A 72,089-nucleotide genomic window follows, 5' to 3' on the forward strand; every position below is an offset into this window, starting at 1 on the left:
AAATCATGTTTCGCCTTCATGATTTCGCAGCTCGAGGAACATTTGCAAGGTGGCTGGCAGCGAAAGGCGGCAAAAGTTCGAAGGAATTCGAGCCATATATCACACCGATCGATCTATTATAGCTAGCAGGTATTTGGTAGCGGGGCAAAGAAAAAAGGTAGCTGAAGCGAGCAGAAGACTTCTTCCTTTCTTAGATTTTTTTTTCTTCCATCTTAAGACGTCGCACACAGGGGTAAATGCACCTAATAAGCGATCAAAATTATTTGCGGACGAACGGTAAACGGTAGACATTTGATGTCTTCGCAACATTTTTATATTTTTAGATGATCTATCAAATTCTTGAAAGAAAAAATTGATTTTTTCACCTGGAAGGGAGATAAAAAAACTATTCTTGAAAAAATTAGTTTAGAGACTTGATGTCTTCACAAAAGTTGTAGATCTTATTATTTTAAGCAACTTTGTTGAAGACACCATCAAGATCGCATGAAGAACATAAAAGTTACGAGCATTTTAAAAATAACGAGCATTTTAACAACTAATTTTGAGTTTTTATTTAATATCTTTTTTAGTGTACGATTTACAAACTTGGTATGTTTGAAAAAGTTGTTCAAACTGTTAAAACACACAATTTTGTGGTACATTTTAACTACATATTTCAACTAAGAAAGGAGATATACTACAAAATATCCAAAATAATGCCTTTTTTCAGTAAGTTATAACTTAAGAGTTCGGATAATTTTTTGAGTGGGTTTTTTAGGTCAAGTTATTGGCTTTCCATTGATATATAAATTTAACATTAGTTTTGGATAGATTTTCTGCAAACTAGCAATCAAAAATGAGATTTTTCCTCTAAAAACAGGAAAAATTGGGGTTTTTTTTCTTCGAATTTTAAGTGTTTCTAGAGGAAAAAGTGCATTATTGATTGCTAGTTTGCAGAAAACCTATCCAAAACCAATGTTAAATTTATATATCAATGGAAAGCCAATAACTTGACCTACAAAACCCACTCAAAAAATTATCCGAACTCGTCCGAAATCTTAAGTTATAACTTACTGAAAAAAGGCATTATTTTGGATATTTTATAGTATATCTCCTTTCTTAGTTGAAATATGTAGTTGAAATGTTCCACAAAATAGTGTGTTTTAACAATTTGAACAACTTTTTCAAACATACCAAGTTTGTAAATCGTACACTAAAAAAGATATTAAATAAAAACTCAAAATTAGTTGTTAAAATGCTCGTTATATTTAAAATGCTCGTAACTTTTATGTTTTTCATGCGATCTTGATGGTGTCTTCAACAAAGTTTCTTAAAATAATAAGATCTACAACTTTTGTGAAGACATCAAGTCTCTAAACTAATTTTTTCAAGAAATAATTTTTTTATCTCCCATCCAGGTGAAAAAATCACTTTTTTCTTTCAAGAATTTGATAGATCATCTAAAAATATAAAAATGTTGCGAAGACATCAAATGTCTACCGTTTACCGTTCGTCCGCAAATAATTTTGATCGCATATTAGGTGCATTTACCCCTGTGTGCGTCGTGACGCTTCATGTTTTGAACTCCACCAGTTTTCTTTCAGCTTATGCTTCTACTGATTGAAGAAAGCAAGTCACCAGCGAGCGACCGACCCTGAGCCCCGATTGAGAAATGAGGCTTGGTGGAACATTACCGTGAGGCCGCGGCTTATCTTTCATAGATCACCGAATCGAGATTGGGGCGGCATTATTTGCTACCCTTAGGGGTTTTCCCCTGCTCAGATTGGCTACCGACTGACTGGGGATGGCAGCTCGTTGGGTGGATGGATGACTGGAATCTCAAAAAGGTGCTTCTCCAGAAGCAACTTGTGAAAGGAAGTTCAACTACTTGCACGTTAAATACGCGATTATTTATCCATTGAAATAAAGCACCGGGTGCTTCCCGTTCGTGTGAATATGTAATTTTTTTTTGCAGTTCTCGTGCATGGAGAAGCACGTGGTGTTGAAGTCAGGAAAGGTATTTCCGATTTTTTTTTATTTACGTTAAAAATTGAGCAGATCTCAGAGCGCTTTCTTATTAAACCATGCTCTAGATATTTAATTTTTTAAGAAATTGCAACTATTGAAGCTGTTAACGAGCTTTGATCACCGCTGATTCTTATTGACTTTCCTGGTTGATGCATTTCGGTGAATTTGAAATCAAATTAAAGCAATTTGTTTCACGATTCGGCATACTAGGTTGTTACATCCACAGCAAGTATACCGTTCAGCCCTGCGACTCTAAACGTCACTGCGTCTGGCGACTGGCAACCCGGTGCGGTCATAGGAGAGAACGAAAACGGAACCAAACATAAGTAGGAGAAGGTTATAAAACGTGGTAGATAGTCGATTCCTATAAACGAGGTTTGTTTCCCGAAAATTGTTATTCCCGTAGGATTGCTCAGAACACCAAATTGTGAGTTCCATTTTCTATTATTATAATCCTCCAATTAAAATATATTCTTTAGCTTTTAGCTATTCTACTGGTTAAAAGAGGGTGTTTCTTTCTACAAATCACAAAGTCACGAGTCTCATAACACTCCCGTGAAAGACTAAAAGAATTTGTTTTCAATTTGTATCCAGATTTGAAGAATTTAAGGAAGATGCCTCGGAAAACGAAGAGCAGCTGCAGCGATCGGATGGTCGCCTGTGACAAGTGCCAACGATGGTTCCACTTTAACTGCGTTCAAGTCGGAGATTCCGTTGCTAATCGTGAGTGGCTGTGTCCCATATGTGACATCGATGCAACAGCTGAAGCAACAACAACCAACTTTCAGAAGGAGGATGACGTCCAATCTCGTGTTTCTCGAGCCTGCACCTCAGCAGCAAAGGCTGCTCTTAAACTGCAGCGACTGGAAGATCTGAAGCAGCTGGAGTTGAAGCGAATTAATGAAGAGCTTGCTCATCAAAAGCAGGAGGCTGAGCTGGAGCGTAAGCGGGTCGAAGAAGATCGAAAGCGTCGTGAGGAGGAACAGGCACTGGAACGAACGCAGCTAGAAATTGACCGACGCGACGTCAGCAGGAAGCTCTAAAAAAGTTGGAAGAGATGTATTTGGCGGAGAAGTATAAAATCCTCCATGCCCAAATAGAAAAACGAGTAGCCGTAAAAGTGTAGCCAGCAGCACTCGAAAATCTAGACCTAGCGAATGGATTGAATGACTACCGGAATCCAGTGGGAACGAAAAAGCCACTGACGAACCCATACGTTGGTGAAAAACTTACTGCAGCTGGACCCAAGGGAACATTCTTCCCAAATGATTCAGTGCACAACCCATTGCTACTACCCCGAGAAAATAGTACACCAATAGTCTGGAATATGAACCAAGCTCAGCTTGATGATCGGCGAGGATTCACGAATGAAAGTACCATAAATCCGGTGTTAGTTCCTTCCACCGAGGATAAACAGTGTCAACCAATCAAAGAAACTGTTAATACAGTGAGCACCAGAACCCTCACTTATGCGCAAATAGCAGCACGGCAGGTTTTGCATAGAGATCTGCCAACTTTCACGGGTAATCCTGAGGATTGGCCAGTATTTATAAGCAGTTTCGAGAACCATACCAAGAAGTGTGGGTTTTCTAATGCCGAAAACCTAATTCGTCTACAACATTGTTTAAAGGGAGACGCCCTGGAAGCTGTTCGCGGCAAGCTCCAAGTGCTTGAACTGGTTTCCCGAGTCATAGAGATTCTGCGGATGTTCTTTGGTCGTCCGGAAGTATTGATTACGACCCTCATGTCGAAAATTCGAAATACACCAGCCCCCAAGGAAGGCAGACTAGACACGCTGATCGCGTATGGTCTTGCGATTACTTTGACCACATCAAGGTTGCAAAACTTGAGGCACATCTTACGAATCCTACACTCCTCCAGGAATTAGTTGAGAAACTCCCGTCGGACACTAAAATGAAGTGGGCCGATTATAAAGATGCAGCGGGTGAAACAAATTTGGACGATTTTACGTCAGAAATGGTGCGAAAGGCTAGTGGTGTAATGTACGCCCCACTGGGCGTTTCAAAGCCAACGAAATGGGAAGACAACAGAACCCGAGGAACTGTAACAAAATCGAAATCGAGTTTCCATCATAGTGACAACGATAACAGAAACAATAACCAACGCAGGGAGAAGGTATGCCCCGTCTGCGAAAAATCTGGCCACGATACGGAGCATTGCGGTAAGTTTGATGAAATGTCTGTAGATGAACGTCTGAACACCGTGCGACAATACAACCTATGTAGATGCTGCCTGAAAAGTCATAATCCTTGGCCATGTCGACGCCCTAAAGAGTGTGGTCACGAAGGCTGTCGTGTTCGCCATCACCCATTGCTCCACAATTCCCCAACCAATTCAAGTCCCAAGAACTATCACAAAGCAGGGTGCTCAATAATCTACCGCAATGTCCCAGTAACCATCTACTAGATGAAGCATCTGCTGTGACCATGATAGAAGCAAGTCTTGTTGATAGCCTCAACTTAGAAGGAATTTCAGACCCATTGCACCTTAAATGGACGGGAAGTATAACTCGAATCGAAGAAAATTCGCGGACTTTAGATGTCGATATATCCGCAAGAGGAAAACCGAGAAAATACGTTTTGAGAAATGCACGAACAGTAGAAGATCTTGATCTCCCAGTCCAATCAATCGACTTTAAACAACTTTCCAAAGAATTTCGTCATCTAAAGGGTCTGCCTGTTGAGGATTACGTCTCAGCTCGTCCACAAATTCTAATCGGCCTCGAAAATGTTTACCTGGGAACCTCTTTGAAAGTTCGGGAGGAAGCTCGAGACCATTCAACTGCTACTAGAACAAGGCTTGGATGGTGCGTATACGGTGGTAATCTAGCAGGACATAACAGCAATTATCATCATGTTCATCACGGTGATGTGAATAGTAAAGATCACGCAATGTTTGATATGGTTGAAGAGTTCATTATGGTTGATAACCTGGGAGTCATAGCAAGCGCAACGCTAGAGTCTCAAGAGCAACAGCGAGCACGCTCAATACTGGAATCCACTACTCGTCGAATATCTACAGGGTTTGAGACGGGCTTGCTCTGGAAAACTGACGAAATTAGCTTGCCAGATAGCTACCCTATGGCTGAAGCACGTTTACGTTGCTTGGAAAGAAAAATCTATAAAGACCCGAAGCTTGTCGATCGGATCAGAAATAACATAGCCGATTATATATTAAAAGGATATGCGCACAAAACAACAACCGAAGAAATCGCCTCTGCTGATCCGGGAAAAGTCTGGTACTTGCCACTTGATATTGCTACAAACCCCAAAAAGCCGGAAAAGCTGAGATTGATTTGGGATGCATCTGTTCAGGTCCATAATGTTTCCTTCAACTCGATGATGCTAAAGGGGCCTGACCTTCTCGCGTCGTTGCCTGCAATCCTCTATCAATTTCGATCTCGTCTTGTAGCAATTTGTGGTGATCTGAAAGAGATGTTTCACCAGATTAAAATTAGAGAAGAAGATAGATCAGCACTACGGTTCCTTTGGAGAAACAACCCATCTGAGAAACCCACCATCTACACTATGGATGCTGCTACTTTTGGTTCTGCTTGTTCGCCTTGTTCTGCTCAGTTCGTAAAGAATCTGAATGCCTTCGAGCATGAACAACAATTTCCAGCTGCCGTCGAAGCTATAGTGCATGGCCATTATGTTGACGATTTTCTGGATAGTAATGACAACGCAGAAGAGGTTATACAGCTCGTACGAGAAGTGAAGTTTGTGCATCAGCAAGGAGGTTTTGAAATTCACAATTTCTTGTCGAATTCCAATTACGTTCTGGAACAAATTGGCAGCGGTAACGTCCCCGAAGCAAGAGATTTGAATATATCTACCCTAACAGAATCATAGTCAATTCTGGGTATTCAGTGGTTATCACGAAGCTATCTGTTCACCTTTACGATGAATCTCCCAAGATTAAATGCTGGAATTCTTGACGGCACGATCCGTCCAACGAAAAGACAAATACTAAGCACGGTTATGAGTCTCTATGACCCTCTGGGTATGCTGGCGGCATTCGTCATTCACGGCAAGATCATCATCCAAAATCTTTGGAAGTCTGGCTGCATGTGGAATGAACAGATTGACGATCCCATCTTCACCAATTGGAAACGATGGACTAATATGTTCTGCCACCTAGGTGACGTGCGAATCCCTCGATCCTACTTCAAAGAATGAGCTCCCGAAGACTGCCAACCGATTCAGCTTCATAAATTCGTTGACGCTAGCGAGGAGGCATACGCTACCCAAGTAACACATAAAATTCAGATTGGTTTTATAATTTTTGAACGCTAGTTTATAAAGGTCGTATAATATCTATTATTGGTTTAAAAATCATTTAATAATAACCTTTTTACAACTAGTCTCTAGGACATCTACACGCCCATTATATATCCAACTTATATAACAACATTAAACTTTTGAGATTTGATTTTTATTAGGCACTTTGAGTGTCCTATAAAACATTTTTATATTTGAAAACATAAAGGATTTGAAAATGTTTAATTATACCTTCCTATGAACCTGTTCAGATTTATAAAAGCCCTTTCAAACCAATCCCTAGTATTCGCGTTCTTATACGGTCATTACAAGTGGCTTAGGTTTTAAACATGCAAATAAATAACTTTTTGTGGCATCTATAAACCGTTTATAAGATACTAAAACTTCTATACGCTGTAAAAGTTTTATAAAAGTTATTCGGTCGAAGTCGTCTATTAATCGACCATAATGTCAACAATGGAAGGTGAATTTATAAATGACATCTTTCTATTTGAGAGATTAACCCCTATCCCCTAACCCACGCATTATAAATTTGGATATCCTTATTGCTGAGATAATGTTTTAAAATTTATTTACAAACCAAAAGATGATTCAATAGTTGAAAGCAATATTTATTCGATCTATTTAATCGGTTTTTACTGTTTAAAAGAACGATTTACAGCAGGCCCACAATTTTTCCCAAATTTTCTCATGCCTATATGCGGTAAATTTGAAAGCGCAAGTAAATAAATAACAGGTATTGAGCATTCCGGCTTAGAAAATAGCATTGAATTACCTAAAGAATTAAGATATCCTTTGTGCTTTGTTATTTTTTTCATTTTTGATTTGAATAAGATTCAATTGTTTTGTAAATTATTATTGAAAACCCAATTCCGGAGCAGAATTATTTGTAGATGAAAATAATATAATAAATAGGTTTTATAAGCGAAATTCACACAGAACTCTGAAAGTTGATATGGATTGGCAAGGTTTTATTATTTGCTCTGCAGAACCAACTGCAGAAGGGCCTTTTTGTGCTACTAAGCGTTGTATTGCAGTTTTATAGATCCTTACATAACCGGACGAGGTTTTATAGCTTTAATTTATAGTTGGTATGGAGTCCCTTATAAAACCTAAATTGTTACTTGGGTAGTGCAGTGTATTTCCGTTACTTCGATCGAGGCACCCCTCGTTGTGTCCTGGTGGGAGCAAAAGCGAAGGTAGCCCCCGTTAAACCACTCTCGATACCTCGACTATAGCTGCAAGCGGCAATCCTGGGTACAAGATTGACTGACTTCATTCAACGCAACCACCAGATATCTATCTCACGGCGATTCTTTTGGACGGATTCTTCCACGGTACTTCACTGGATTCACTCCGATGCCCGTAAGTATAATACTTACGTTGCTTGCCGGATAGGCGAAATACTGACATCCACAGACATCAGCGAATGGAAGTGGGTCTCTACCAAGGACAATGTAGCCGACAAAGCGACGAGATGGGGACGCGGCCCGTGCTTTCACTCGGACAGCCGGTTGTTCCTTGGGCCGGATTTTTTATGGGACCAACAAGAAGCATGGCCCGAACAAAAATGCAGACCTGCGAACAAAAACGAAGAAATTCGCTCAACTTGTCTGCACCATCAGATAAAGCCGGAATTTTTGGTCGACCTAACACGCTTCTCGAAATGGGAACGTCTACTGAGAACTGTCGCGTACTTATTTCGTTTCGGAACGCCTAGGAAAACACCTATAGTGTTTGGTCCGCACTCTTTGGAACAAGAACACCTAAAGAAGGCAGAAATTGCATTGTTTCGCATCGCACAGCGAGAATCATTTCCCGAAGAGATCGCCATACTCGAGAAAAGCAAAAATAAAAAGCCTGCGGGAGTTGTGCCGATCACCAGTCCGCTATATAAATTATCAGCGTTTATCAATGAAGAAGGAGTGGTTAATATGGACGGTCGTATCGGCACCGCTCCCAACCTGCCGATCGAAGCTAAGTATCCCACTATCTTAGCTAAAACCCATCCAATAACCTTTCTTATTGTAGATTTTTATCATCGTCGTTTCCTGCATCACAACGCTGAGACTGTCTTCAATGAACTCCGACAGCGATTCTATGTGTTGGGACTGCGAATGCTCATCCGATCCGTCACCGCCCGGTGCCAGTGGTGCAAAGTGTACTTCAAGTCTCCCATTCAACCGAAGATGGCACCGCTCCCAAAATCGCGACTGGTAGCCTTCCAACGACCCTTCACTTATGTCGGTCTTGGCTATTTTGGACCACTGATGGTGAAGGTTGGGCGTTCACACGCAAAACGCTGTGTAGCACTTTTTACGTGCTCCAGCACTCGTGCAATACACATGGAAATTGTCCATAGCCTGTCAACAGTGCCTTGCAAAATGTGTATACGAAAATTCATCGCTCGTCGTGGGTCCCCTCTTGAAATCTTTTCCGACAACGGAACAAACTTCCGTGGGGCAGCAAACGACCTTCAAGCTCAGCTGCAGCAAATCAATCTACAATGCGCAGAGACCTTTACAAATACTAACACAAAGTGGTATTTTAATCCGCCTGCTGCCCCCCACACCGGAGGCGTATGGGAACGCCTCGTTCGCTCCGTAAAAACGGCATTGGACTGGGTCCACAATGTACCGAGAGTACCTGACGACGAGACTTTCAAGACCATCATCCTGGAAGCAGAAAGCATGATCAACAGTAGACCGCTGACATATATTCCACTTGAAACCACGGACCAAGAAGCCCTAACGCCCAACCATTTCCTGTTAGGTAGCTCAAACAGAATCAAACAACCCCCTCAAGAGCCCATCAATGCTATAGAGAGTCTTCGAAGCAGCTGGAACTTGGCCCAGCTTATTCTCGAAGGGTTTTGGAAACGCTGGTTGAAGGAGTATCTTCCGACTAGGTTATTTAGTATTTGTAGTTGACGAACAAAGGCGCAACAGCTGGACCCGAGGACAAGTTGTGGAGCTCTTTCCGGGGAGGGATGGTGTTTTCAGACAAGCTCTTGTTCGAACTGGTACTGGCACTATTCGTCGTGGTATCGGAAATTTAGCTGTTTTGGATGTGGTTAAAGACAGTAAGGCAGAAGTTGGCGAAGCTGAAACCTTGCCTTACGCGGCGGGGAATGTTACATCCACAGCAAGTATACCGTTCAGCCCTGCGACTCTAAACGTCACTACGTCTGGCGACTGGCAACCCGGTGCGGACATAAGAGAGAACGAGAACGGAACCCAACATAAGTAGGAAAAGGTTATAAAACGTGGTAGATAGTCGATTCCTATAAACGAGGTTTATTTCCCGAAAATTGTTATTCCCGTAGGAACACCAAATTGTGAGTTCCATTTTCTATTATTATAATCCTCCAATTAAAATATATTCTTTAGCTTTTAGCAATTCTACTGCTTAAAAGAGGGTGTTTCTTTCTACAAATCACAGAGTCACGAGTCTCATAACACTCCCGTGAAAGAACAATTTCATTCACGGGATTTCCAAAACTTGCATGTTGTATTAGAATAAATTACTAATTTTTCGAAAATTTGATTAACAACTTGTGTATTGCATTGTAGTACACGATAGGAGATTCACTGAGAAACATTCAGGAGCATAGGTTTTTCTTGGCCATATCACTTACCAAGGTGATCTCCATGCCTCATTTCCTTTACCCCCAAAAATCAGCGTGAGATTTGTGGAGGGATGGCGTACAGCCGGTCTCCGCAAAACAAATCATCACATGTGCTGCACTTCCTTTCCCCTATCGACTACACGGACTTGGCCGGCGTCGTTATTGGTTCATATTGAAAGATTGAGATTCTCAAAAAGTGGACAGTGAGAATGTGTTGCTTGTTCCCAGCACCATTCATTTGGTTCATTGTCCAATGTTGATTATCTCGAGCCAATCACGGAGTGCAACCATTATGCCATTGGCCAGGAGGGGCCGCAGGTGGACAGTAGTTGATAGCAAGCTCAAGCTCAATTGAGCTAAAGTCTGTTTCACATAGAATCTGGTCGCATCTTTTCATTTACTGCAGCGCCCCTAGTTGTCGCATCGCGAGTCTATTGACAGTGTTTTGATCCGGATGGTTTGTTTACTTATTGGTGAAAATTTCATCAAGATTGAAGCAGTCAGTCAAAACCGACATGGTCAGAGGTAAAGATCGCGAAATTCCTGAAATATCCAAAATCGACTATAAATTCGGTGCTGCAACGTTACCGGGAGACCCTTACGGTGGATCGAGCAGAACAAACCAGGCGTAAAAGTGGAACATATGATCGGAAGCTGCGAGCAAAGGTAATTCGATCAGTTCACAATAATCCTGGAATCTCCTTGCGTGATTTGACGAAAAAGTTCAAGACGAAACACAGTACAGCTCGACGAATTTGTTTGCGAGAAGGCTTGCGGTCGTATCATGCAAGCAAACACCCCAACAGGACGCTGAAACAAAACCTGGTTGCCAAAACCAGGGCAAGGAAGTTGTACGAGAAAGTGTTGACCAAGTACAACGGGTGCATTTTGATGGACGACGAAACTTACGTCAAAATGGATTTTAGACAAATACCCGGTAACAAATTTTACCATGCGAAGCGTAAAGGAAATGTTGCGGGTAGATTCAAGTTTGTTTTCGCAGATAAATTTGCTCGTAAGTTGATAATTTGGCAAGGGATCTGTAGTTGTGGGAAGAAAACTTAGATTTTCTTCACTGGGGACACAATGAATGGAAATGTTTACAAAGAAGAATGTCTCCAGAAGAGGGTTTTGCCATTCATTCGGTCCCACAAAGTTCCGGTGAAGTTCTGGCCGGACCTGGCAAGCTGCCACTACAGCCGGGATGTCGTTAAGTGGTATAAGGAGAACAAGATCGATTTTGCTAAAAAAAGTATCAAGCCACCAAAGTGTCCGAATTTTCGTCCCATCGAGAAATATTGGGCAATAGTTAAGGGCAATCTGAAGAAATGTGGCAGAACCATGAAAATACCCGCTCAAATGGAAAAGTGGTGGAACAAGATGGCGAATAAGGTTACCAGCAGTACTGTGCAGAAAATAATAGGTGGTATCACAAAAAAAAGTTCGAAAATTCATCCGAAAAGCTGACGAATGATTTTTATGTATTTTTTTCCTTAAAGTGCAATAAAAACCCTACAAAATGACATTTTTACTTTTTTTGTACGTAATTTCTTTGCGAAAAAATGATCTATTTAATCCGACCAGATTTTAAGTGAAACAGACTTTAGATGTGTCGACTAAAGCTGAATGTTAGTTGCTCCCAATTGAGTTCGACCATTTGACGGATGCAATTTGTGAAAAACCAAACCAAGTATTTTGATAGCTGGTTTGGTTTTGAACCTCGACGCGGATAATGAGTTTCCACTTGTTGGTCCTATGTCCACTGATGATGTTTTATTCTCATTATTATTTTATTCTCCTTAAAGATAAAAACTTCAATAAAAAATACGTTCAAAAAATGGGTCGGACGATTTCTCAGCTCCGAAAGGCTTTGTTTTGCTGTTTCGGGAAACCCCAATTCTTCCATAAATGCAGTCGAGATTACTCTTATGATGTCATCGTAAAAAAAAATCAAATTAAACAACATTGCAACTGCATGTGGGTAGGGACGTTGATAAGAAGTTTATGCTCAAACTGCGTCATGAGCTTCAAGGTATAAACACTGTGGCGAAATCTGCAGTCATCAGTTCAAAATGTTGATCAGACGAATAAAAACGTTCCTCTTAGCGCTTGTTTTGTGCAGCGCTGTGACCGAAATATCGTGCTCGATAGGATACGAGATACTTGGGGCCTCGTTAGATATTATGAACTCATAGTAAGATCCGTGTTGTTTTCTCTTCGTTCAATTTGTATTAATTATTTTCAAACGTTTCAGCTTGAAGAATGTAACCCAAGTTTTATCGGAACTCCATCAAACATATCAAAATGATATGGGGGAACTTCGGCGGAAGGTGGAAAATACCGAACAAATGGTTGGAAACATCGAGAAAAGAATCCAAAGCATAGATTTTATTGAGAGGGGTAAAAGTGTTTCTTATGATCTTTCTTCTTCAACCAATAGAGATATCAGAACAGAGCCACAATACGAAAATATCAAAAGAAAAGAAACCCTACGAACGTGCTTTGATGTTAGGAATTCACCATCCGGAATATATCAACTACAGCCGCAAAACGTTGCTCCGAAATCGTTCAAAGCTTTATGTGACAACGATTATTCGGATGGAGGCTGGACGGTGATCCAGAATCGTTTCAACGGCTCCGTGGACTTCTACCGAGGCTGGAAGGCCTACGAGGAAGGATTCGGTGATCTTGAAGGCGAATTCTGGTTCGGATTGGAGAAAATTCATGAGCTCACCTTTTTCAAGCGGCACGAGTTGCACGTGCTTTTGGAGGACTTCGAGGGTAATTTCAAGGTGGCAAAATACGACGACTTCCGGGTGGCCGATCAGTCGAAAAAGTACACACTGGAGAGCCTCGGAAAGTACAGCGGAACAGCAGGGGACTCGCTTGATTATCAGCGCGGTCAAAAGTTTAGCACTTTTGATTCAGACAATGATCAACGTGAAATAAATTGTGCAGAAGAACGCGGTGGCGGTTGGTGGCACAATGCTTGCGTTCTTAGGTAAGTTTTGTTTCAAGTATAATTTTTCTGCAACAATTAAGTTGTTATGAGGAAAACTATAAACCAACCAAAACCCTAGACATATTCTCTCCAAACAGTTAATAAATCGTGGTGGATATCCATCTCCAATGTTTGGAACTAGCCATCCACACTAAATAACCATTTTTAAAGTGAAACGAATTGCATCACTCGTATAACTATATGGATGTTCGATGTTCTCCAAAAACTTTTAGTTTGCTTAGTAGTATTTCCAAATATAATTTGAAATGAGTAGCATTTACACAATCACTTTAAGGACACTGAGTTGAAAAATAATTGTCCATTAAAGGGCGAACACGACATTATTGCGACACCGAAAATGTCATGCGAATTTTCTTAGAAACAAACCAAAATTTTAGAGTAGTTTTATACCTACACTAGCTGACCCGATGTGCTTTGCTACACCTTCCAAAAAAAAAATGTAATTTGTAAAAATTTATTCAAATTTCGATTTTTGTAAACATGTTTTTAAATCAAACCTCATCATAGTTCAGAATCAACAACTTTGAAATGAGAGCTGCATATATTATGGCATATATTATCTACTAAAACTTGATCTCTAAACTTGTTTTTCAAGATCTGAAATTTGTACTCTGTTTTTAAAGCTTCATAATGACTTTAAAAATTTCAAAATTTATGGATTTTCCACCTTTTTTCCCAAAGTGGGAAGTTACGAACTTCTATGAAAATATTTGTCACGTCTATTTTTGAGTTATGCCAAACATCCGTACACAAAAAAAAATTCTTTGAAAATATGGTCTCTTCTTTGAGAAGCTGTTTATCTTTAACTTACATGGGAGCTCCCCCATCTTTTCAAATTTTGTCCCCCACTGCTTAAAGAAGGTAGGCTGATTTACCCGGCTCGAGTTTACATAAATTTCTAATTGAAAGAAAAATATTCGCATATTGAAATTTATTGCATATTGTACTTTATGGAGATCGAATTTTGAAAACCGATCAGTAGCGTGAATCGGGACAGTTTTTTGAGTGTATTCCTAATATTCTGTATGAGCACTTCCAGCTCCTGATTAGCTTTAGAATTTAGATGGTGTATTTTTTGGAGTTGAAAAAATAAGCTATAGAAATTTGAAAAAAAAAACGATGAAAAAGATTTTTAATAACCACTTTCAAACAGCTTTTTTCATCATTCTCGCCTTTCGGATCAGTTTGAATATCTATCCTTTTCGCGCAAAAATTATGTTAAAAAAATGTTCCGTTATATGCCAAACTCGTGGACATGAGACATTATAACTTGAAGTTTTCCCGAACAGCACTTATCATGGTATGAAAACTATCGATTTCAAACAGTGCAAATTTCTTTGGGCCAAGTGTAGATGCAAAGCTTATTATCAGATGCGACAGAGTAATGGCTTTAAAATGGATTTAATACGTATTTCTGATTGTTTGTTTTATCAAGTTTCATTGATATATCTGCAGTATTCCTGCCGTATAAATTTATGTTTGTTACTGCACTTTTAACAAATGCTGTTCAAAGCAAATGACCTTCATTTACAAAGACATTTGAGAATTTTAAATATCCGCTTCAGTTTCAATATTCGGAATACCCCTTCGGGTCTTTCCAACATATTGAATCTTTTTGAAGATGAATTTCTTAAAAGTTTGACGTTTGCTCTTACCCCAGCGTGTAAGTTGACAGGAGGGAATAATGTTTTGAACACTTTAAGGGTATACTAAAAATTTCTCATAAAAATTTTGATTCCAGTTCTAAAGTCTCACTTTTCAAAAAAGAAGCGGATCAAAAGTCTCGTTTATGTAGCCATGTAACACAGAACACTTTTCATGTGAAGTACGTACTTGAATTGGTATGTAAGTAAAAAGTACGGTGTATTTTTTTTCTCCAGAATTATCTATATATATAAAAATGAATGTTTGTCTGTCTGTCTGTTCCCTATAGACTCGGAAACTACTGAACCGATCATCGTCAAAATTGGCATCTGAGGGTTTTTGGGGCCGGAGATGGTTTCTATATTAGTTAAAACCCCATCCGACTTAAGGGAGAGGGGGCTCCCATACTAAATTTGTAGTTTTTCGAAACAAATTAAAGTCATGACATCCATTTTCTGGAGATTTTTTTTTCCTTTGGGCGGTTTGTTTTTCGTCTCTATGGTCGAGGCGTCGCGAACATACGTCGCAAGAGGATAGTAACCATGGCATAGCATACTGATCGGTGGGAATATTTTGGCGCGTATTTTTGAACCAAGCATATTTTCAATGCAAGGGGTGGCGATATGAAGCCTTGATGTGATTTTTTTTTTCTACCTGATTCCTAGCTCATTTGTACAGCACGTGGTTATGAATGACGCCTAGATGTGACCCAGATTAACACTCTGCCGATCAAATAAAACATATACATTTTTTTGTCAAAATCTTAAATTGAAAAGTCATGGCATCCATTTTTGAGATTTTCTTTTCTTTGAGGGGTTTGTTTTTCGTCTCTTTGCTTGGTCGAGCAAACGTCATCGCAAGTGGATAGTAACCAAAACATACTGTTCATATTGATCGCTGGAAAAATTTAACAATCAGGCGCCTGTTTTTCAACCAAGTACATTCTTATATTTCTTATGCACGTGGGGCGATATGCAACCTAGATGTGTTTTTTCTTGCTTAATTGTACACAGCACGCGGAAATAAATGACGCCTAGATGTGACACGGATGGGTATTTTATCAATCGAATCAAACCCAATTGAAAGATTTGCAAGAATACTTCCATATTTAGTCCGTGTTAATGTAGGTAGCATTTGTTGTCTAAAAAAGCATAAATTTAGTTCTGATGCTAATGAAATAATGGTATGACACTTTGCGGACAATTGAAAAAAAAAAATACAGAAAGTAAAGAATTTACATACAATTTTCCAACCCTTATCGCCTACAAAGTTATTTTTGAATCATATTGATAACAGAAATATGAATAAGATGTTTTCTACAGAGGTAGATCGGAACCATTTTGTTGAACATGTAAAAATGTCTGAAGTTTTATCAAGCGCCATTTAAATTTAAAGAAGATAAAAATATCCGATCCGACACATGAACTGATCAAGAGCTTTTTCTTTAAATTAGATAAGACAGGACTGACGTGTGCATAAGTGAAAGGTATCAGTGAAATAAATTGATTTTTACTGACCAAAAGTGAGGGAATTCATTTTCCGAAAGAACTTTTATTCAAGGAACACTAGAGCATGTTCAAACGTTCAACTTTTATCTATTACTAAAAAATAAAAAATAATGTTTACTTCTAGAAATTGTTACTTCGGCCCAAATACACAACTGAAACGAATTTAGAAATGAAAATGGGAGCTTTTTATTTTAAATAATTCTGAAAAAACATCGTATTTTTTGCTTACATACCAATTCAAGTACGTTCTTAACATGAAAAATGTTTTTGTGTTTCATGGCTGCATAAAGAGACTTTTGATCCGCTTCTTATTTGGACAGTGAGACTTTAGACCAAGGGTAAACGTCAAACTTTTAAGAAATTCACCTAAAAAATGATTCAATATGTTGGAAAGACCAGAAGGGATATTCCGAATGTTGAAACTGAAGCCAATATTTAAAATTCTTAAATGTCTTTGTTGATAAATGTCATTTGCTTTGAACAGCATTCGTTAAAAGTGGAGTAACAAACATAAATTTATACTGCTGGAATACTGCAAATATATCAATGACACTTGATAAAACAGAAACAAACAGAAATACGCATTAAATCCATTTTAAAGCCATTACTCTGACGCATCTGAAAATAAGCTTTGCATTTACACTTGCCCCAAAATACGAGACAAATGTAAACTTAGAAAATTTTTTTTGCCAACATTTTTGAATATTTGACTTTTTTCTGAGCAGGGAAAAGCCCGCGGGAGTTGAACTGCTTTCAAGTTCATACTCCCGTAGGCATAAAACCTCTTCTTCATACTTTATTTTTTGTTTTTTTACATATTTTTTTTCATGCACTAGGTTCACAAAGGTATTTAATTGTGCACTCATTCACAATATTTAAAAGTTCATCAGTTCTTTTTCTTTCAATTAGAAATTTATGTAACTCGAGCCGGGTAAATAAGCCTACCTTCTTCAAGCAGCGGGGGACAAAATTGGAAAAGATGGGGGAGCTCCCATTTAAGTTTAATATAAAGAGCTTTTCAAAGAAGGGACCATATTTCATAAGAGGGTTTTTTGCGTACGGATATTTGGCATAACTCAAAACAGATGTGACAAATGTTTTTATGGAAGTTCGTAACTTCCCGCTTTGGGAAAAAGGTGAAAAATCCATAAATTTTCACATTATTTAAGTCATTATAATAGCTTTAAAAACAGAGTACAAATTTCAGATTATGATAACAAAATTAGAGATCAAGTTTCAGTAAATAATATATACCATCTTTGAATTGCAATTTGGAACTCCAGCTGCAGCTCTCATTTCAAAGTTGTTGATTCTGAACTGTGATGTTGTTTGATTTAAAAAATGCTTACAAAAATCTAAATTTGAATAAATTTTTACAAATAATATTTATTTTTGGAAGGTGTAGTAAAGCACACCGGGTCAGCTAGTTTAAAATAAAAAGCTTCTATTTTCATTTCTAGATTCGTTTCAGTTGTATATTTGGGCCGAAGTAACAATTTCTAGAAGAAAACATAATTTTTTATTTGTTTGTAACAGAGAAAAGTTGAACGTTTGAACATAGAGCATAGAGCATTGCTCTAGTGAACCTTGGAAGAAAATTCTTTCGGAAAATGAATTCCCTCACTTTTGGTCAATAAAAATCAGTTTATTCCACTGATACCTTTCACTTATGCACACGTCAGTCCAATCTTATCTTATTTAAAGAAAAGGCTCTTGATCAGTTCATGTGTCGGATCGGATTTTTTAATCTTCTTTAACTTTAAATGGCGCTTGATAAAACTTCAGTTCAGTACATTTTTAAATGATAAAGCTTAGTTCTTTTAGAAATGGGACACTTTCTTTTGCTCATAGCTCGTTTACTAGTAATCGGACATTCAAAATTTTGACAGCATTTTGTTGCCTGTAAAATGTACTATCCGACCTATTTTTTTCAAAATTTAAAATTTACGCGTTTTTGAGAAATTTACGATGCAAGAGAAAAAGGAAAATATAATTTTGCACAGTTTCATTCAAAATCCATCATTATCAAATTGATAGCCTACAAAACCGTTGATTATTCAAAGAAATACTGAGTGTGAGTGGTGGAAAAGTATGGAAATACTGTCAAAAATGTCCACAAAGTTGAAATCAACCATTTGAGTGAAGCATATGATCGGCAACTTCGGCTAAGGGTCATCAGGGAAGTCAAGTCTCATACCAGCATTTTTAATTTTGAATAAGCGGAAAACTAAGTGCAGGTCGCTGAGATATCCAAAAAAAAATTTCTCCGATAAGCTGAATGTGTTGCCATGTTATGAGTCATTCAAACCTAACCTCAAACAAAAATTTTTTGCTAGATCCACAGCTCGTAAGCTGTATATCTGGTTCCCAGGATATGGGACAGATGATTTCTGATGAACGACAAAACTTATGAAAAACCCTTTTTAAACAAATTCCAGCGTTTGAATCCTATACCACGTCTGCTCGTTGCAAGGTCCCGAGTATATTGAAGTATGTTTTTGCTGGTTATTTTGTATAAAATATAATGATTTGCCAGAATTCTGCTCCTGTGGAAAAAAACAACAATTTTCAAAACGAAAACTATGATTTTCACTCTTTTCAAAAGCCTTAAAAGAGTAATCTTTTATGTACCCTTCGCAACCTACGATCTATACTAACCAATTATACATTAAGTTCAATCTGCTCATGGTTTTACTTCGTTATTGCCAGATTTTGCCAGCAGAAATTCCATTAAAAACGCTCAAAAAGTGGCTCAAAAATAATCAAATTTGTTAATTTCGAAACAGCTGTATCCACTAAAGTGGCCTCAGTTTCTTTTGAAAGAGAAGTATTGGTCCGAAAAGTATCAGAAATTGAAAGAGGGGGATGTAGCCACCTAAAATACAGATTTGACGAAGTATTAATTTGAAAATCTAATCATTATCATGACTGAAAAAAGTGTGCGCTGGCCGAAGGGAGGTACCAAGAATTAAATAGAATTTATTCTTACAAAAAAACGATAAATATTTTTTTTCAAATTTTTTCATGAATTATTATAAGATTACCTTCATTTCCTTCATAGAAAGTATTTAGATCAAACGAAAGGTTTTTGAGATAGACGCATTCGTAACTGTCCCATTTCTAAAAGAACTAAGCTTTAAACAAAATATTTCCGATCTACCTCTGTAGAAAACATCTTATTCATATTTCTGTTATCAATATGATTCAAAAATAACCTTGTAGGCGAAATGGGTTAAAAATTGTATGTAAATTCTATTTTTTTTGTATTTTTGCCTAAATATGGGATTATTTTTGCAAATCTTTCAATTGGTTTTGATTCGATTGATAAAATACCAATCCGTGTCACATCTAGGCGTCATTTATTTCCATGTGCTGTGTACAATTAAGCAAGAAAAAAACCCATCTAGGTTGCATATCGCCCCCACGTGCATAAGAAATATAGGTACTTGGTTGAAAAATTGAATTTTTCCAGCGATCAATGAACAGTATGTTTTGGTTACTATCCACTTGCGATGACGTTTGCTCGACCAGAGAGACGAAAAACAAACCCTCGAAGAAAAGAAAATCTCTAAAAATGGATGCCATGACTTTCAATTTCAGATTTTGGCAAAAAAAAATGTAAATGTTTTTATTCGATCGGCAAAATGTCAATTTGGGTCACATCTAGGCGTCATTCATAACCATGTGCTGTACAAATGAGCTAGGAATCAAGTAGAAAAAAAATCACATCAAGGCTTCATATCGCCACCCCTTGCATTGAAAATATGCTTGGTTGAGAAATACGCGCCAAAATATTCCCACTGAACAGTATGCTATGCCATGGTTACTATACTTTTGCGTCGTTTGCTCGCGACGCCTCGACCATGGAGACGAAAAACAAACCGCCGAAAGGAAAAAAAATCTCGAGAAAATGGATGTCATGACTTTAATTTGTATCGAAAAACTACAAATTTTGTATGGGAGCCCCTCTTCCCTAAAGTCGGAGCGGTTTGTAACTATTATAGAAACCATCCCCGGCCCCAAAAACCCTCAGATGCCAAGTTTCACGATGATCGGTTCAGTAGTTTCCGAGTCTATAGGGAACAGACAGACAGACAAACATTCATTTTTATATATATAGATGTATTTACTCCAAAAATCAAAACACAAGTTAATCGATGGATTGATTTGAGTGTTAAATTGATCGCATTTCCGCTTGATGCCCTCCGTAAAAGTCTTTACAGTGTTGTCGTATTCTTCCCAAAAAACTTCCGGATAACTTCCATTTAGAATTTAACACTTGAGTCCGTTACCCCAAAAATTCGTTAATAGACTGACCGCTAAGCGGATGACGAATGATGTTATTACCATGAATAACGTGGTCACACAAAATGAATGTAATACCATGGTTTTGGCTATTCGGGAGAGAATGTTCAACTTTTTTTCCAACTGCCGATGCGACGGGTCAGGAAATTCCAGGTGTTAGGAACGAATTTGTTCACTCAACACGCGTTGGTTCACCTCCATTTTAGTAGAATCGGAAAACAAGAGTTTGAGTTTGACAGAATGTCATCAATGAGAAAGTGTGCAAAATTTGGTTGATTTTTAGCCCATGATAAAAAAGTTATGCCCTGTTGAATGTGTCGTGTAATAATTTTGTGTTCGCCTTTTAGGGGAGACCAAAAGTTTGCTTAACTTCAGTCGATATTGAAGCTAATTCTTCAATGAATCAACCCCGTTTTTGTTCTTATACCGATTTTAACTTTTTTTATGCCTTTCTTTTTCAGCAATATCAACGGAAAGTATGTCAGTAAGGGTGTGGTCAGCGATAAGAAAAGAATGTTCTGGTACAATGTAAATGACTCCGGCAATGATTCGCTCAAAAGCTCACGAATGATTATTCGGGTGAAGGTTTAGTTGACAACGTTATCCCCAGATGCATTCCCTCTGAAAGTATCCTTACCCCATAAAAAATGACCGTAAGGAAAATTACTCAAAGTGTTAAATAATAATACAGTTATTACTAATATAACTAATATAATATAAACTAATACTTATATAAGAAAAAAAAGTGTTATTGATTATATAATATTATGATATTATATAATTTAATAAACATGGAGAGATTTTGTCTAAGTACCATTTCAATGTTCCACTAGCTTAAAACGAACACAAACACATACAGGATAAAAGTTCAATAAAATGCATTTATCTCGCGTGAGCATTCATTACGTCATATTAAACATCTTGAGAATTTTAAAAAAACTGCTGCAAAAGTTATCTGAACAACTTTAAAATTTGTTTTTCACATGTGTTGTCCAGTCTACAAATATTTTTTTTTTTACAATTTCGTTTATTTGAAACGGCTCTGACCGTTGGTTTTAAGAAGCCAAACTCTTGTTTTTGTATTTACAAATCATTGATTTAAACTACGTTAGTTAGAGAAAGAACAAAGCAAAGGGAAAAAAGATTTATATACGAAGATCGATAGATTTTAGGAAAAGGTATAACTCGAACATGTAGTCTAGGTCTACCGCAGCCAACACATCCCTCACGTTAGGAACGTTAGGTGGTTTTCCTCGGGCCCGAAGGGTGTCTATTAAATTCGCTCTGGCGATAAGGTGGTCCTCACACGACCAAACAATATGCTCGATGTCATGGTAACCTTGACCGCAACGGCACAAGTTGCTGCTAGCAAGATTAACACGATAGAGTAACGCGTCTAAGGAACCATGATTGGACATAAGACGGAAAACGTTCGAATAAAATCTCGTCTAAGGTCCAACCTATTGAACCAGGGTTTGAGGCTTACGTTCGGGATAATCGAGTGAAGCCACCGGCCGAACTCATCTTCGTTCCATTTGCGCTGCCAGTTGACAAGGGCGTTTTTATGAACCAAAAAGTAGAATTCAACCGCGCCCACCTTTGCAAGAGAGTTTGCCCGCTCATTGCCTGATATTGAGCAATGAGAAGGGACCCAAACAAAGGTGATTAAAAAACTTTGTCTAAATAAAGCACTCAATGTTACCCGTATCTTCTCAAGGAAGTATGGCGAGTGCTTTCCAGGTCTTATTGAACGAATAGTCTCAACAGAGCTTAGGCTATCCGTAACAATAAAGTAGTGTTCAACAAGTCGAGAGGTTACGTTGTCTAGTGCCCAATGAATTGCTGCTAATTCTGTTGTATACACTGAGCATGGGGCTTGAAGACTGTAGGAGGCACTATAAATTTGATTGAACACTCCAAACCCGGTACATTCGCCTATAAGGGATCCATCAGTAAAGTACATTTTATCAGCATCGAGGTGTCCATATTTTTCATCAAAAAGCCTAGGAACAATAAGAGAACGATGATGTTCCGGGATACCACGGATTTCATGCTGCATGGACAAATCAAACTGGACAGAATTATTGTCGTAGGCAGGGTGACAAACACGAATAGGAGAATACGACGAAGCAGGTTAATCCATGGTTAGACATGAACTCATGATACAGGGTCATATATTTTGAATGAAGATTTTGCTCTAGAAGCTTTTCAAAATTTAAAATCACCAATGGGTTAATGACCTCACATCTGATGAGGAACCGAAGAGATAATGAATAAAACCTATCTCTCAGTGGGAGTACGCCTGCCAAAATCTCGAGACTCATGGTATGTGTTGAGAGCATACAACCCAGTGCTATTCGAAGACATCGATATTGAATACGCTCGAGTTTAATAAGATGTGTTTTGGCAGCTGATTGGAAGCAAAAACTGCCGTACTCCATCACTGAGAGAATAGTTGTTCGATATAACTTGATCAGATCTTCCGGATGGGCTCCCCACCAGGTGCCGGTAATTGAACGGAGAAAATTAATTCTTTGCTGGCATTTTCCTTTCAAATACTCAATATGAGTTCTCCAGGTGCACTTGGAATCAAACCAAACCCCAAGGTACTTAAAACATCTCGATTGAGTAATCGTTCTGCCTAGGAAATGAAGCTTAGGTTGAGCAGGTCTACGTTTTTTAGAGAAGACAACCATCTCCGTTTTCTGTGGTGGAAACTCAATCCCAAGCCCCAAAGCCCAGGTTGACAATCTGTCTAAAGTATCTTGTAAAGGTCTGTGCAGATGAGACTCAGTAGATCCTGTGACAGACCAGACACCACGCCGTCATCCGCAAATTGTCTTAGAGTGCAACCTTCAGAGAGACAGCTGTCGATATCACTTACGTAAAAGTTGTACAAAAGTGGACTCAAACATGAACCTTGTGGGAGGCCCATGTAAGAGGTTCTTCTAATTGCAATGTCTCCGTTAGCAAAGTTCAGATGTTTCTCACAAAGTAAGCTGTATAAGATGTTGTTCAATAGAGGGGGCAGACCTCGGGAATGCAATTTCTCTGACAACACCTCAATTGAAACTGCATCAAAAGCTCCCTTTATGTCTAGAAACACTGAGGCCATTTGCTCACGTTTTGCGTATGCCAGTTGTATCTCTGAAGACAGCAAACCAAGACAATCGTTTGTTCCTTTGCCTCTTCGAAACCCAAACTGAGTATCTGAAAGAAGGCCGTTTGTTTCTACCCACTTATCCAAACGAAACAAGATCATTTTCTCCATCAACTTCCGTATACAAGACAACATGGCTATAGGGCGGTAGGAATTGAAATCGGATGCTGGTTTTCCAGGCTTTTGGATAGCTATAACTCTCACCTGTCTCCAGTCTTCGGGAACAATGTTATGCTCCAAGAATTGATTAAATAAATTTAAAAAGCGAAACTTTGCAGCATCCGGAAGATTTTTCAACAAGTTAAATTTTATTTGATCAACTCCTGGAGCTGAGTTGTTGCAAGAGAGGAGAGCAAGTGAGAATTCAACCATCGAAAAGTTAGAATCCATTTCACTCCTACGTGGTGGCACATTGCGAATAATTTTTTGCACAGGTGCTGAATCAGGACAGACTTTTCGTGCAAAGCTGAAGATCCAACTATGGCTATATTCCTCGCTTTCATTAGTTGAAGTACGATTCCGCATGCGTCGTGCCACATTCCACAATGTACTTAAGGACGTTTCGCGTGATAATCCTTCCACAAAATTGCGCCAATAGGCCTGTTTTTTTGCTTTGATCAACTTTTTGTATTGATTTTCAAGGGAATAATACAATTGGAAGTTGTCAAGTGTACCATGCTTTCGGAAGACTTTAAATGCTTTTGATTTTTCGGCATGCAATTTGGAACACTGGCTGTCCCACCATGCATTGGGGGGTGTTCGACGAACCAATTGGTTTGGGATGGGTTTCGTCTGAGCCTGAACCGCACTTTCATGAATCAAGCGAGCTAGGAAGCTATATTCCTCCATAGGAGATAAGTCATTCACAGAATCTAGGGCTGTAGTAATTGCATCTGCATATTTCTTCCAGTCGATGTGTCTTGTGAGATCATATGCCATATTTATCGTGTTCGAAGGGTTGACCCCATTGGTGATTGTAATTTCAATTGGCAAGTGATCACTACCATTGGGATCAAAAATCACCTTCCACCGGCAATCCAATGATAGTGAATTTGAACAGAGTGAGAGGTCAATTGCACTTTGTCTTGCAGGAGGTTTAGGTATTAGTGTTTTTTCACCTGTGTTCAAAACTGTTAAATTGAACCTGTCGCAAATGTCATAAATAAGAGCAGAACGACTATCGTCAATTTGTTCTCCCCAGACAGTTCCATGTGAATTAAAGTCGCCCAGGATCAACCTTGGCTCAGGTAATACTGAACACAGGTCCTCTAGGTGACTTCGATCCACTGCAACTCTCTGAGGCCAGTACAAACTGACAACACATAAGTCCTTACCTCTTATAGTTGTATGACATGCAACAGCTTCAATTCCACCTGATAAAGGAAGGTGGATTCTGTAAAAGGAGTGGCGCTTATTGATCCCTAAAAGCACTCCTCCATAAGAATCGTCGCGGTCCAAGCGGATAATATTAAAATCGTGGAATGATATGTTAGATTGAGATGAAAGCCATGTTTCGGATAACGCAAAAATATCGCAACTAGTTTTGTGAAGTAGATGTTTGAACGAATCGATTTTAGGAAGAAGACTACGACAATTCCACTGTAACACAGTGAAATCTCCGACCCCTCGGCTTAAATTATCCATCGAGAGAGATAAACACTGAAAGGAGGGTCCAAGTTTGCATCAATTGCTGGAAAAAGGTCTTTATGATGGGAAGCATCGAGGTAATAATGGTTTTGGCGGAATCGGTAACATCAAAAGACGAAAATATTCCGTTCACAATGTCGGACAACTTAAAGAGTCCGGATTTGGTGTTTGATGATGGCGGAATATCATTGGTTGATGAATTTTTCGATGTAGCTGCAACTGCTGGATCATTCGAAGCAGTGATTTTTCCCTGGAATCCAGGAGGAACTTGTTTTACTTGGTTGTTAGTAAAGTTGAATGGACGATTTACCGGAGGCATTTTTCGTTTAATCTTGGAAGAAGACGCTTTGACTCGCTTCCTGGAGTTCTCCATCACGACAAAAGGTTGTCCTTCATCATCCGATGCCGTATCCACCTCGTCAACTGGCAGTGTGGCAAAAACGTTATTTGATTGGGCCGGTGGAGAAGCACTCTTAAGAATTGCAGCATATGAACGTCTAGAACGTTCTTGTAATGAACGTTTCTGTTTTTCCCATCGAGTCTGGAACGCATCGCATGCAGAGATATCATGAGGGTTGCCTCCGCAATAAATGCATTTTTGTTCTGATGATTGGCACGCTTCCTCCTCATGATTCTCTTTGCAGCAGCGCGATTTGTTGGAACAATGCGATGCTGTGTGTCCTAGGGTTTTACAATTGCTGCAGCTCATAGGACGAGGTATAAAAAGCCGAACTGGAAGCCTCAACATTCCGTCTATCAAGACATAGTCAGGGAGGGCGGTACCTTCAAAGGTCACACAGAATGAAGCTGACGGAGAATACTTTTTAATTCCATCAATAGAGGTGGCAGTTCTGAGTTGGCGGCAATCCAAGATTTTGACCGAAGTCGCGTCGAGGCTCTTGAACTTGCCAACTCCATTGGCCTTAACGTATTCTGCCGACAGGCTCATATCTGTGACCACGCCCTCAATTTCTACATTTCGAGACGGAATGTAGACGTGGTATTCTAAAATGAAATGATGACTAGCCGCAATTTCGTTAGCAGCTTTCGAACTGGTTACCACAACCCGCAATTTGTTTGGCGTGACCTTGGTTATATTGGTAACGGAGGACCACCTTGCCAGATCTTTTGTTATCTGAATAATATTCAAAATTTTTCCGTTTGGCTTGGGCCGAAAGAAAACCACCCACGGACCAGCAAAAGATGAATTCTCCGGGTACACTTTGACCCGAGGGGCAACACGAGTTTTTGAGGAAGACTGAGACGAGTTGTCTTCCGGAAGCACAGCACCTGGATGAACCGCCTCATCCTCAGAGAACTCGACCACAGAGAACAACTCGACCATCATCCACAAAAACTGGTGAGACTAATCCCTCGTCTTCGCTCATATTCTATTACGGAGACAGAAATGTCTTCCGTAATAAAATATGATCGAAATACAATAATCTTAATCTAGCAATAAAAGTGAAAAGATAGCAAAGTAGAGTAGGGTTAGATAATGAAAAAATAGAGAAAAATGAAAAAAAAAATACAAAAACTTGTTTTTATTCTGGCTGATAAGCGCTCCGTTCGCACAGTTGTGAAGCAGTCCAGCGGATTTGTTTTGTGGCCGTCCCTCACTCGCTTTTTTGTTAGCTCCAATAGCCAAATGAACCGTTGTTGATGGCTTCAAGGTCACAACGTGGTTGTGAGAGTTTTTTTTTCTTCCCAGAAGCAGTTTAATATCTCTTCTAATATTTCACAGCACGAAAAGACCACTTTTAAGGATTGGTTTGCACTGGATTGTTTTTATTTCTTCCCGATCGTGGTACACAAAACCAAAATTTTCGGGTAATCGGCCCGACGGTATTTTTAACCCGGATGTAATGACCGAACAAGAGTTTCCACACTCACTAGCCGAACTAGCCGAGAGCTTCAACTCGAATGTATCTACAAATATTCTAAATGGAGAGATATTTATATAATTTTTTGTATTTTTTCGTTATAACAATCTTTGTGTATATATTTTTTTCATTCGACGTAATGAAAGCTCACGCGAGATAGGTACAATGTACATACACTCACGCGTTTGTGTGTGTGTGTGTGTGTGTGTGTGTGTGTGTGTGTCTATTTATTACTTAATATCAGATTCCTGCAACGATACCGGATTTGTCTATGTATCGTGTGACCAACATCTATTTGCAAGGTGTTAGTGAATCTCGTTTTTAAGCTTTTTTTCTCCGATTTAAGCTTTTTTTTACCTTTTTTGCTTTTTCCTCAGATTTAAGCTTTTTTGGCCTTGAGAGCATAGGAGGTGAAAGCCTAAATCTGAAGAAAAAAGCTTAAATCTAAGGAAAAAAGCTTCAATCTGAGAGATTTCTGTCGATGTTAAAATTGCCAACATGTACAAAATTTTGGCTTAGAATTTGTACTTTTCAAATAAAAATTATTATAAAATTTAAATGAGAATTCAATGTGATCAAAGGTTCCCCAGTTTACGGTATCTATCAACAAGTGAGAATTTTTTTGAAAAACTGAAATAAAATAGTGGACCTGGGATAAAATTTTTAAGTTTTGGCCTTAGTTCTTGGTCGACTCGAGATGGTTACTTTTGATTAACTTTAGTCGGTCATCAAAAATTGATTAAGAATTTAAAATTATTAGTTTAGAGAAGAACATTTTGCTAGACATTTTTGGATCCCCTTGGGGAGGGAGATTTAACCCTGAACTCCCCCTCCCATTCCTACGACCGTGTATCAATTATTTAATTCACTATCCATGATTTTAAACGATTGAACATGTGCCCCCCAAAAAAAGGAATTTTGTGATTGACACCCACAGCTGGCAGCGTACCTTTTAATTAAACTTCTTCGTGCCATGGAACAGGTGAAAATTGTTCAACTCTTCACTTGCACCCTGCGGTAATCGATGACTTCCTCGATGTTTTGTTCTAGGCACCGGTTATTCTAGTTTACGATGTCTTCAATCGAATGAAACATAAACGGAAGATTGCGTTTGTATCGTGACAAAGGTACCACTTGAGATTTATCAATGGTCGATCTAATTTGATCGTTTTTGCTTCCTGTTCCCTAAACTTTTGACCGGCTCGGAACCACAAAGTTGACTTTGGCTCTATTTTCTTCTGTGTTTCTTTCCTTAGAAGTTCAACCAATTCGAGGAGTCAACAAAGATGTAATTGGCTTATCGGTATCATCATTTCGTGCGTTTGAAGATGTTATTTTTAATTCCTTCTTCCTTTGATGGCAACACGATGAAGATGATCTCCAGGAGATCATCGTCAAAAATGGGAACGCTTTGATCCTTTTGTTGGGCATCTCGAATCTGACAACCTTCTTGAAGTGGGAAACAGAAAACGGTCAGTCAAGAAACCAATCCCAAAAAAAAGGTTAGCCTCTGTTTGATCTTCCTACCTGAAATAATTTTTCAGCTGCAGATGTGGGAGCGTCATAAAAAGGTTCACTGTCTATTTTTTTATGTTTTTTTCCATTTTATTTCTAGGTGTTCCGAAACATGTTGACACAATTGGGTCAATCCGAGACGAAAAGCAGTTGCTATTAGAGGGTGTTTAGAAACTAATTTATAACTGTCAACAGAATCACTTTGTCACCGTTTCGATTTGAAGGGATTGGGGAAAAAGAACTAGAAAGACGATTGAGTGACTAAGAAGGTGGAAAGCGGAAATGATCAAGTGTGAAATCTGATAGGACATTGTCATGAAGTCTGAAAAATACTAAAAAATAATTTGCAAAAAAAAAAAAATCACCACATATCAATCTTCAAATATAGATACTCGAATAACCTTTAACAAAGAGACAACTGAATCACATCCACAAATCATTACACATCCCTAAAACGCGTCACATCAGGTCAAATTCATCCCTTTTTCACAGATCAGAACAAACAGAAGTTTTCTCCGGCAGAGCTGCCAAAAAATCTCTCTGCAAAAAATAATCCATTCTGATTAAAAATTATTAGTGTTGCACTTTATGGAAAGCTTCTTGCTGGATTATCCACAAAATCAATAAATACATCTTTAGCAAATTAAGGTTGTTCTCCAGACGATCTTAAATACAGGCAGAATAAATCTGTAACGCCGGAAAATATACTTCAGCTCTCGAGCGTGATCTCGTAATTGCAGTGCCAAGTGCAACCATGCATAAACTTTTCACGATCCAATTAATCAAGCAGCAGCGCACATAAAAATACAAACATCTTAATCGATCCACGGACATCCGCAAACATCGGTCCAAGGAAGGGTTTATCGGTTTGTTTACACTCGGTATGGTTTTCGGGATCCAGGAAAATTGTTGAACTATACTTGCGGAGCAATCGATCATTGAGAAGGTACTGAATGGGAATTGAAATTTCGCTCCGGAAAGGCGCCTTCAAAGGGGTGTGCTCAGCGCCTATACCTACTTCTTGCGAAACCGTGCCCATTGATTAAGACATGCCATACTTAAAAAATCCGCACCTGGTTATTACTTGAATAGCTGCTGCTTTGCAGGAATCAATAAACCAACAAATAATTACTCGATCGAAAACGTGATTCTCAATCGATGTTGTTCATTTTCGAGTTTCATATATAGATCTTGATGAACTTAAATCATGAATCTGGAATTAAATCCGATTAATTAATCAAGGATTGGAATTTATCGAAAACGGATAAAGAAATTATGTTCTTCAAATGTGAAAAATTACGGTCGATTCCCAGCAAACATTTTTGTAGGTATTTTTCTCAACAAACTTTGCTATACGCTGCATATGCATTATAAAATCATCTTATATAACTCGAAAAAACAGCATTTACATACTAAAGTGGAGGCAATATACATACCTATTTTTAACTTCTGGCTTATACGATAAGTGTTGTAAAAATTGGACGATATACAACACCTTTTACCGTGCAACCTGATAGTATGCGAGAGAGCGCAAGTTTTGCTCTCAATGCATGCAAACCGTTGCCAGCGACAATATTTGCTGCTTCTCTCATTGGACAGTTTAACCAAATGGACCCTCTGATTTTTAGAAATCTGGTTGCACTGCTAATCGCAGAGAGAACAACAAGGTTGTTTTCTCACTTGAATCCCGCACGCGGGAGACAAATTTGCAAACATGGCGCAATTTTGTCATATACGAGTCGGTAAACTTCAACTAACCATTTTTACGATCATTTACTTGGTTTGGTAGGAATTACGATTCGCATTAACATTGTTAACGAGTTGAGCTGACATTTCCAATGGGTCGATTCACGATGACGTATTCTCCCTTTTGTGGTGATAGTTCGCGCGTCCTGTTTACAAAATTTTACGAACGAGAAATGGGGTGCGGCGAAATTTTTGGTGTAGCTGCACGGTCAAGAAATTTAACGCAAAACTCAGTTTAAGGATAGCAAAACATCAAGTTCCATTTTGTGAATTTAATTTAGCACATTTTTTAGTTTCTCACGTTTATCTCTCCGGAAATGAACAGAAAGTTGAAAATTCGTAAAAATTTCGAAAAGGAGGTTTGTTTATTAAAATGTTTCAACATGTTTTTAAAACTCTTTTCACCACATTTCTTCTGGACCAACTCACTTTGCATTGAATATTCTGGGGCAGCGCTTCTACTTGAAATAAAAAATCCCATTAAATAGCAAAATTTGGAGGCTTCTAAAGAATTGGAATGTTTCAAATTGATTGTCTGGATGTTTCTTGTGTTATTTTGACCGGAAGCTGTGAACAAATACACATACCTACTTGTACAATAACACTACTCAGGGAAAGACGAATTCAACATTGGAAAATTCTCCATTAAACATACTGTGAAAAGGGCTGAACTGTGTAGGGAACATAGGCAACATAGGAAGGAAAAATAGGAAGATAGGAAATACTTTAGTAGAGAGAGAAAGAGAGGGGCAGTTATAGAAGAGAAGAAATGAGTCCAGTTGAGAAATAAAGAGCCAGTCGTATGAATAGCTTTGACAAGGACAGACGGCAGCATAATCCATTTAAACAAAAAAAAAAAGATACAAAATGGCTATGCCACGACGGCCGGGACACGACAAACTGTTCTGAATTTTTACGATATGATATTCCGAGGCAAAAAAAATAAGGTCAGATAGTTTAACTTTTTAGTTTAAATCCATTTATCCCTGTATTTCTGTTTTCAGCTGGATTAACAAACAAAATGATTGATTTCTCATTATTTGATAAGCTAAAAATATTCAATTTCTTAACAACTAACTTCCTTTTTAAATTTATTTTATATCCCAAAATTGAGCTGAGAACTATTGCTAAAAACTTGTGGTTGAGAATTTAATGAGGACCCAAATATTTGCTTTGTTTCCTCAGCGTGTAGAATTGGAAAATAAGGAATCAAAACAGGAATCGCGAAGTGTCAAAAACAGTGAGGCCAGGCAGTGCGTGAATCGACCTATGGGTCGATTCACGATGACGTATGTTCCCTTTTGTGGTGACAGTTCGCGCGTCCTGTTTACAAAATTTTACGAACGAGAAATGGGGTGCGGCGAAATTTTTCGTGTAGCTGCACGGTCAAGAAATTTAACTTAAAACTCAGTTAAGGGATAGCAAAAAACCAAGTTCTATTTTGTTAATTAAATTTAGCGCATTTTTTGGTTTCTCATGTTTATCTTTTTGGAAATGAACAGAAAGTTGAAAATTCGTAAAAATTTCGAAATGAAGGTTTGTTTATTAGAATGTTTCAACATGTTTTCAAAACCCTTCTTCAACACATTTACTCTGGACCAACCCAGTTTACATTGAATATTCTAGGAAAGCGCGTCTACTTGAAACATAAAACCCTATCGAATGTCCAAATGTGGAAACATCTAAGGAATTCGAATGTTTCGAATCGATTGTCCGGAAGCTTCATGTGTTATTTTTACTGAAAGCTGTGAACAAATGCACATACTTGTACGACAACAAAATTCGTTGACAGAAGAATCCAATATAGGAAAATTCTCCACTGAATCAAAGCAATCGAAAGATTCCTTTTAATTCAACGACGGTGGTTACCGTGGTTGAATTAAAAGGAATCTTTCGATTGCTTTGATTCAGTTGAATCATTCAACCAAGTAGGCTCATACCACAACAGAGTGAAAATTCTCCAATTAACATTCCGAATGTAAAGTCTGCAGTGTTATTAATTTGTACGATATGATATTTTCGAGGAATAAAAATAATGTCAGATAGTTTGACCACTAATCACACTGACATAAGACTTAGAACAAAATTCTTCTCAGTTTTTGGCTAGAAGCCTCCCATCGTCGACATTGCGCGGGAGCAATTCGAGCATGAAAATTTTATTGGTATCGACATTTTCGTTAATTTTCGAGCAGCGCCAAAAATCGAAATCGAGTGTCCAGTCAGTGTGATTGAATTTTCATTATTTGATACTTGAAACATCTAATTTTCTTTTTAAGTTTATTTTTATCCCAAAAATGAGCTGAAAACTTTTGCTAAAAACGTGTGATTGAGAATTGAATGAGGACCCAAATGTTTGCTTTGTTTCCTCAGCGTGCAGAATTGAAAAATAAGGAATCAACACTGATAAATCATTTCACACATTTTGCAAAATTGTTTCACACATTATCAGCAAATATATGGAGCTGTCAAACTCGAGTGTGGTTTTCACACACCATGTAAGTTCCAAATTTACACATTATCCGAATTCGCGGACTAAGGGAAAAGTGTGTGAAATCACAAACAGTTATGCGCGTGCTAAGCAGGAATCATCCCTAAAGTCTCCTCAAGTTATAATAGAATAATGGCAAGTAAACCCACAGCATTAAAATTTTAAAATTAAATCGACTAATGCATGAATTTCTCTTTCAGATCCGGCCTGGTATCGCCGGCTTTTTCTAACTGATAGAAAAAGCTAATGGAATTGCTCCCACCGCAGCACTAAAATTGAATGAAAATCCAAGGAATAATTTAAAAAAAACATTAAATAACAAATCATGTTGTTTTTAAATCCAAATTAATGGAAATAAGTTTTGCCAAAATTGAACTATTTGGCATTTTCACACATTTTCCCGTTTTTAACGCTTTTTACATAATGTGTGAAACGCTCACATTTCGTTTCCTTAAGCGGTTTTTCCCATAAGTGTGCAGCGGTACCTTCACACATTTAATGTGTTGGTCTACTTATTTCCAAAATGTGTGAAATTTCACACACTAATGTGTCAAATATTTTGTCAGTGAAAACAGGAATCGCGAAATGTCAAAACCAGTGAAGCCAGGCAGTGCGTGAATCGACCTATGCGATGTTATGTTTGCTGGGTTGGATTTGAACATATTGAATCAGAAAGAAAGTTTTGCTTGGACTAATGAGAGAGTGAAATGTTTATCCAATTTTTGTATTTCGTGCATACATTTTTAATTTTGTTTCTCTGTTCTCATTTTTTTAAAAGCATGTTACAAAAATGAGGCCAATCTTTTTCTATTTTCAGCCATATTTAACATTTTTATCCCGGTAAAAATTATTCAGTTTTACTCAACGGTAAGATATAGTCCTAATCCTTACAACAATAAAAAAAAACTAACAATTTTACATTTTTAAGCGTCTATTTGATGAAACTTCTTGTAAAGCAAATGAAAATAATGTAAACTTCAATGGAATTGAGTTTTCTTCTTAACTTTAACAAAAATATGCAATTGATAGATTAATAAACAGTTACTTACAGTTCAATAAAGGGTGATACGGTCAAAATCAACTTGACGTATTTCTTTCAATTTTGCATTTAAAATACCTGAACACCCCTCATTTTGAAGGTGTGTGTGTGTGTAGAATGTTGCTCCTATTTTGATTTTGGAATTCACTCTTCAGTTGTCAAAATGCCGTCGAAGGAAGAAGAGAAGCGTATCAAAATTTTGCTCGCGCATCGCGAAAATCCGAGCTACTCGCACGCAATGCTGACAAAATCGCTAAAAGTCGCCAAATCAACCGTTACAAATGTAATTAAAGTGTTTGGGGAACGTTTGTCGACAGCCAGGAAGTCAAGATCGGGGGGAAATCGAAAACCGGAAGTCGTTGAGACGACAAAGAGAGTTACTGGTAGTTTCAAGCGAAACCCTAACCTCTCTCTCCGAGATGCCGCAAATAAGCTGGGTGTTGTAGAGGATAGATGAAATTAAGAAGTAAAATAAATTAGTTCTTTTATAAAGTTTAAAAGTTTAAATAATTGAGCATACTCATATTCTTATCTTGGTAGTAAAAGAACATAAAATTGTGCTTTTGTGTCTGATCGTGCATATTTATGAGAGTTGTTGAATGAGCGTGTAGAGAAAAAACGACAGTTATTCAGCGGCCATTGTTGTAAACGGTTGTGCTTGATATGAATTCCGTTTAAATTGCTTTGAAAGTGGAAGTTGGTCTAAAGTTTAAGTGAAATAAAATTAAAAAAAGAACATACTCAACCGGTGGATTCGACAGGTGTATCGTCTACAACCGTGCATCGAGCCAAAAAACGAGCCGGACTATCGACTTACAAGAAGGTAGTGACTCCAAAACGCGATGATAAACAAAATACGACGGCCAAAGCGCGATCCCGGATGCTGTACACGACGATGCTGACGAAGTTTGACTGCGTGGTAATGGATGACAAAACCTACGTCAAAGCCGACTACAAGCAGCTTCCGGGACAGGAGTTTTATACGGCAACAGGAAGGGGAAAGGTAGCAGATATTTTCAAGCACATGAAACTGTCAAAGTTCGCGAAGAAATATCTGGTTTGGCAAGCCATCTGTACCTGTGGCTTGAAAAGCAGCATTTTTATAGCTTCCGGGATTGTCAACCAAGAAATTAACGTGAAAGAGTGTTTGAATAAACGTCTGCTGCCTTACCTGAAGAAACACGGTTGTTCCGTACTGTTTTGGCCGGATTTGGCATCTTGCCATTAAGGGTAAAAAGGCCATAGAGTGGTACGCCGCCAACAACGTGCAGGTGGTTCCCAAGGACAAGAGCCCTCCCAACACGCCAGAGCTCCGCCCAATTGAGAAATACTGGGCTATTGTCAAGCTGAACCTAAAGAAGACCAAAAAAACTGCAAAGGATGAGCAGTAGTTCAAGGCAAACTGGCTTTCTGCGGCGAAGAAGGTGGACAAGGTGGCTGTAAATCTGATGACAGGGGTTAAGCGTAAGGCCCGGAAATTCGGATTTGGAAAAGCGGAAGCCTAACTGAATATTTTTCCTAAATTAAACTTGAAAAAGAAATTTACTTTGATTTTTTAAATAAACGATTTCACCGATTAACACGCGTTTTCCATTGACTAAATTTTGAATGTATCACCCTTTATTTGATGAAACTGCTTCAAAAGAAAACGAAAATAATGTAAACTTCAATGGAATTGAGTTTTCTTTATAACTTTGGCATAATATGCAATTAATAAATTAATAAACCGTTACTTTTAATAAAATATTTTGAAAAATGCAGAAATTCAATACATTTTTTACGGTTTTCTTGCCAGACCTGTGCTTCCCTGCTTTCTACGTGTCGAATAATAAAATCTGAAAAAAAGTAGAGTTTTGTTTTCTGGTTTTTCTGTGATTCTAACTAAATTTGTCTGTAAAATTAACACCCAAAAGTTTGATTCGTATTAGCTTACTTTAAGCTTGCTAGCTTTAGCTGTCTTAGAGTTAATTTTTAAAATATGAAGAACTTTCAGTTCATGAAACGATCTTTCATTCATGTAACAATTAAAATAACCCCGATAAATGAACTAACAAACATTTAAAATAACAATCTCATTTTTGTGAATATAGTCAATTAACTAGACATGAAGGTTCCGGGTAGCCATAACCAAGTCCTGCAAAACTTCTCGAGCATTGCTTGGTTCCAACTTATCTACGATTGCCATCGCTGCTTGCCGATGTGTGTCCTGCAATCGACGTGTTTGCTCCAGCCCTGGCCCTTCGTTGACTGCCTTGTAAAGTTTGACATAATCGATCGCTTGTTCCTTTTCTATTTCTTCATACAAACTAGGTTCATGTTGCAAATGAAACAGTAGCGGTGCGGCAATTAAGTCGAACTTTGAATTTTCATTTTTTGCGAAATTTGAGAACGAGGCTATGTCATCGGCTGCTTTCCAAGCCAAAGCCAGGTGCTTTCCCAGAAGGTTCCCCTGGGTTTGTAACTTTTTAGGGTGTCCAGCTAATATCAAAGCTCCCTGGCAGCATTTTCCCAGTAAGCTTCCAGTTGCCAGAGTGTGGTGAAGAGTCCACTCTTTCTCGGGGTTCCCTTCTAATTCAGAATCATTTTCCTTTTTCGGTGAACTCCTCTTAACAGGACTCACTGGAAGGGGATTGTTTGCCTTATCTCTCCTGCCTAGAAAATGAGACTCGATCATATCTCGGCATCCTAATGCAATCAGTTCTTGAATTTCCGGATTTTTTAAGTCCGATAAGTTTCGGAAAGCTTGTGCCAGCATTAAGTCTCCAGCCAAAACTGCTATTTTGTTACCCACTACGAGCGCATTTTCTGTTTCGAGATCATTCCCAGCATTTTGCAGTGGCTGTAAGTTCACAACGGCCTGGTGCAGATGATATTGGATTAACATTTTGACCACTACTTTCGCCATGATGCGTTGTGAGTCCAAAACACTGGTAAAATCTTTTATCGAAGATGATTGTCCGAAACTTTTAGACATCAACAAAATAAAAAGTTCCCAATCTTGGATGACGGTGGGTTTGGCGAGTTTTTCAGCTATGATGCATACCAGAGGGTGTTCACTGCCTTCTAGTTTGCTTACCAGCTCAAGAATATTGGGTGGAAGGGTCAAATCGCCTGCTGTATCGACCATCGAGGGTATGCCACCAAGCTGGAACATCGTCCTTTGGTAACCACAAATTTGTTCGGCTCTGCTGATGGCTTGGTTCCAACTCGAATGATTCTGAAGTAAGTATCAAAATAGTTGATAACTTGTCAAAATTCATAAGAAAAAGCTTCCTTACCGGAGTTGAGGTTGATGTGCAATTTGATCTGCTTCCTTTAAGCCAGAGTAACGAGCGCAAAGCGCATCGATAATTTGTTACTCGTTTAAGCGACATGTGGAAGATAAACTGGTTGTCTTACTTGCTGTACAATTTTTTTGGACGAAGTGTTTTCCTTTATTTAAACGTTTAAATAGCTGATCGTTACTAAATTGTTTGTTTTGAACGATAATGAATATGGAAGCTGTGGCTACTTTGATTTGCAGAAGTCGTGTCGTGTCGTCTAACAAAATTAAAGTACGATCAAAGTTGGCTTTGAAAACGATGCAAAGTGGTTCTTTGTCGAGGTTCTAATAATCCTTGTATGAATCCACATAAGACCGTTGCAATCTTTGTATCGGAATTTTGAAAGCGATTCATTCAGTCCTGAAATAGCACAAAGAGTTTGTGAGGATATTTGTATGGAAAAACAAATTCTCCATTCAAAAATCACCAATGATGTTCTGATAGTTTAAAAAAATATAACTAAGAATTAAAAATATTCCTAGATTCATGCAGTTCATTTCATGGAAACTTTTAAAATATTTTGTTTTTTGAATTTTAGTGCAGCTCTTTCAAATTCTGGTTAAACGTAGGATGAAAATAACCGTAAGAACATCTTTGCATAGCCAATGAGATTGATGATTTATATAAAAATCCATGAAATTATTGGAAAAGCAGTTCATTTCATGGAAACTCTTAAAATATTTTGTTTTTTGAATTTTAGTGCTGCTCTTTCAAATTCTGGTTAAACGTAGGATGAAAATGAAAAATAACCGTAAGAACATCTTTGAATAGCCAATGAGATTGATGATTTATATAAAATTCCTTGAAATTATTGGAAACGCTAGCAAGCAAAAGCTGCCGATTATCAAAACTTTTCATTGGATTCGGATTTTAAATTTTCTAATCATTTTAACCACAGAGAACAGAGGTCTGGCCCAGAACAAAAATGAGCCGAAAACGTGTGTAAGAATTTGAATCCAAATACGTTAGTATTTCGTTGAAATATTACTCGGCATATAGCCACTAGATGGTGCTGATTGCTAAGTGAACGAAAACTAAACGAACTGCCCCGTTACTGAACAGGGCTGCCAGGTGTTTTTTTTTCAAACTGCTTTCAGTCTCATGCAACTAATCCTCAACTTCCTAAAACGCAACCAATATCATGTTTAAGTTAATGTTTAGAGGGAATTATATTTTCGATTGGAATTGGAATTCAATTGGGTGTATAATCTAAAAGGGTTTTGGCTATATTTGCGACAGTGACAAAATCCAAAATGTCACATGATTAACCTTTCCAGGCCGAACAAACCCGGACATTTTTACCAGAAATCTTTGCAAAATCAAATGAACTCAAAATTTTTGAATTAAAAACCGGGCTGATCAGTTTCAGGAGTGAACATGAATTTTTTTTTTCTCGAGACACCTCAGTGGCATTGATCTTATTTATAATTTTATAAAATGGTTATAAGTTCAATTTGATTAAGCAAAAATTGTTATTAGATGCAAAAATCATAAATCATTAGTTTTATTGGAGCTTTTGGTTTTGATTTCGCCAAAATTGTGTATATATTCCAGTAAAAAACGAGCTTTATTCCTCGAAATCCATACCACCCCCAAACCTCGCTTTCCCAATTTTTTTTCTTTGAAAATCCGCGTAAGCTCGTAAATAAAACCGACCAATCTGGTATCATAACATTAGATAGCATTTCTTTAAAGGAATGCAAAATCGCAAAGTATTGTAAATCGAATTGTGGCCCAAGATTTCTAAGGAAAAAAGAAATTTTTATCAAATTGGCATCCCTGATAATGTTTTGCATTTTCGTCGCCACGTGGTCGAAATTTTTTTTTTTTTTTTGTAAATCTTTATTTGAAACGGCTCATACTTTCAGGTTTTAAAGAGCCAAACTCGTTTTTGTTTTTACAATTATGTGCTTAGCTTAACACTTTTATTTTAAAGAAAAAGAGGATAAGAAAGGGAAACATGAAAATAAAAAGAATCATAGGCGAAGATCGATAGCTTTTAGAAAAAGGTAGATTTCGAACATGTAGTCCAAATCTAGCACTGCTAGTACATCTCTCACTGGAACATTAGGTGGTTTTCCTCGGGCCCGAAGGGAGTCTATTAAATTCGTTCTGGCGACAAGATGGACCTCACACGACCAGACAATATGTTCGATGTCATGGTAACCTTGACCGCAATTACACAAATTGCTGCCAGCAATGTCAAAACGGTAGAGTACCGCGTCTAAGGAATAATGATTAGACATGAGACGGGAAAATATACGAATAAAATTCCGACTCAGGTCCAATCTATTAAACCAGGGTTTAAGGCTTACCTTTGGGATAATCGAGTGGAGCCACCGACCCAACTCATCCTCGTCCCATTTGCGCTGCCAGTTGACAAGAGAGTTCCTTCGAACTAAGAAGTAAAATTCGTTGAAGACGATTTCACGGTGATACGTTTCGCCTTCTATCGCCCCCACCTTTGCCAGAGAGTCCGCCCTCTCATTGCCCATTATCGAGCAATGTGAGGGGACCCAAACGAAGGTGATGGCAAAGCAACGTCTTGATAAAGTACTCAGAATTTCCCGTATCTTCCCGAGGAAATATGGTGAGTGCTTTCCCGGTCTTATTGAACGGATTGCTTCAACAGAACTAAGGCTGTCCGTTATAATATAGTAGTGTCCTACCGGCCTTGAAACGACGCTATCCAACGCCCAGTAAATGGCTCCTAATTCTGCGATGTATACCGAGCATGGTGGAAGGAGGTTATATGAGGCGGTAACTATTTCGTTAAAAACTCCAAATCCCGTTGATTCCTCTATTAGCGACCCATCTGTAAAGTACATTTTGTCAGCATCGACGTGTCTATATTTAGCATCGAAAATTCTTGGAATCAGCAGTGGACGATGCGAATCAGGGATTCCACGAATTTCTTGCTGCATAGACAAATCAAACTGGACAGAAGAGTTGTCGTAGTCAGGGATGTAAACACGAGTTGGGGAATATGAAGAAGGATTAATCTGCATGGACATGAAGACATGGTATATAGACATAAATCTGGATTGAAGATTTTGCTCAAGTAGCCTTTCGAAATTTACGATCACCAATGGGTTCATGACCTCACACCTGATGAGGAACCGAAGTGATAATAAATTGAATCGATCTTTAAGTGGGAGTATTCCTGCCAAAACTTCAAGGCTCATGTTATGCGTTGAGGGCATACAGCCCAAAGCGATGCGAAGACAACGGTATTGGATACGCTCGAGTTTGATGAGGTGAGTTTTGGCAGCTGACTGGAAACAAAAACTACCATATTCCATCACTGAGAGAATTGTTGTTCGATACAATTTTAAAAGATCTTCTGGGTGGGCTCCCCACCAGGTGCCAGTGATTGATCGGAGAAAATTGATTCTTTGTTGGCATTTTCCTTTCAGATACTCAATGTGGGCTCTCCAGGTACATTTGGAATCAAACCAAACCCCAAGATACTTAAAACACCTCGATTGAGTGATCGATCTGCCAAGGAGTTGAAGTTTAGGTTGAGCAGGTCTACGCTTCTTTGAGAAAACAACCATCTCCGTTTTCTGTGGGGAAAACTCAATCCCAAGCCCCAAAGCCCAGGTTGACAATCTGTCTAAAGTATCTTGTAAAGGTCTGTGCAGATGAGACTCAGTAGATCCTGTTACAGACACCACCGTGGTCGAAAATTGTTGTTTACATAAAAATTTGCGTTTCACACGCTCCAATTTTCTCACTTATTTTAATTTATTGACTAGTTTTACATTTTAATCACATAAAATGTAACTGTAGGAATCGAAACAAAGTTGGCTAGAGTTTAAATGGTTTGAATCCTGAAGCTCAAATGAGCGTTTTCATCACTGCAAATCATACAATCAATCATTCAATGGATGGTTTTGAATACTATTTATAACGTACACAGCAAGCACAATTTTTGTTTCCTACGATTCAAAACAAATATTTAAGTGTCTGGTATTCTAAATTCTAATATTTAGGCGCTTGGAAATGCTCAAATTCCTTAGTTTCTAGTAAATTAAACATTTGTAACTGATAAACCAACACACCTTTATGAAAAAATACTAATTTTGAATCAATTTGTTATCCTCTAATCAATTAAGGTTTCTTTATTCTTCTTGGATGCGTTGCGTGGCTTTAGGTCTACAATTTTTTTTAAGGATTTCTGTTTTGCTTCAAAAGTAAAAAAAAAAGTGAGAGCTCATAGAAGAAAAAACCTAAGACGCCTCCAAATAAGTCATAACTATGTGCATCTCGGAAAAAGTAAATTTGGTAGACCTGTTATTAAGACCTCTGTGAAATATATGAAGAAAATTGGTGTTTTTCTTGTTGATAATTATAGTTCATCAAGTTGGATAAAGTTTGCACATTAAAATGCAAACAAAAGATAAAGATTTTTCAGCCATTCCTTTAAAATGTTGGATCGATAGCTTTTCTACTGCCGATCAAGTTAGTAAGTAAACCATCTAAAACTTTGTCGTTTGTATACATAATGAAACTGTTCTATTTTTTTTTATTCAATTTCATAAGTTAATGCGATGGATGTTAAATACCAAATAACCATTCAAAAATGTTCAGACAGGTTGTACATTAGGGCTTGAAAGTGATTTTTACCTTAGTGTGCATGTTTAACGAAAATAAACAAATCTTCGTTAAGTTTGTTTTTAGCGACATCTAGTGGCTATATGCTGAGTAATTTTTTTCTTTAAAATAACGGTTGGCATTTTTACACAAGTTTTGAGCACCAGCCCGACCTCTGTTTTCTGTGTTTTAACTTTTTCCTAGAAATACTTATCTTGTTCTCATGCTGGCAAAACATGAAGCTTAAGAAAAGGCAATTACAAGAATAAAAGAGAGACTTTATTAATCGCAGCGCACTAAATTGGACTGCGCACGAATGACTGCGATATTTGTGCGAACTGTGATATTTGTGCGACTTGTCAAAATCCTGATGCAGAAGCAATAAACGATTATAACAAAATAGGCGTGTATATTTACGTTGCCAAGTGCTTTGTTTTGGTTTTCGCGATGTTTACATTTATTTTGCATGCATTTGGTGAATCAAAAAAAAGATAATGTTTGTTATTCCAGAGATTCAGATAAAAGGTAAGCTTTAAATAATCCAATAAAGCAATTACTCTAATTAATTGACAATTTTTAACTTTTTGATGATGCTGCCGAATACCAGCCTAAAGGTTCTCCAAGAAATTAAACCTAATCCCACCTAATCCTTCGAGGGTACAGAATGGGATCGTGAGAGCAGCAATTTTTCCGTTCTGGAAAATGACCAACACCACCAAATGCAGCAACAGTATACTGCGCCTGAATAAGCCCCATCGCAATTAACCCGGGGATGAAGAAATCTAATACGGCCCCCCGGAATCCGGGATTCAGAGGAGTTTAGCGATAGCAGCACAAAAATGTAAACCACGAACTCGGTTTTGATGAAGTGGGTTCTTTAAATTTCCAAATATTCGTGGAATAATTCAGGAAAAAAAAATGCGAAATTCCTGTAATAGTTCGCAACTTCGAAGTATTCATGCTAACATTGAACGGCTTGAACTTTCCATGATACATCTTGTAAAAGTTAAAACCTACCAGCAGAACGAAGCGAAATAAATCATATTTTACTATAACGTTCAATCAAAAGAAATTCTTCCGTATTTCTGTCCTCATTTTTTCAACTAGTCTTGCTATGTCGTTATAATTGAAGAAAATAGTGTAAGTATTGAAATATTTATTAAATTATTGAATCTATCATATCCGATACTCGGTCAGCAATCGATTGGCTATGCTCGTTTTCCTCTGGCCGAACTGCTTCAGACATCGCGGATACCAGATTTGAATTAATGCTGGATCGTGAACGCAGAGCAGATATTCTTTCTTTTATACGATTACCCAGTGCAATCATTTGCTCACAATCTTGCTCGATAAGCTCCAGTTCTCTGGAATACCCTTCATTAATATTTTCAGCAACTAATAAGCCCTGACGAGTAGTATGCAGCTGAACAGCTTCGGAGATTGGAGCTGACCGGAAAAATTTCAGGGTGTTGTACGGTGGAAGCTCATTCATTCTTCCCATGCGTTCGTGGGCAGGACAAGAGTTAATGAAGTTTGCCCACAGTCTCCAAGAAGACGAATGCCCTGTGAATTGGTTTCCGAACTTTTCTCTCAATTCGTTTGCCAGTTGAAGCAAACTTTGATTGCTCGGCGCTCCTGCACGATCTGGATTTTTCGATTTGATCAATTGGCGTTGTACCTGTTCCCACCGAGATTTGCACGACACCGAGTTGGAGTAAATATGAACATGTATATTAATTTCTCGGTGTCGCCAAGTAGTCAGCAATTTACTAGTAACTTTTTCAACCTTCACCCTTCGTTTTTGAGCTGAGTCTTGAAGCATAACAAATTTGCCGAGATCCACAAAACACGGGTTATCGGTTCCCCAGGTCGCTACAGGATTGCCGGAGTCCTCAGCAAACAAGACTTCTCTCGCCAATACCGGTTTTACAATGTCGAAAATTTGCATCAAAATACTCTGTACCGTAGATCCACTCAGAGATTTTGAACAGATTTTTCCACCCGAAGTTTCTCCTACAAACTTCCTTTTGAAAAAATTGACATTTATCAAAAAAGCTTGCGAGAGATCTTGCGAGTCTGCACCATGGTCCGGTTGCTCCGATTCGGAGCTGCCATTGTCTATGATCTTGCGAGCCAGAATCGTGGTCCGGTTGCTCGGATTCGGAACAATACACTGGCCTTTGCCTTTTGGCACGTGGTGACTGTAGAGATCAATAGCATATAATAATAAATTCTAGGGATGCAAATATAGAACAATAAATCTATCATTAGATTCAGGTTCTGCTTTGAGAAAAATCACATTGAATTCATGCAAAACCATGATTACGATATTTTATCAGTGTACGTTGAAGTAACTTTGCGGAAAGCAAAAAGGGAATATAAGAGGGAAGCTTTCTCTGTTTTTCTTAAAAAAAAGGATGAGCTAGTGTGGTTGGGTGAGAAAAAGAGAGAGAGGAATAGATCGAGCTTCGAAGTCGAAAGAGATCGGGAAAGGAGGCAGTCTACTAACTAATCTTAAGACGAACGGACGTTTGTGATTGAGGAAGTGAAAGTGCAGTGTGAAATAAAATTATCAAAAGAAAACGTTTACGGTTACGACAGTGACGATTGTGTTTTTTGCGGAATTCTTTTAGAGATTCTTTTGCTTGAGTTAGCTGAGCAAGGAACGTATCCTGTTTCTTCCAACCAAGCATCTGAAGATTCACAACTGTAATCCTCCAGTGCTTCAATTTCAAAGCTGTCGGAATCTGCTGAATCCATGACGTCGCTAAATGAATCAGTAGTTTTAAATATAATTTTTTAAAGGATTTATCACCTTTGAGTCCTTACCTCAATTAACTGTCGCGATAAATCCTTATGCAAAAAAAAACAAAACATCGAGGCGATTGAAATTCGCGATGGCAGGTAAATGTTTGTTTGACTGGTAGCTAGGATATAAATATGCATAGCAACTGAAAAAAAGGTATTCCATGGAGTAAGAATGACATTTAGAGTATCGTGTACCGCTTTTCTATATACTTTGCATTCATAACTGCGACTGTAAAACATTGCACGAAATCCAACTTTCAATGAAAGGCATAATATTTAAAGCAAAAATTTCAGATATCTGAATGAATGATTAACAATGCAAAAAATTCTTCTTCCATATAAATACCTTTAGATAATTGAAACGCGTTGCGCAAAGGCAGGAATCATCCGAATATTCTAAAATTTTACACTGATGGTTGGTGGCCAAAAAGGCATCGAAAAAACATATGAGAGCCAAAAGTCATTTTTTTCAGCAGTCGAATGGACTTGTTTTAAGACACACATTTCTCGCAATTTATTAATTTGCTTGATCAACAGGAAAAGGGATACGTAATCTAAGTTAAATAAACTTTAACTTGGTGCACTCGAGTGATATCACTGTCCAAACACTTTTTCTAATAAAATAAACGAATAGGAAATTCAAAATACCCCACTGTCTACTTCCTAAAGAGTAAGGTTCAAAGTCCGTTTTGAGATTATCTCAAACTGTGAACAGTAATGTTGAATCGATTGCGTATTGATGCATTGATAATGATTTGGACAGCTTACATTCAGAAATATTTATTTCGTAAATGCTACACTATAAAAAATCGATTTTGTAACTCTGTTGAGCATGCACGATTTTTGCGGAAGTTCGAAATCACGCAAATTGTTCGCCCATACTTACACCCAAAATAATCCGCACGTCGTGGCTACGTGAAAAACTACATAATTTTTATCCAATTGATTTTCACGTAAATTGTACGAAAAAATAAGTAAACGCTCCCCTAATAGGAATTTTTGCTTGGTGAATATCGCGTACAACTTACGTGAATTTCAAGTGAGTTCAACGCGATGTGATGATGGAAGCTACGCGAAGTGTGTTTAGTATTGAAATGATGTTTGAATCTTTTCTATCAATATTTTTTCGTCTCTACTTTCGGTAATAAAAAAAGAAAATAAATTTAATTTTATCGCAAACATAATTTATTTAAATCTTGTGAATAATGTACCTTGTGCGCCATTCCCTTACCACTTTAAATATACCTCCATCACCTACGAAAAAGTCTCCTCGATGCCGACGGCTCCTTCTCACGGTCCTTCCTTTTCTACTCGGCGGAGCTTCCAGAAGCTTTCTAGGAAGCTGGAAACAAACACAAATCTCAGCTTAGAATGAATTAATTTCCGACCGGGAAATCCTATACACTTACCTCCACGCTGCCGACGCTCAGATTTGCATCGCTTGTGCTAGAGCTCCGCAGGATGAAAAGTGTGGTCTACTGGTCGACTTCCGACGACAGCAAAAAATAACAAGTGAGCTGACTGACAAGAAGCCCCTTTTCGAATAAGAATTTATTACACCTATCATCCACTTGGAATTTACGTGAAATTCATGTGTCAGTTATGTGAAAGTAAAGTAGTTTTTACCAGGGCATCCTTGATGCTCTGTGGTTACACAAAACTCACGTAGAATCGATAGGCTGCAACAAAATCTAAATTTACGTGAAAAATCCTGTAGAAAAAATTTCAAAATTATTTTGGGTGTAGGACCTGTATCAGCTGCGAGCTCAGAAGCTGATACGGAAAGCAAAAATTAGATCTAAAAAAATGGATTACTTTCTGTCTGTCTATTGATTCGGAAACTACTGTACCGATTTGCGTGGAACTTGGCAGGTGGGGATATTGAAGGAAGGGAAAAGTTCCTATTATGGTTTGAAACCCCTCCCTCTTTCCTAAAGTGGGGAGGGGCCTCCCAAACAAAAGACAAATGTTTGCATAACTCGAGAACCAATTAAGCAAATGAGTTCAAATTTGTCATGTGGCGGTGTTTGGGTACGAGGAATGTTTCTAAAAATATTAGGCACCTCTCCCTCCTTTCAGTGGAGATATAGGAAGAGGGAGGGGGCATACCTTACAATTTTTTACATAACTCGAGAACTACTCAAGATATTGGAACCAAATTTGGCATGGGGGGGCATTGGAATACAAGAAATGTTTATATGATTATTTTGGACCTCTTCATTTTTCAGTGGGTATATAGGCAGGGAGGGGATGGGGGGTCTTCTACTCATTTTTTATTGAATAACTTGAGAACTATTCTAGCAAAGGAACCAAATTTGGCTTGGAGGGGTATTTGGGTACGAGAAAGGGTTCTATGAATATATGATACCCTTCTCTTCATTTTGTGGAGAGATAGAAAGGGGGAGGGGGCTCCTTTACATTTTCCAGCATAATTGTAAAACTTTTAAAACATATGGATCTAAATTTGGCATGGGAAGGTATTCGAATACGAGAAATGTCTTTTGATATTTTGAGAACCCTCTGTTCTTCCTGTGGGGAGATTTTAAGGTGGGAGGGTGCACTCATACTTTTTTTACATAACTCGAGAACTTGTCCAGCAAATAGAACCAAATGTTGCTTGGTAGGGAATTTGAGTAGTTACAAAGAACGTTTCTATGAATATTATTTGGTACTATTGCCTCCTTCCAGTGGGGTTATTCGAAGGAGAGAAGGGGGTTTCGTTACGATTTTTCGCATAACTCGAGCATTAATCGAGATAATGGATAATTTGATATGGGAGGGCATTTGGAATCGATGAATGGTAATAGTCTTATTCGAGACTCCGTTTTCCTTCAATTGGGGATAAAGTTAGGGAAAGGGAGCTCACATAAAATTGTTTTGCACAAACCAAGAAATTATCGAACAAATGGCACCAAATATGACATTGGAAATCTTTTGGGCACGAGAAATGGTTCAATGATTATTTGAAACACCATCTTTTTCCAGTGAGTACATAAGAAATGAGGAGTGGGACGAAACCAAACCACATTGCTACCGATTGCAGCAGAACCAAAAAAATTTTTGTTTTGGTTCCTCTTGCTTGTTGTTCAATTCGCAATCGAGAACAATAGATCAATGATTGCTGATGACAGGTGATGATGATAAACGCGGTATAAATGTTTACATCATCACACGGTTAAGCGAGACAACACAAATTGGGTTCGTGGTAACACAACAATGTTGCCAGATATTCTAGGTAAGAATATTAAAGTACTCATTGAGAAATGAGTACTTTCCCGGTTAGGGAATATAAGATGTGGAAGTGATAATTAGCTATCGCTAATTAATATAGTTGTAATCTAATGACCTCATAGACGAAACATGAATAAAGATAACTCTATTCCACCACTGAAACCTGCGTTTTCAACAGGTTATGGGCTCAGATTCATCTGGATACGGAAATTTCGAGTTAGTTCGAGAGGGGTACTCTAAAGTATTTAACTTGTGGTTAGCAAGTGGAGCAGCCAGCAGCCAGAGGACCACGAAGAAGAGGGCCACCAGCCAGAAGGACCAGCCTGCGATGAGACGACCCAGCCCAGAGGGACCAGCCGGAGAACTACCAGGCAGCGGGATGTCCCAGGCCAGCCAGGAGGTGCCACCAGCGGTCGAGCCCGGGAAGGTTCGCGAATCGAGAGGGTTATTCTCGATGCCGTCACGAGCCACGCTGCGGTTAGCATGCGTGAGCTTACGTCCGACGGCCGGGAGGAGTCTCTGGATCCGCAACCGGGCAGCGCGAAGATCCGAAGGTCCACCACGAGGAACACCCTGGAGGAGTTGGCTGGAGCTGCTAACCGAGAGGGTTACTCTCGTGCTCTGGTTGTGCATTGCTGTTAACATGCTCGAGCACAGCAGTTGATTGATTTTTGGCAAAGATTGTGTGGGTTACGGTTAGTCGCCAGCGACTTAAACCGACCCATGCTGTCAAACCCAGCCAATGCTCGAAGTAATCGAGAAAAGGTGTTGTTGGCTAAAAGAGGTTGTTTTTCTGGGATTACCAGAAAACAGTCTGCAAAAAATATTCACCACTCGCAAGCTGAGGCTATCAGCCACCAGAAGCAACGCAAGGTTCGATTCGTTGTCGGTTCTGGTGCCACGCAACACATGGTTCGAGATCAGAGCCTGTTGGTTGATGTCAGAACTCTGGCAGAGCCATACATCATCACCACAGCAAAGACTGGCGAGTGCTTGAAAGCCAAGCGGACTGGAACAATGCATCTGAGCAGTGTAGTTGGGAAGTCTATTGTTCCAATTATACTGTTCAATGTACTTTTGATACCAGAGCCAAACGAAAATCTATTTTCTGTCAGCAAGTGTACCGAGAACGGGAAAAGGTTTACTTTTCTCGGAAAACCAGTTGAATTTGAGTTTTCAGGGGAGGTTTTCGCCCAAGGAAAACTCCAGAACAACTTGTACTGTGTGGATTTATTGTGGAGCCCTAAAATCAGGCGGGAAGCATTACTTGGAAGCCAACCGAAGTACAAACAGTGGCATATGCGACTCGGACATCTTGGCTTTGGAGCGATACAGAAGATGGTCCGCGATAATATGGTTGAGGGTATCAGCCATATTCCAGAAAAACTGGAAAACCAAGCTGTGTGCGAGAGCTGTCTGGCAGGGAAACAAGCGGCCAACAAAGTCCACAACGTTGAGCTTCCTCGGTCGGGTAGACCACTTGAGCTCGTGCATTCCGACGTGTGTGGGTACATGGAGGTGTTGACGTTCGAAGGATTTCGGTATTTCGTCACCTTCATCGACGATTATACTCACTTCATGGTCGTTCATCTAATGAAGCACAAGAGTGAGTAACGTGATCTTCGATGAAGTCAGCGTGATGGAGTCTATACAAGAGCGAGTTGATTCATCATCACCATTATCTATACAGAAACTTGCTGAGAGCCCACCTGAACCTGAACTCACATTTCAGCGGTTAGCCAATGTGCCAGATCAACAATCAACATTCGAGCAGCTAGACGATGCTCATGCACCTGAAAACACATTCGAGCGGTCAGCCGATGTGCCAACAACAGAAAACACATCTGAGTGGTAAGCCGATATGCCTGCTGATCCCGATCACACTGTGATTAACAGTGTGGTTGTTGACGATCACGGCGAGAGCGACTACAAGAGCAGCGAGGAATTCCCGGACGATGACGATGATGACCAAGATTCCGTCACCCCTGAACCGGCCCTGAGAGGAACTACACGTGGCTAACGTAGCCGCTGTTGTTGATGAGGAGCTACCTCAGAACATCACTGAGCTGAAGCGCCGGGACGATTGGGATTCCTGGAAGGTCGCCATCGACGAGGAGATGACAGCCCTGAAGGAGAACAAGACTTGGGAAGTGGTTAGCTCGCCCCCGGGTCATAGGAAACCGATCCTGTCCAAGTGGGTGTTTACCGTGAAGGACGATGGTCGCTACAAGGCTCGATTGGTCGCGAAGGATGTTCCCAAAGACCAGGATTGGACTACTGGGAAACCTATGCACCGGTAGCCAAGATGGAAAGCGTTCGAACCGTCTTGGCGTTGGCGAACGAATACGACATGGTCGTTCATCAAATGGACGTCAAAACTGCATTCCTGGATGGAATTTTAGAAGAGGTTATCTTCATGCAGTTGCCAAACGATGACGCCGACGCCGACGATGTAGTTCTCCTGGCATCGGGCCCGTCAACGGAGGAGGTCCAGCTACTCGCCACAGTAGCTATCGGGAAGGTGGAAAATTTGATGCGCTCCAAGAGCCTACGTCTGGCTCACCACAAGACCGAGATGGTGCTGATCACCAACCTGATTTCAGCACAATCAGGAAAGATCGCAGTTGGACCGTGCGCAATCGAGTCCAAGCGTGCGGTAAAATACCTGGGGGTGATGATCGACGACCGGCTGAGCTTTACGGCCCACGTCGACTACGCCTGCAAAAGAGCGGCAATGGCGACAGCAGCCCTCTCACGGGTCATGTCGAACAACTCGGCGATCCGCTGCAGCAGAAGGAGGGTCCTGGCGAGCGTGACCTCGTCCATTCTGCGTTACGGAGTCGCAGCCTGGAAGGCAGCCTTGAGCAGGCAGTGAAATCTGCAAAAACTCTGCAGTGTGCAGCGGCTGATGAACCTGCGTGTAATCAGCGCATACCGAACGGTGTCCTCGGTAGCTGCTGATGTTGTGGCGGGCGTCATGCCCATCTCGGTCTTGCTAGAGGAAGATACCTTCTGCTAAGAGCACAGGCACATGCCCGACGTGCGGAAACATGCCAGAGAGACCTCGCTGTCCAACTGGCAGCACCAGTGGGACAGCTCGGAACGTGGCCGGTGGACCCATCGCTTGATGCCTAATATCGGATCCTGGATGGATCGAAGACATGGTGAGGTGGACTTTTGCATGACACAGTTCCTGACTGGTCACGGATGTTTCATGCAGTACCACCATCGGTTTGGACACGTGGCTTCGCCATCCTGTCTAACCTGCGGAGACATAGTAGAGACACCTGAGCACGTAGTGTTCAGCTGTCCAAGGTTCGAAGAGGTACGTGCTAACATGCTTGCCGCCTGCGGACCGGACACAACAGCCGACAACATCGTGCGGAGGATGTGCGAGGACGCCAATACTTGGCGCGTGGTCAGCGATGGGCTCACCCGGATCATGACTGCCCTGCAGAGGAGTTGGAACCAGCACCAGTCCGCGAACGGTGTAGGGTGACTCCTTCGTCGGGGAGCACCTGAGTAGTGTGCGTCCGACCTTGGCAGTAAAGCATTCAAAGATAAGACAATACCTTCTGCGTATGCTGAGCTGCTAGGTACGTCGCGCGTCTGTGTGTAGAATACCTCCAACGTAACGGTCGCGGAGTATCCGAGTCGAACGCGCCCTCTGCGACGAAAGCTGTGGGGATAAGACAATACCTTCTCCACAGTGGAAATCGTAGGGGGAAGAGTATTCACGTCGCGGAATACTCTCGGGTAGAGTGGTCTCACGTCGCCGTCGGATGAGCCACTCGAGCCGGGTAGGATGACATCACCGTCGGGATTCATCTGAGTCGCAAGCGTCTAAGACCCGTACGTGTGCTGTGACAGGCGCGAGTCTAGGATAAGCTGCTCTCGATTCGGCACACGGGTGGCAAAAACCCTAGAGTTGCCAGCCAAAAAGGGAGGAGGAAGACCGGACCACGGTCGGAGAAGAATGTCCTTTCGGCGTGGGGCATTCGAGTAGTGTGCGTCCGATCCTAGCAGTAAAGCATACAAAGATAATACTTTACCTTCTGCGTATGCCGAGCTGTTTAGGCACGTCGCGATCGTTGTGTAGGATACCTCCACCGCCGCGGAGTATCTGAGAAGAACGCGCTCCCTACGAGGGAAGCTGCGGGGATAAGACTTTACCTTGTTCGTAGTCGAACTCATAGGGAGAAGAGTATTTACGCCGCGAAATACTCTCGGGTAGGGTGACTTCACGTCGTCGGCGGGTGAGTCATCTGAGTCGGTGTAGGATGAATTCTTCGCCGGGAATCATCCGAGTAGTTTTTCGTAAAGCCCCGGACGTGTGCTATGACAGGCGCGTGTCCAGGATAAGCTGCTCTCGATCGGCACACGGACGGGCAAAGAGAAGAGGGCCTCGAGCCAAGCCAAGCGGAGCCAAGATCTCGAGTCGCTAGAGGAGAGGTCATTGGTCTCTTGCAGTGGTCTCGAACAGAGGCGGAGCGAACGATTTTCGTGGGAACCAAGCTAGTCTCGAGTTGCGAGTAAAGGCCGGATCTCGAGTCGTTAGAGGAGAGGTCCTTAGTCTTGAATCGTAACGAGAGGCAGGGTATATATGCTGGAGTTTGACTCGAACTGGAGTTTGCCGATGAGCGCTTAAGCGCGGACTTGGTCTCCCATCTCGGGTACAGCCTTCGTTGCAGGTCCGGATGGGAATTATGGCCAGAGGCCCCAGGTGGACTTTATGGCGTAGGGGTACTTAGTATCATAAGTCGTCCAATTGCACCCATGGACCCAGAGTAGCATACTGGGGGGACTCGGTCGCTCGCCGTGCCTTGGAATGCAATTCGTAAAAAGGATTTACCACCTGGGTGATCAACTAATAAAAAAAAAGACGTTATCAAAGGCTTTCTTGACGTCTAACAAAGTCATCGCTGTTGATTTTGATACAGTCTTGTTTCTTCTGATGGTTTTCATTACTCTAACCACTTGATGGGTGGTAGAATGGCCATGCCTAAAACCAAACTGTTCAGGCAGTAGTATATTATGGCCTTCCATAAACTGTTGCAGACGGTTAAGTATTAGCTTTTCGAATAACTTTCCCAGCGCCGAGCGTAGGCTGATAGGTCGGTAGCTTGAGGGCAAGGTAGGGTCTTTCCCGGGTTTGAGGATAGGAACAATCTTGGCCATCTTCCAGATGCTTGGATAGTAGTGCAATTCCAAGCACCTATTGAATATAGAGCTTAATAATACATAGGCTTTGTTGTTTAGCTTTTTTAATATTATGTTGAAGATTCCATCAAACCCGGGGGCCTTCATGTTCTTGAAGGCCTTTAGCGCTGAGCATACTTGTTCTACAGAGATTTTTTCTTCTTGAGGGAACGTTCAAGGGGAGTTAGGGTTAGTTGCCCTACTTTGAACCCTTTAAGCGGTGGTTTTTAAATAATCACGCTTTTCTCATGAACAAACGGGAGCTTTCTATCTTTAAAGAAATTTATTTATAGTTCATTATCTTATCTACAAGTTTCAATGAGAATTTTCAACATTGGTTTCGCCTTTATTGAAAGTTTTGCATAGATATTGATGATCAAAATGTCCATCTTTGAACCTACTGTTCCTATTTTGGTACTGTACCGGTACCTTCGATTGGACCTATATCTAAAATTCTTATAAAATATATGATTTTTCGAAAATAAATTAACAAATAGCATAGCATAGCATGTGGTGACTACACACATCTTGCATTGGCTGATACACATGGTACAACTAACAATCAAAACCAGCATAAGATGCCAAAACGAGAATCTGGATTCAATTCTCATTTCAAATGTTGATTTTGAAAATTAGTGTGGTACAATAATGCACACCGCGACAAGTCAATGTAATCATAATAGGGAAGATCTAAAACAGTAAAAAAAACTCTTTAGGTGCAGAGAACTCATACGACCCATAAAGCTGTTTCAGATAGGATTGGGAAAGGTGGAATTGAGGGAATCTTACTTGGCAGATAGGATTGATGAATGGCATATTGAATAAAACATGAAACAATCTCACCAAAGTCCCTCGTCGTCCAGGATTGTTGAATATGACGTTATACACACGATTTGTCCTTCGTTGCGGTACTTTCTTCTCACATTTTCCAAGGGGGTGAATAACGCGAAAGCGTTAACACACCAGAAAAAAGAATTTAAAAAAAATCTCACATTTTCCAATCGAAGCAACTCTATTTTTCAACCTAGCTCGGGCGGGGGACAAAATATTCACAAGGCATTTATGTTGAAGCTTTTCGAAAATAAATTAACAAATTCATTAAAAGTGTAATCTTTAATTAAATATTACCATAAAAAATATTACAGCTTTTTAACGACTAAAAACATTTACATTTCTGTCATGAATATTTTAAACACTATTACTCCCCGTCAGCTCTATCAGCAGAAAAATAGCTCAAATTTTTATATGTCTACTAACTTATAGTTTATTTGCGTAAAGCTAACAAAAAATGTAAGATATATTCAATATTGGTTCTGAATTATGCCCCAATTAAAAATTCGCACTTTTGTTAATTTGTTTGGTATTCACACAAAGTTTTTTGATGTAAGGTCTAAAAATGGAACATCAAAGTCAAAGTCTCCTATATTTGGACCCTTTACAAATTTTCCGGGTTTTCCATTGATTTTCATTTATTTTAGAAAAAATAGGTAATCTGATTCATATTCTCCATAGTGAAATTAATAACCCTTTAAATATTGGCTTGGATACTGAAAAAACGTGATTTTTCCTTATTTTCTCTCATTTCTCAAAACGCACCCCACTAATTGAGCTGTCTAATTTACGACTGAATAGGAGGCACATTTTTAAAAACGTTGACAATTTTATTAGAAAGACTTTATATGGCAAAAAGCGGCATGGAAGGATTCAGGAAGAATAAGAGTTCATTGTGCAGATAGCAGCATCTTTATCCTTTGCAAGCAAAATTAATTATTTACAATTTGCGGCATTTTAGGACTAAAGTAGGCTCTAGGACCAAAGTAGGAGCACTCACCCTATCAAGGGTGTGGACACTTTGAGCAACCTGACGTTCAAATGGACTAACTATGTTCGAACCAAGCAAGTGCGAAGAGGCGATACTATTTCCTATCGCATCTGCTTTCTCGATGGGTGAGATGGGCAGGCCATCGCTATGTTTGAGTGGGGGAATCGGTTTAGGGTGTGTTTTCAATAGCTTAGCTGCCTTCCAGAATGGTCTGGAACGTTCGTCCAAATTTTGAACGATCCGTCCAAAACTTTCATTTCTTATTGAGTTTACCCTGGAGGCGATTTCTTTGTTAAGATGAGTTACTTCAAGTTTTCTATTTAGATCCCTGGACCTCTGAAATCGGCTACTACACCCACCAATGCGAGACCACTGATCAGTTCCTGCAGTGGTAGGTTTTTTGTTACCAAAGGTGGCAGTTTCACTTTGACTGGCGGCCCGCCAGAATTAATGTTTTCGATGGAACCACCGAAATCGCCGATTTCACTTGCGTTCGTAGCCGTCTCCGAATTTCGGAAACTTTTGGTGCAGCCACTAGCACCGTCCGATGGGCCATGTTTCTTTTTCTTTCCGCTGTTCTTTGAAGCTGGATCAGTTTTTGCAGGACTTGAGCCCGTCTTCTTCCTTTTCCTCGCCATCATCCAAGCGACGCGTCAGCCGCTCGCAGAAAGCACTTAATTAACCGTTCGAAACTTCACTCAGTGCAAAAAATAAAAACGTCCGTTCTAAAGCGCAGCCAAGACTAGAATTCCTTCTTGCCAGACCTGTGCTTCCCTGCTTTCTACGTGTCGAATAATAAATTCTGAAAAAAAAAGAAAAGTTTTGATTTCTGGTCTTTCTGTGATTCTAACTAAATTTGTCTGTAAAATAAACACCCAAAAGTTTGATTCATATTAGCTTACTTTAAGCTTGCTAGCTTTAGCTGTCTTTGAGTTAATTTTAAAAATTTGAAGAACTTTCAGTTCATGGAACGATTTGTTTCTTTCATTCATGTAACAATTGAAATAACCCCGATAAATGAACTAACAAACATTTAAAATAACAATCTCATTTTTGTGAATAAAGTCAATGAACTAGACATGAAGGTTCCGGGTAGCCATAACTAAGTCCTGCAAAACTTCTCGAGCATTGCTTGGTTCCAACTTATCTACGATTGCCATCGCTGCTTGCCGATGTGTATCCTGCAATCGACGTGTTTGCTCCAGCCCTGGCCCTTCGTTGACTGCCTTGTAAAGTTTGACATAATCGATCGCTTGTTCCTTTTCTATTTCTTCATACAAACTAGGTTCATGTTGCAAATGAAACAGTAGCGGTGCGGCAATTAAGTCGAACTTTGAATTTTCATTTTTTGCGAAATTTGAGAACGAGGCTATGTCATCGGCTGCTTTCCAAGCCAAAGCCAGGTGCTTTCCCAGAAGGTTCCCCTGGGTTTGTAACTTTTTAGGGTGTCCAGCTAATATCAAAGCTCCCTGGCAGCATTTTCCCAGTAAGCTTCCAGTTGCCAGAGTGTGGTGAAGAGTCCACTCTTTCTCGGGGTTCCCTTCTAATTCAGAATCATTTTCCTTTTTCGGTGCACTCCTCTTAACAGGACTCACTGGAAGGGGATTTTTTGCCTTATCTCTCCTGCCTAGAAAATGAGACTCGATCATATCTCGGCATGCTAACGCAATCAATTCTTGAATTTCCGGATTTCTTAAGTCCGATAAGTTTCGGAAAGCTTGTGCCAGCATTAAGTCTCCAGCCAAAACTGCTATTTTGTTACCCACTACGAGCGCATTTTCTGTTTCAAGATCATTTCCAGCATTTTGCAGTGGCTGTAAGTTCACAACGGCCTGGTGCAGATGATATTGAATTAACATTTTGACCACTACTTTCGCCATGATGCGTTGTGAGTCCAAAACACTGGTTAAATCTTTAATCGAAGATGATTGTCCGAAACTTTTAGACACCAACAAAATCAAAAGTTCCCAATCTTGGATGATGGTGGGTTTGGCGAGTTTTTCAGCTATGGTGCTTACCAGAGGGTGTTCACTGCCTTCTAGTTTGCTTACCAGCTCAAGAATATTGGGTGGAAGGGTCAAATCGTCTGCTGTATCGACCATCAAGGGTATGCCATCAAGCTGGAACATCGTCCTTTGGTAACCACAAATTTGTTCGGCTCTGCTGATGGCTTGGTTCCAACTCGGATGATTCTGAAGTAAGTATCAAAATAGTTGATAACTTGTAAAAATTCATGAGAAAAAGCTTCCTTACCGGAGTTGAGGTTGATGTGCAATTTGATCTGCTTCCTTTAAGCCAGAGTAACGAGCGCAAAGCGCATCGATAATTTGTTACTGGTTTATGCCACATGTGGAAGATTAACTGGTTGTCTTACTTGCTGTACAATTTTTTTTGGACTAAGTGTTTTTCTTTATTTAAACGTTTAAATAGCTGATCGTTACTAAATTGTTTGTTTTGAACGATAATGAATATGGAAGCTGTGGCTACTTTGATTTGCAGAAGTCGTGTCGTGTCGTCTAACAAAATTAAAGTAAGATCAAAGTTGGCTTTGAAAACGATGCAAAGTGGTTCTTTGTCGAGGTTCTAATAATCCTTGTATGAATCCACATAAGACCGCTGCAATCTTTGTATGGGAATTTTGGAAGCGATTCATTCAGTTCTGAAATAGCACAAAGAGTTTCATTCAAAAATCACTAATGATGTTTGATAGTTTGAAAATATATAACATAGAATTAAAAATATTTCTAGATCCATGCAGTTCATTTCATGGAAAGTTTTAAAATATATTTTTTTAATTTTAGCGTTGCTCTTTCAAATTCTGGTTAAACGTAGGATGAAAATGAAAAAAAAAACCGTAAAAACATCTTTGCATAGTCAATGAGATTGATGATTTATATAACATTCCAGGAAATTATTGGAAACGCTAGCAAGCAAAAGCTGCCGTTTATAAAAACTTTTCATTGGATTCGAAATTTAAATTTTCAAATCATTTTAACTTTTTCCTAGAAATACTTATCTTGTCTTCATGCTGGCAAAACTGAAGGTTAAGAAAAGGCAATTACAAGAATTAAAGAGAGACTTTATTTAAAGCAAAAATTTTAGATATCTGAATGAATGATTAAAGGGTGATACGGTCAAAACTTGGTCAAGGGAAAACGCGTGTAAATCGGTGAAATCGTTTATTTAAAATATCAAATTAAATTTCTTTTTCAAGTTTAATTAGTATAAAATTCAGGAAAAATATTCAGTTTGGCTTCCGCTTTTCCAAATCCGAATTGCCGGGCCTTACGCTTAACCCCTGCCATCAGATTTTGTACAGCCACCTTCTCCACCTTCTTCGCCGCAGAAAGCCAGTTTGCCTTGAACTGCTGCTCGTCCTTAGCAGTTTGTTTGGTCTTCTTTAGGTTCTGCTTGACTATAGCCCAGTATTTCTCAATTGGGCGGAGCTCTGGCGTGTTGGGGGGGGGGGGTTCTTGTCCTTGGGAACCACCTGCACGTTGTTGGCGGCATACCACTCGATGGCCTTTTTACCGTAATGGCAATATGCCAAATCTACCCAAAACAGTACGGAACAATCGTTTCTCTTCAGGAAAGGCAGCAGACGTTTATTCAAACACTCTTTCACGTAAATTTCTTGGTTGACAGTCTCGGAAACTATGAAAATGCTGCTTTTCAAGCCACAGGTACAGATGGCTTGCCAAACCAGATATTTCTTCGCGAACTTTGACAGTTTCATGTAGTTGAAAATATCTGCTACCTTTCCCCTTCCTTTTGCCGTATAAATCTCTTGTTCCGGAAGCTGCTTGTGGTCGGCTTTGACGTAGGTTTCGTCGTCCATTACCACGCAGTCAAACTTCGTCAGCATCGTCGTGTACAGCCTCCGGGATCGCGCTTTGGCCGTCGTATTTTGTTTATCATCGTGATTTGGAGTCACTACCTTCTTGTAAGTCGATAGTCCGGCTCATTTTTTGGCTCGATGCACGGTTGTAGACGATACACCCAGCTTATTGGCGGCATCTCGGGGAGAGAGGTTAGGGTTTCGCTTGAAACTACCGGCAACTCTCTTTGTCGTCTCAGCGGCTTCCGGTTTTCGATTTCCCCCCGATCCAGACTTCCTGGCTGTCGACAAACGTTCCCCAAACACTTGAATTACACTTGTAACGGTTGATTTAGCAACTTTTAGCGATTTTGCCAGCTTTGCGTGCGAGCAGCTCGGATTTTCGCGATGCGCTTCTTTCTTGGACGGCATTTTGACAACTGAAGAGTGAATTCCAAAATCAACATAGGAGCAACATTCTACACACACACACCTTCAAAATGTGGGGTGTTCAGGTTTAAATGCAAAATTGAAAGAAATACGTCAAGTTGATATTGACCAAATTTTGACCGTATCACCCTTTAATGTATCGCTTGAAACTTATCAATCCATGTAACCAAATTTGAGATATTTTGAGATAATATGAGAATTTTTGATTATGAGAAAAAATGAATTCCTACCTCCTTCCGGTTTTTGAGAATGGGAAGGGGAAAGGGAGGCTTCATACAAGTTTTTTAGCATTAACCAAGCAATTATGATACCTACAAAATAAAATTTGAATAATTTCTTAAAATTGCATTTCATCTTGGAAGGTGTTGCAACGCAAACCGGGTCAGCTAGTCTATATATAAAAAAAGAATTTCTGTCTGTGTGTTTGTCTGTCTGTCTGTTCCCTTAAGACTCGGAAACTACTGAACCGATTTTCTTGAAACTTGGCATATGAGAGAATTGGAGGCCATGGAAGATTCCTATGATAGTTTGGGACCCCTCACTCTTTCTGGAAGGGGGCAGGGAGATTCTCAAATAAAAATATTGCTGTTCTACTCTTTTTTTATATTTCTGCGACAGCTGATTTGGGCTCCCGGAGGGTACCACTGTAAAAAAAATACGGTATTCAAGAAAAAAGTAAGCATTGTTCTTCATAAGGATTATTTATCGACTAAAATTAAATCAGCTGAACAAACGAAAAACATTGAAAAATGATTTAATAAAGAGTTTTTAAAACAAATATATAGCAAGTAGGTATTACCTTGTATCAGATTATCTATTGTTTATAAAAAAAATTGTGTTTGCATTGAGATTGGTCAATCAGCGTCAAAATCACGGAAATAATGAATGATAGAAAGTTGTTCAAACAAACATACGCTACACATTATTATCCGATTATCTGGTCATCGTCATCTGCATTTTTTCGAAACTCTTGAACTTTATGTGAAAATATTTTCATCGAGAGGCGAAATCTTTTATGTTTATGAACCAGAAACGACAGTTTATAATCCAAGCAATTCATTCCAGTCATCCATATTCGCTTTATGGATCTACAATATGAATAACACGAAAACTAATTTCTGTTGTTTTTAAATTTCTTCATGGCGCTCAGTTCGGTCTGGTCGATGCCCGGCCATCTATTGTTCATAAAAAAAATTGATTGCGATGGGATTAGTCAATCAGTGAACAAAATAACGAAAAAAATGAAAACCTGAAGTTGTTTGAATAAGTTAAGAGTTTGACGACACGGTAGCGATCTAATGCAATAAGTGGTAGAATTTTTTTTATGTTTCTTTTTCATTCACCACATCAATTACAAATTAAAGTGTCTGCTGAACACGAGTTGATAAAAATATGTATTCAAGAATATTGTCCCTTCCATTGAAAGTTGAATTTCGTGCAATGTTTTGCAGTCGCAGTTATCCGTATAAAATTAAACTGAAAAGCGGTTAGCGTGTAGAAATCCGACAGATTTCATACTGATTTGACAGATCGCACCAATTTCGCAGTAATGAGTGCGCAGTCTAATATTTTGCGATGCGTATGATATTATTTCCTTTAATAGAACATGCAATAACTCACCGATAAACGATGAATGGAAAATTTCCATTTCTTTGTTTGCAAAACAAGCTTTTCTCCATTCGCAACACACGTAGTCATCGCACGCGCATGTGTGTGTTTACGAATGGAGATAACGAATAACCTTGAATGAAATGAAACTTGTAAATAAATTCAAAAATCTGTGTGCATACGCTGTTTCCCTCGGCACGCTCGTAATTAATTCAATCTGACATAGAGGACATAGAAAGTGGAGAGGGGACTTCTATATAATTTTCAACATTACTGCAAAAATAATCAAGCAAATAGAACCAAATTGGACGTGGGAAGGTATTTCATAACGAGAAATGTATCTATTATATTTTGAGAACCTCCCGTTCTTCAACCTGAAAATTTTAAGGGAGGAGGGTGCTCCCATGCCATTTTTTTTAGTCGCGAACTTGAACACCAAATGGAACGAAATATGGCTTGGAAAGGTATTTGAGCACTACTAATGTTTCTGTGAATATTTGGTACTTCTGCCTCCTTCCATTGGGATGATAGGAAGGAGAGGGGGAGGCTCCTTTACAACTTTTCGCATAACTCGAGAACTATTCGAGCATATGAAACAACTTTGACATGGGAATTCATTTGGATACGTGAAGTGGTTATTTGCTTATTTGTGACTTCTTTATCCTTCAATTGAGAATACAGTCAGGTTAGACGGGGACTTGTTTTGCATAAACCAAGAACTTATCTAACCAAATATAACATGGGGACAATCATTCAATCGAGTAAATGGAACAGAATTATGCATGGTATAGTATTTGAATACATGAAATGTTTGATCTATACCCTCTTTTTCCAGGTAGGGGATAGGGCAGGAAAATGGGCTCCGATACCAACTTTATAGCATAACTCGAATTTAAAAAGGATTAAAACACAGAGAAAAATAAAACAATGGAGTGTTCAAAATAAAAAAGTTGAAATTATATTTAGAAGAAACATTTTAAGCATCGAGCATCGAAAATCTATGCAATCTTGAAGTTTGAGAACCACTTGCATCGAAATCTGCAATCAAACATTCGCTGATAACAACAATTAGCGGTAAGACTTTCAGCCCTTCTCTTTACCTATCAATCCATTTATAAGAATGAACAAAAAAACCAAACCATCAGGTGCTCGAATTTTCCCGTGCTACTCCCATTGTTGGGTTTATGCCGAACGCGAGCAAGCAACAGTTCACGATTTTGCGTTCAACCCGCGCTCGAAAGCTGCAACCGATTGCATCCGGTTTGATTTATGTTCATTCGGTATGTTCGAATATCGCACTAAACTTCCCGGGAATAATTGAGCAACTGAAGGTGGTTTAGGGGTTTTTTTTCGTTTGAAGACGAGCGTAAGACGAGAACTATGAAGCGTACCAGTGCAAGGAACTTTGACTTATGGCTCTTTCTTAAAGTAAAATGTAAGGATTCAGAGCCAGCCAGGGTCCAAGATTTATGACTTCCGAATGGAATTATTTCAATGGAAGGCAATTTTCTCGGTGGAAGAAGCTAGAACTGACCGATTCGGAAGATGATCGAGTGTAACGTAAAGATAATCCAGAAGATATGGGTTATGTTGCTGATGCACTTTCCATCTTTAGTAGCTTTAATTTTTATTTGGCTACTTTTGAAACAGACGATGTTTGGAAGAAAGCTCATATTTTGTGATTGATTTTTTTTAATTTAAGAAACCATCTGCCCTTTAAAGGTTATATCAGTTTGTATCTGAATGATTTGTTCGGTGTAATGATTATGCTCAAATTCAAACGGTCACGCAAAGCGCTACAATGTTGGACTGGTTTTGCGTGTTCTGTGGCACATCATCGATCGCCATCATTGCGACACGATCTCACTACTGGCCAAAGATCATGAAGATGACAACGCATCGAGCCTTGTAAAATTACGTTTCTTTAAAAGTTAAGGTAACTTTAAAAAAAATGGCAACGAAGCGCGGAGGTTCCAACAGCTTATTTACATAATTACCCCACCGGGAGCCGGGCAGCCTGGAAAGTTCTTTCCAATAACGTAATTGGTCGGATTCTGCACTTGGGTCGTATCAATTAACGGAGAACTGTTTCTTGGGCCATGCTTTTTTTCGGTTTTTGTGCTGTCGAATGCGTGCCCCAGCGCTTGTCATTTCTAGACATCGGGGCTCAAGTGCAAGTGCAACTGCACCCTAGTCAAAGCTGGACGTCACGCACATTCAGATGTGCGCGCGCGTACACGTGTTTCAAACTACTTCGCGAGCACTGTGTGTTCATGTTTTGCGTAATTTGCCCTGAAACCTTCTTAAATCTAAATTTCTCAATTTTCAAAGAATGTGCAATTATTAGATTTTTTATGTGCTGTTGTTGATCAATATTTTTTTTCTAATTTTCGGTTGAATTTTAAATCTCAGTGATGTCAGAAAGCTCAGGACATTTTTTTCTCGCTGATGATCTACAATTTAAAAATAGACTGCATCGCCGATCTCACCAGCCTTCGACAGGCAAATTACGTTGCCTTTGCAAAAGTTGGAGCGCCTGCAGTCACTCCAATCAACCTACCGGAATCCGTGCAAGAATTTCGAGCAATCATCGTGGCGGCGACAGCTACCGGTTGTAGGTTGTTGCTTATCTGGCTGCACACACAGCATGATGATGACCGTAGATGTCAATCAAGTGCGCTCGGTGTACGGGACAGGTGATAAGAGAGCAAAAAAACTAAAATAAGAAATTAATGTCACGGTTCACATGTCTTTCTTAGAGCGATTTCCAAAAAAAAAAAAATCGGCATCTCTGAAAATTTGCTACATTATAGAGAAGACTCTCGCCTATCTAACGCATTATTTGCGAGTCTCTAATGGAGATGTACCGTAATACGAGGTAATATTGATCACTTTTTTTCAATATTTTTCGATTTTTTTAAAACCAGTACTGGACACCTATGAACGTAAAACATGGTTGCAAAAATTTAAGAGACTACTTAAAATTTGATTTAAAAATCGATTTTGTCTCTGTTTTGATCTGATGCTTTGGGGTAACATTGGTCAGTCTCTATTTTGGACGGTTTTTACGAGTTTTCTTGATCATAAAGGATACAAAACACCTTCATAATCTTTACAAATGCTAGTCTATAAATTATACCTTGCTTTTTAACGTTTTCTTTTAAAAACATTTGTAATCGAAATAAGAATTATTATGGTGCATACATTTAGGGGCAAAAAATAAATTGATTGTTAAATAGTCCTACTAGCTACTAAATACAAATAAAATTTACCGTCACACATTCCTGTAGGCCCTCCCACTATTTCGATTTTTATTTTTTCTTCAAAGTAAACCATTTGATAGAGTTCGGACTTATATCAACGATGCAGTTGGCGGACAGTCATTGAAAATCTTATCCGGTACAACTGTGATCGATGTTTACTGTTGGGCTCGAACTAATGGACTCGGCTCAGAAAGCAACTGACTTGCCGTTCTAGATCTATCAGGAGCCCACGTTCTGGTTTAAATTTTAATCGGAAAAAAACAAATAGTGATCAAGGAGTCTCAGCAGGCTTTGCTGAGAAGCGGTTGTGTTTTTTTTCGTCTCCTCGCGTTCGTGCTACGATTTTCATTTTCGTTTCGGGTACCATGCCTAATTCATAGTGAAAAGTTAATTTATGTTTGAAAAAGTAATGACAATACAAATCAGTGATTAGCTAAATCTGAGAAAATAAGCTTTAAGATTTGTGAATCAATATGGTGGTGGAGCGAAGGGCTCTATCTTTAGTTCCAAACGAACTTATTATAATTTAACGCGAGTGAAATCCTATCTTTTCATTAAGCCCCGGCGGGTATGATTTGGTTTAAATTTTCAAACAAGCCGTCCACGATAAACTAACGAGAAGAATTTAGCAAAATGGGCTGGCAATAGAAAAATAATTTGTGTGTATACTGGAAACTTGGCCAAATAAAGTTTGGTGGTTTGGGTTATATGAAGAACTTTGATGTAGTGTTCTGGTGATGCTGATGGTTTAAAATTAGAGTATTATTCGAAAATAAGTACTTTGGTGCATTTTCCAAAACATATCTAGTGAAAAATGTGAAAAGCGAAAACTTAGGAATTCCGAGAATCGAAACATGTTTGAAGGACGGGAACAGGGAGCGAGCGACTATTTGCTATTCAAGGAAACCCCAGTGAGCTTGTTCCTATATGTCATTTTTATACGTTTCTTTCTATCTCAATATAACTCGTGCAGAGAATATCTATTAATTTCATTAGTTCGTAATATTTCCAATAACTTCTTCAAATATGTAGGTTCAGATCAGAACCCGTCAAAGTGAAGATAGCCGTGATTAATTGTAGCAGCGGTTGTGTTAATGTTTGCTCTCTTTTTGGTCTGAATTGCATTTTGATCACAGCAAGCGTTGAAAACTTTAAGGGCTCCATACATCAGCAACCATTTGCACAAGTTGCATAAATCTATTCGGGCCGAAATTATTTTAAAATAACACTCTCTTTTGCCTCTCCTTTCTTCTCAAATTAGCTGTTTTCACTGCATTTTAGTGGTGGTACACCTATGTTATATTTGGTATTAAACATTCATTAAGTTATGGAAATTTTCCATGTGATTGGAAGTAACTTTTCGATAGCAGGGCAAATGCAGATTAATGCTTTTATCAGTGGATTTTATACGAGGCGTGACTAAAAAAATTGAAATCTTCGGCACAAAATAAGAACCAAATTAAACAATCATTCTTAACGTGCTTAAACGAAAGCTTCAAACATTTTTGTCCTTGTTGGCATCCGACAAGAAATTTGGTTCCGTTGTGATTTCCCTACGTTTCTTTTTAGGTTATAAACGTTGCCTGTTCTGTCTTATTACGACTTATTTCTTTAGCCATTTCCTGATAGAGCTCTAGGGATGATTGGCTATGCCATTGCAGTTGAGTATTTTTCATGGTTTACATGTACCCCAGTGAGATGCAGATAAAGTTTCTCAAAACTTTAAACGCGCTTCCGGATTTCTCTTAAATTCCCAGCGGCTGCACAAAGATAATTATTCTTAATAATTCTTAACTCACGCAATAAGGTAATAAAGAGTTATTTTTATCTTTTATAAACAGTCGAGACATTCTTGGAGATTCAATTGTTATTTATTATATCTTAAGTAAGAAATTCACGTTAAAGATTGAAAGGTTCAAGGTAATATTATCGATTTATCTCATTTATAATGATTAAATGTTTGAAAAAAAAACCTTTCGAGCTAGAAACAAACCTCGGAAGGTTTTATGTTCGATTAATGTTTTCCGTTTCTTTTTTTATTTTCAAGAGCGAGTAGAGGCGCTTTATCCTTGGTCGATGACCAGAAATGATTGTGCACTGAAATCCAAAACAACAAAGAAAAATAATTCATAGTATTTCAAAATCCATTCATTGATCACATAATATTTTTCAAAATGAATTTATTCGTAAGTTTTGTGATTTCTGTGTACAAAATAAATCATTTCCAGCCGCAGGAGAAAGGTGCTTGTTGCTTCACATTACGCATGGATTTTTCATCAAGGAGCATTTTTCTTAGCATGCTTCCAACGATATTACCCATTTGAAACGTATGGTACTGGTGGTCCACGTTTCTTCATGTTCCTGTGTTCCAGATGTCTCTGCGTTCTCTGCTCCATGGTAGGCCCAACCATTTTATGTTTTTAATCATTTTAATGTTTTTATGTTAAAATGATGAAAAGCATAAACAAAGACAAGAAGAATAATAACGTACTCTTATTATTCTTTGGGACTCAGACATAAGCTCTGGCTGTGGAAGTACGATTAGTGATTAGTGATTAGTGAAAGTAAACCATTTGATAGAGTTCCTATGCATTTGTCCAATACGGGCTTACTCTTGGAAAATGTCCTTATTTTTTAAATATAGAAAATTTATCTCTAAATGACTATAAAAATAGCACTACAACTATACATATACAAAGAAAAAAAAGTAGTTCTTCACTTTGAACAACCGTTTGCTTCTAAATGCTTTTTGGTATAATCAGGAGAGCTGTTTGTTTGCGAGCCTTTAAAAAACATAGATATTTTAGGATTTTGAAATTACATTTTTTCATTTTTACAGAAAAAATTTCAAATTCATACCAAATTTTGCTAAATTCGTTACTCAATAAATAGGCTTTCAAATGTAGAAAACAGTTTTCAAAAATTTAAACTATAGACTGAGTTATTGATGATAATGTGCAAACATTTATTGCTGGTCAAAGTCACCCCGGTTATCAAAGTTACCCCGTTTTAGAGTACGGATAATCGGCCGGCCGAATATTCGGCGCCTAAAATTTCCAAAAAACCGTTAAGCCGAATATTCGGCTCACCGAATAGTTGAGCTAAGTATTCGGCCGAATAGGCCGAATATTTATTATTTAAAATTATACGATAACAGACTTGTCAAATTTTTCAAAAGATTTTAGATAATTAATGAAATATCAATGAAATAAAATTATGTTGATAGAGCTACACAACCATTAAAAACTTATGGTTCAGCAAAACATCTTAGGGGTATCTGTATACCTTTGATTGTATATCGTACAGGAGAATGCTGACGAATATCACTTTATACTTTGATTATCGTTTATTCCATATTTCCTTGATATATCAAATCTTGCTCATAAATCCAATAAATAATTCAAGAAAAGTTAAATCTGGCCGGGATGCCCATATATTGTTAAAAAGTTTCTGGATTTTTCCCGGGTTTATTCAAATTATTTGCTGAATCAAATTTAAAACAAAAATATCTATCTGAAAGTTTAAGATTTTGTTATCAATAACGATTTTAAATAAACTAAAAATGAACATAAATTTTTGTTTAATCCTTCGTTACGATCTAAATTTCCCGACTATGTGGATACGTTATTTTTAACAACTTTTTTGAAAATATCTTACTAAAATTCGATCTTCATCTAATTCGTTTTCAAATAAAAAGTTTCAAAATGCTTGTTTTGTCCCAGATTTCTCAGGAACCCAATATTCTTGTTGATAAACGCACTTTTGGTAATCAATTCATCTGATGTCCTTCCTAGTTGAAAATAATCGATTCAAAACAAGAGGGGCATTAAAATTGAAGAAATAGAAGGTAATTGAAATAATCACTTTTGTGTCTTTCATTAAAAACGGAATAGAATATTCATTCTCCGAATAGTTGGAAAGGTCAATATTCGGTATTCGGCCTTTCGCCGAACACCACTATTCGGTACATCTCTAGTCCGAACTACTTGTAAAGATTCGTTAATGATACTCTCGTCCAATTTTTCTCAAATTTTCCCTTAGAATTATTACTAAATTTGAAACTTTAATTTTTTGAGCTTTAAGTGGTAATTAGATTTCTTTTACTTTCCCCATCAATGCACCCAATGGTGTCAAAAGTCCAGATTAATAATGAGGGATAAATTCATTGGATTTTTTTTTCAATTTGATTTATTTTAAATACAGACCCCGTTCGTTTTTGGCAACATACGATTTTGGCAACATCCGATTTTGGCACATGTGCCAAAATCGAACGGTTATTTGAATCAACATTACATTTTTGTTTTCGTTATAACAGGACCAATGTTATTAAGAGAAACACCATAAATTCCGTTTCATGTTTTGAAATGGTGATAAAATACATCAGTAAAACAAAGGTTTCTAAAAAAATATTTATAAAGTTCTCAAAAATGACAAAAAGATAAAAAAAATTCAAAAAGTTAAAAAACAAATACAAACAAAAGACTAGAAATGACAGAAAACAACAAAAAAATTATGACAAAAACAGCAAATATGACTAATAAAAACAAAAATCATAAACAAAACAAGAAAAGTACAAAATGCATCAAAAACATGATTTAAAAAAAAATGAAAATTTACTAAAAGTGGTCGGAAAATGACTAAAAATGACGTTGATGATAACAATAATTGTTGTTTTGTAAAAAAGGTAAAAAAAAAAGTTGAGAAAAAACCCGTTCGATTTTGGCAACACAAAATGTACGCCCAAGTAACTAGCATTTCGATGTTTTATTACGGTTTTATTATGGCTTTTTTTGTGCAGCTCGTTTTATGACGGTTTTATTATGGTCATGCAAAATTCTTATATTCTTGAATCGACCATCTGTTTTCAGATAGTTTTGAAAACCCTGATAAATCTTCCATTGAACATACTGTTTTAGTTATTTAGAAAGAGTTAGGAATGCTATGTTTAAACTATAATAAAACACAAATTTATAAGTTTGCTCCAAGCTTTCTTTTCCATGCTCTATAATAGCACTCAGTGCCTGATTATTTAACCGCCATAGAATTAAGTGACAGTTCTCGATCAAGATGTCAAAACATGACACGCTCAGATTAGATAGCACATATTTGAATTGGAATTCCCATTTTTACACATTTTTTATAAGTTCTGTGTGTTGATTTTGAGTTAAAATTATAAAAAATTATAAAAATCTATGAAAATTTCGAATTACCGGCAGTGGAATGAATAACTCTACAATATGAGTATTGAGTGAAAGGGTTCAAATAAGAGGAACAAAATTTGTTGCTTGACGCCATCATTAATACAAGATGGCGGCTTCCGCTTTTATTTTCAAAGCTGTAAATTACTGAAAATATCATGAAACCTTCTTAATATTGTTATAAGGTGAAAGCACAGAGAACAGACGTACAAGCTCGAACAAAAAATCTTCAAAAAAGTGTGTAAAATTTCAAATGCTGACATCCAGAAAATACGTTGAAAATTGACTGGAAACAGTGCCATCTATTGCGCCGTTCAAAAGTTAGAAATCAAATTTTCAAGAGCTCAGTTTTCGAAAAGGCGTAATCGTATATGAACTCATTAATAAATTACTTAATGTCGGTCTAAAATAGACGGGTTCAATTCATTGCTAGATAAATGCAATAAGAGTTACTTTTGACTGGGCAGAATTTCACTTCCTTTATTTAAAACGGTTTTACTTTTTGACAATTTTCAATGAGTGAAACAACTTTCTTTCATTTTTAAATTGACGTAACGATTCGGGTTACTTTCCTTCATCCATCATCATATATATTATCATGTCATCATGTCTCTCAGAGTAACCCGAAACGCTACCTGAATTCAAAATAAAAGAAAGTTGTTACACTCATTGAAGAAAGTCAATAAGTAAATCCGTACAAAAAGCACCGGTGATAAACTTTTATTCATTCCTTTATTTTTCACTACTGACTAACAGTTCTTCAATAAGTTTTTACACTTCTTGAACGGTTTACACTCCTTGAACGGAATCGTCAAAGGACCAATCGGATATATTCAGTCCATTAAGAACATTCTTGACGATCAGCCTTAACCATCTGAATTGATTCTAGACATCTCAAAGCGCGTTACTTTCAAGTATCACTTTTACATGCCATTGTCCAAAATTTTCTAGTTTGAACGAAATAGTGATTAACTTTTAAGGATTTTTTTTTCATTATGCAAACGAACAAAAAGTGTTACGAAACTTTTACAGCAATTTTCTTGAGACATGCCAAACAGTTCATACGACCTGTTCAAAACTGACCAAAATTTTGTTTTTTTTTTCTCAGTTTGGTTTTGACAGTTCTCTTTGGTGTGTTTGGAGACATCTGGTGGCCCAGCCAAAAAACAAAAATTGGTTCTAAACGATCGTTGGAAATTTTACACAAGTTTCGTGGGCTAGCTTGTGCGTCTGTTCTCTGTGGTGAAAGTAATAAACGAGTAGAAGTCGAATTTCGTTGTCCGTCGCCATCTTAAATTCCAAGATGGCGGCTACCACTCAACTTGAAAATACTGTAAATGACTGAAAATCGCCTCAAACCCTTACAATATGGGTATTGGTTGAAAGAGATAAACCAGTAAAAGTCGAAGTTCGTTTTTTGACGCCATCCAAATTCAATATGGCGCTTTCCGCTGAATTTTAAAATGTTGTAAATGACTTATAATCGTATGAAACCCCAACAATATTGGTATTGGGGGAAAGCGCTAAACGAGTAGTAGTAGATTTTCTCTTTTCGCTTTACTCTGGAATGCTGTAAGTGACTCAAAATCGCACAAAACAACCACAATACAGACCCCGATCGTTTTTGGCAACATTCGATTTTGGCAACATCCGATTTTGGCACATGTCCCAAAATCAAACAAATAACAGAAACAACATTACCATATAGTTTTCGCTATAATAGGACCAATACAATTTAGACATATTATCATGATAGACATAATACAATGACATAAATAGCAAATATGACAAAAAACAAAAACTATCGACAAAACACGAAAAGTGTTAAATGCATCAAAAACATGATAAAAAATGTAGTACTAAGCTGGAGGAGGAAGACTGAAATTTGCTGTATCGTTTTCTGTATCGTTTTTTTACTGTCGGCAAAAAGCCAGCAATTGTAGAAAAGGTTTGTAAACGTTCAAATTTCAACTATAGATGATCAATTTCGTGTAGCGAGTCATGTAACTCAGTTGTTTAGGTGCTAAATTTAGATTTAGCTATATTTTTAGGACAACCATTAATCAAATAAATTTTATTTATCAGCTTCAAAACTTTTGCGAAATTTGAGCGACTCAATACGCCTGATCATGCAAGAATTTGCAGAGCAAAACAAAACCTAATTAAATCATTGTTTTATGCAAAACAAGTGCTTTTCAGCATCAAACAAGTTTTATTAAAAATCACTAAAAAAGGAAGTAAAATTTTGAACCTTCGCACTGGTCGGTAGATTGATGAGAGAAATTTGACGTTTGAAAGATTTTTTCTTTTTTTATTGAGTCTTCCTCCCCCAGGTACTAAGTAAAAACAAAGTTGGGAAAAAAATCGTTCGATTTTGACAACACAAAATGTTCGAGCGGGTTGCCAAAAACCATGACGGTCTGGTTCTTCTAGTTTATCCCTTTCAACGAATACCAATACTGTAAAGCTTTCGTGCGGGTTTTAGTCATTTGCAGAATTTTAAAGCTCAGTGGAAGCCGCCATATTGGATTTCAAGATGTCGTTTGATAGAAAACTTCGACTTTTACTCGTTTGGTCCTTTCACACAATGGCCCATATTGTGGGAGTTTCAGTGTTTAACAGCATTTTAAAGTTCAGTGAAAGCCGCCATCTTGAATTTCGAGATGCACCTGATAGCGAAATTTGATTTCTTCTAGGTTAGCCCTTTAGCCTTTCATGCGATTTTTAGTTATTTACAGCATTTTAAGGTTCAGTGAAAGTTGCCATCTTGAATTTCAAGATGATCTGATAGAGAAATTCCACTTAAACTGATTAAGTCATTTTACCGAATGACCATATTGTGGGAATTTCAAGTGACTTTCAATGATTTCAATCATTCAAT

The 72,089-nt window shown here is 38.5% G+C and overlaps 5 protein-coding genes across 7 annotated transcripts; 2 read left to right on the forward strand and 3 right to left on the reverse strand.

The window, feature by feature from the left end:
- The first annotated feature begins 3,921 nt into the window (after window positions 1-3,921).
- On the forward strand, window positions 3,922-5,879 carry LOC129743103 (uncharacterized). Its single transcript, XM_055735061.1, has 2 exons — window positions 3,922-4,189; window positions 4,681-5,879. Exons 1-2 carry the CDS (start codon window positions 3,922-3,924, stop codon window positions 5,877-5,879), a joined length of 1,467 nt encoding a protein of 488 aa, XP_055591036.1.
- Window positions 5,880-12,019: 6,140 nt separating this feature from the next.
- Window positions 12,020-28,844, forward strand: LOC129749428 (fibrinogen-like protein A). Of its 3 annotated transcripts, XR_008738043.1 has the most exons (4): window positions 12,020-12,130; window positions 12,191-12,937; window positions 20,877-21,068; window positions 28,721-28,844. XR_008738043.1 is itself a non-coding variant. In XM_055744404.1 (3 exons), exons 1-3 carry the CDS (start codon window positions 12,120-12,122, stop codon window positions 28,737-28,739), a joined length of 777 nt encoding a protein of 258 aa, XP_055600379.1. In that variant the 5' UTR covers window positions 12,020-12,119; the 3' UTR covers window positions 28,740-28,783. The 3 variants fall into 3 exon arrangements, 2 of the variants coding, with proteins under 2 accessions (XP_055600379.1, XP_055600378.1); XM_055744404.1 differs by lacking the exon at window positions 20,877-21,068 and having other exon boundaries at window positions 28,721-28,783; XM_055744403.1 differs by lacking the exon at window positions 28,721-28,844 and having other exon boundaries at window positions 20,877-21,355.
- Window positions 28,845-35,991: 7,147 nt separating this feature from the next.
- On the reverse strand, window positions 35,992-37,353 carry LOC129743104 (all trans-polyprenyl-diphosphate synthase PDSS2-like). Its single transcript, XM_055735063.1, has 2 exons — window positions 37,172-37,353; window positions 35,992-37,110 (listed from the first exon to the last, which is right to left on the reverse strand). The coding sequence occupies exons 1-2, from the start codon at window positions 37,265-37,267 to the stop codon at window positions 35,992-35,994; spliced, it is 1,215 nt and encodes a 404-aa protein (XP_055591038.1). The 5' UTR covers window positions 37,268-37,353.
- Window positions 37,354-42,971: 5,618 nt separating this feature from the next.
- Window positions 42,972-48,496, reverse strand: LOC129743105 (uncharacterized). Its single transcript, XM_055735064.1, has 2 exons — window positions 48,349-48,496; window positions 42,972-43,996 (listed from the first exon to the last, which is right to left on the reverse strand). The coding sequence occupies exons 1-2, from the start codon at window positions 48,494-48,496 to the stop codon at window positions 42,972-42,974; spliced, it is 1,173 nt and encodes a 390-aa protein (XP_055591039.1).
- Window positions 48,497-55,945: 7,449 nt separating this feature from the next.
- LOC129743106 (all trans-polyprenyl-diphosphate synthase PDSS2-like) lies at window positions 55,946-57,001 on the reverse strand. The gene has a single exon (XM_055735065.1). The coding sequence runs from the start codon at window positions 56,999-57,001 to the stop codon at window positions 55,946-55,948; it is 1,056 nt and encodes a 351-aa protein (XP_055591040.1).
- Window positions 57,002-72,089: the final 15,088 nt, after the last annotated feature.

The sequence above is a fragment of the Uranotaenia lowii genome, chromosome 2, assembly GCF_029784155.1.
Source record: "Uranotaenia lowii strain MFRU-FL chromosome 2, ASM2978415v1, whole genome shotgun sequence".
NCBI classification, from domain to species: domain Eukaryota; kingdom Metazoa; phylum Arthropoda; class Insecta; order Diptera; family Culicidae; genus Uranotaenia; species Uranotaenia lowii.

Coding starts and splice junctions, on each gene's coding strand:
- LOC129743105 (XM_055735064.1), bottom strand. CDS start 48,496: ATGTTAACAGCAATGCACAACCAGAGCACGAGAGTAACCCTCTCGGTT. Junction 43,997..48,348: donor ACTCCTCCCGGCCGTCGGAC/GTAAGCTCACGC, acceptor ACGTGCCAAAAG/GCAAAGGCCAGTGTATTGTT.
- LOC129743106 (XM_055735065.1), bottom strand. CDS start 57,001: ATGTTCCAGCTTGATGGCATACCCTTGATGGTCGATACAGCAGACGAT.
- LOC129743104 (XM_055735063.1), bottom strand. CDS start 37,267: ATGTCGCTTAAACGAGTAACAAATTATCGATGCGCTTTGCGCTCGTTA. Junction 37,111..37,171: donor GCACATCAACCTCAACTCCG/GTAAGGAAGCTT, acceptor TACTTACTTCAG/AATCATTCGAGTTGGAACCA.
- LOC129749428 (XM_055744403.1), top strand. Junction 12,938..20,876: donor CACAATGCTTGCGTTCTTAG/GTAAGTTTTGTT, acceptor TTTCTTTTTCAG/CAATATCAACGGAAAGTATG.
- LOC129743103 (XM_055735061.1), top strand. CDS start 3,922: ATGAAGTGGGCCGATTATAAAGATGCAGCGGGTGAAACAAATTTGGAC. Junction 4,190..4,680: donor CCACGATACGGAGCATTGCG/GTAAGTTTGATG, acceptor AACTTTCCAAAG/AATTTCGTCATCTAAAGGGT.